General features: G+C 42.6%; 2 protein-coding genes across 4 annotated transcripts; one reads left to right on the top strand and one right to left on the bottom strand.

Annotated features, from left to right (window-relative positions):
- Nucleotides 1-1,428: 1,428 nt before the first annotated feature.
- Nucleotides 1,429-29,633, top strand: LY9 (lymphocyte antigen 9). Of its 3 annotated transcripts, none has more exons than XM_055586721.1 (10): nucleotides 1,429-1,571; nucleotides 10,365-10,688; nucleotides 16,617-16,892; nucleotides 17,396-17,734; nucleotides 18,882-19,151; nucleotides 20,364-20,471; nucleotides 21,443-21,496; nucleotides 25,331-25,611; nucleotides 25,996-26,067; nucleotides 28,612-29,633. In XM_055586721.1, the coding sequence occupies exons 1-10, from the start codon at nucleotides 1,448-1,450 to the stop codon at nucleotides 28,678-28,680; spliced, it is 1,917 nt and encodes a 638-aa protein (XP_055442696.1). In that variant the 5' UTR covers nucleotides 1,429-1,447; the 3' UTR covers nucleotides 28,681-29,633. The 3 variants fall into 3 exon arrangements, with proteins under 3 accessions (XP_055442696.1, XP_055442698.1, XP_055442697.1); XM_055586723.1 differs by having other exon boundaries at nucleotides 25,289-25,611; XM_055586722.1 differs by lacking the exon at nucleotides 18,882-19,151.
- Nucleotides 29,634-34,407: 4,774 nt separating this feature from the next.
- Nucleotides 34,408-71,327, bottom strand: CD244 (CD244 molecule). Its single transcript, XM_055586720.1, has 9 exons — nucleotides 71,076-71,327; nucleotides 44,551-44,889; nucleotides 44,186-44,461; nucleotides 42,325-42,432; nucleotides 41,822-41,886; nucleotides 39,578-39,631; nucleotides 37,815-37,880; nucleotides 35,905-35,961; nucleotides 34,408-34,610 (listed from the first exon to the last, which is right to left on the bottom strand). The coding sequence occupies exons 1-9, from the start codon at nucleotides 71,134-71,136 to the stop codon at nucleotides 34,530-34,532; spliced, it is 1,107 nt and encodes a 368-aa protein (XP_055442695.1). The 5' UTR covers nucleotides 71,137-71,327; the 3' UTR covers nucleotides 34,408-34,529.
- Nucleotides 71,328-72,089: the final 762 nt, after the last annotated feature.

Here is a 72,089-nt window from a genome sequence, read left to right as displayed (position 1 = left end):
GAAGAAAAGCTATGACCAACCTAGACATCATATTAAAAAGCAGAGACATCACTTTTCCGACAGAGGTCTGTCTAGTCAAAGCTATGGCTTTTCCAGTAGTCATGTTTGGATGGATGTGAGAGTTGGACCATAAAGAAAGCTGAGTACCAAAGAATTGATGCTTTTGAACTGTGGTGTTGGATAAGACTCTTGAGAGTCCTTTGGACTGCAAGGAGATCAAACCAGTCAATCCTAAAGGAAATCAGTCCTGAATGTTCATTGGAAGGACTGATGTTGAAGCTGAAGCTCCAATACTTTGGCCACCTGATGCGAAGAACTAACATCACTGACAGCATTGAAAAAGACCCTGATGCTGGGAAAGATTGAAGGCAGGAGAAGGGGACAAAAAGGATGAGATAGTTGGATGGCATCACCGACTTGATGGACATGAGTTTGAGCAAGCTCTGGGAGTTGGTGATGGACAGGGAAGCCTGGGGTGCTGCTGTTTACAGGGTCACAAAAATTCAGACACGACTGAGTGACTGAACTGACAACCTACCTTCTCAACTCGATTATACAACTGCCACTTACAATATCCATCCTCAGTGCAGTTTCCCTGGTGCTTTTTCCAGATTAGTTAAAAGTCTTTCAGTTGCATTGCCAGGAATTCAACACAAACTGGCTTAAACAAAGTAGGGAATTTGTTGGATCATTGTATTATTTATCCACTGCTAGGTAACCAATTATGAAACTTGGCAGCTTAAAACAGTAAACATTTATTATCTCACAGTTTCTATGGATCAAGAATCTAGGCACAGCTTAGCTGGGCACCTGTGGCTCATAGTCCCTCACTAAGCTACAGTAAAGGTGTCAGCCAGGAATATAGTCATTTCAAGGCCCTCCCAGGGGAGGATTCACTTCCAGTTTCACCTCCATGGCTCTTGGAAAGCCTCAAGGTCTCATCAACTATTGACATTAGTTCCTTGCTGGCTGGAGGCCATCCTTACAACATAATACCTATCTCCTTGCATGAGGTCAGGGAAGGATGGGGGTGTGAAGGGAGGGTAGAGAGGGTCAGCCCAAAATGGAAGCCACATCACATCCCTTCTGCCACATTCTACTCACTAGAAGCAAGTCACTAAATCCATCTCATACTCAAGAAGAGTTGATTACACCAGGGCATGTATTAGTTATCTCTACCAGGAGGTAGAGATCTTTAAGGGGCAACTTCAGAGCCAAGTTTAGAACCTAAGTCTCCTGAGACTGAAGCAAGTTATGCCCATTATAGGTTTGAAAGTACTGTGAAGGTTAATAATAGACTTGGGAGCTCTACCCCAGCCTGAGCATATGGGAGGAGTCTGTGGTGCTCGGTATAAACAGCCCTCGCTGGAACATGCACACACACACAGTTTGCGGAAGCTGTGTTAAGTGCTTCCTCCTTCAGCCCATGATCTGAAAGTAGATCATCATGGCGAGTCCAAGGAGACATACAGATGGCTGGGCTCTGCAGCCTTTCTCCAATAAGCCACCGAAGAGTCAACCACACATATTCTCTCCCTATCTATGGACCCCGCTCCTCTTCTTGCTCTTGGGTAAGTCCACACTGTGGCCACTGGTATTCCCAGGAAGCTGGTCACATTTTTTGCTGGGGATTCTAGTTATTTAAGGGCTTCCCAGGTGGCACAGTGGTAAAGAATCTGCCTGCCAATGCAGGAGCTGCAGGAGCTGCGGGTTCCATCCCAGGGCTGGGAAGAGCTCCTACAGGAGGAATGGCATCCCACTCCAGCATTCTTGCCTGAAAAATTCTGTGGACAGAGGAACCTGGTGGACTACTGTCCTTGGGGTCACAAAGATTCAGACATGACTGAGCAACTGAGCATGGCACACAGCACTAGTTGTTAAAACCAGGAAACTGTCTCCTTTTGGTAACTTTTCTGCGGGTTCCACCTTACTGTGAGCTGTGTGTGTGTGTGTGTGTGTGTGTGTGAATATACATAGTTACACACCATGAGTAGGTGAATTTCTAGCCCCAGACTCAAATAACCCCAGGTTCAGACTCTATTCCTCTTGCTCTCACATTTTCAGGATAAGAAATGCTGCACAATGAGTTTGTCCCCTATGCAATGTGGGTAAAACTTGCAGAGGGATACCAGAAACTTGTCCTAATAACAAATCACCTACCAGTTTCCAAGGGAGGGATAGGACTGCTGCTGCTGCTGCTGCTGCCGCTGCTGCTGCTGCTGCTAAGTCACTTCAGTCGTGTCCGACTCTGTGCGACCCCATAGATGGCAGCCCACCAGGCTCCCCTGTCCCTGGGATTCTCCAGGCAAGAACAGTGGAGTGGGTTGCCATTTCCTTCTCCAATGCATGAAAGTGAAAAGTGAAAGTGAAGTCGCTCAGTCGTGCCCGACTCAGCGACCCCATGGACTGCAGCCTCCCAGGCTTCTCCGTCCATGGGATTTTCCAGGCAAGAGTACTGGAGTGGGGTGCCATTGCCTTCTCCGGATAGGACTGCTGGAGCTTCTTTTTATATCCTGCCTTGTTTATCACATGTTTGGAGGCTTCACCAGGGATCTGAAGATGGTCTGGTGGCCCTCAGCTAGTTGGCTTCTATCTAAATATCCTTTCTCCCCAACATTCTACCTCCCCATGAAGGCCCAATTTCTGCTAGTTTCTGGGAACTTTTCTCAGGAGCATGGCCTGAGCCACCTCTCTCCAGTGGGCAGAGCTGACCCAGTACCCAGAAAGGGTCTCAACCACTGACACAGTGGTAGCTACTGTCCCTCTGGAATTCTGCTTCCTCATCAGGGATTTAGGGAGGATAATGCAGGAGCACTAAGGGCCTGACAGCAGTAAGGATGAAGTTAGTGGCCGAGCAGTGAGGAGAACTCTAGAAAACTCTCAGATGCATGTGTAGGGGTAGAGGGACCCTAGACCTCAGGCTGGATTTCAGTCTAACCTCTCTTCACTTTCTATTTCATCTTTGTTCACCATAAGAACACAGGTAGCAGCAAAGCTATTTATATTCACACTCAACTCCTGGGGTGCTTCCTGGTTGTGTTGGATAAACCTGGAATTAGCCACACTCAACGGCATCCAGATGGTCAACACAGTGAATTTACAACAGTTCAGGGCAAAAAGACATCTCCCTCTGTCTGACACCACCAGTTAGGGCGACCTCAAGCCTCACTGTTTTGGTCTAGAAGGCAGTTTTCTTGATGCTTCTGTGTTTCCAAGGAGTGATTTCAGGAACTTAGGAGGCAGTAGGGTGAACACGTCCAACCCCCTGCCCCCAGCTTTAATATAAGGAATATTCAAAATTAAGTCCTTGTTCCATCATTTATCAGGTGTGTGAGCCTCTATTTCTTAAGTGTAGAATACAAACTATAAAATGTACTATGCAAGACTGTTTTATAGATTAAGGATGTATGTGTAAGTGCTTGGCATACAGCTGGTGGAAGCTGTGTTTGTTATTATAATAATCACTGTTATAAGTACATTATTCAGAAAATATTAAAGGATGGGCAAGTCAAATTCAGTTATCAAAATTTTTAAACCTTCCCTTTAATAATTTGTCAAACAATGTAGTTTAAGATAAGATGGATGATACCTGCAACTCCTCTATGGGGCCTATGTAGCACTGCTTGCTGCAATAAGATCTGACCTGTGGGAACCACATCCTGCTCCTCCTCCCACTGACATGTGTGAGTTTTTGTTTACCATTGCTGTGAGGAGAGACAAGGTCAAGACATATTCATATGCTCCCAGCCAAGATCTACCACAGGATGGGGTAGTCAGTGCTCCCAGCCTCTATACCCCAAGGTATCATCTACCCAGAATCTGGGTTCTGCCACTGATCAACCCTGTAATCTCAGGCAAGTGGCTTAAACTCTCTAAATTTCATCTCTTTATCAGAAAAAAGGGCTGCTTATGAGATTAATTTTGAGAATTCAAATGAATGATTTCTACAAAGTGCCTAATACACACGTAGCAATCATAAGCAGGGTCTTCTGGATGACAAGAGCTCTCTTTTAGGCAACCAAATCACCATAACATCAGCTGAGCTTCTGTCTTCTGAATCTGCCCCAGAGTCTACCTGAACAGATCCCTTCACGTCCAGGGTGTCTAGTCCTGTGTCCTTCCTGGCAGCCTCTCCAGAAGGTCCAAGTGCTCAGCTGATGGGGGTCTGAACAGAAACCACTCCCCTGGCCTGCACCAGGCTCTACTCTGTTTCTGTGTTTTCTGTGACCTTTAAGCTTTAAGAACACACTTCAAATTTTCCCATCCTTCCCAGCTATTCTTTGGCCTCTCTACTCTCTCCAACATTCTCTACATATTTTTCTTTCTTTCTTTTAATATAAATTTATTTATTTTAATTGGAAGCTAATTACTTTACAATATTGTATTGGTTTTGCCATACATCAACATGCATCCGCCACAGGTGTACACGCATTCCCCTTCCTGAACCCCTCTTCTACCTCCTTCCCCATACCATCCCTCAGGGTCATCCCAGTGCACCAGCCCTGAGCATCCTGTATCATCTATCAAACCTGGGCTGGTGATTCGTTTCACATATGACATTATACATCTTTCAATGCTATTCTCCCAAATCATCCCACCCTTGCCCTCTCCCACAGAGTTCAAAAGACTATTCTATACATCTGTGTCTCTTTTGCTGTCTCGCATACAGGGTTATTGTTACCATCTTTCTAAATTCCATATATATGCGTTAGTATACTGTATTGGTGTTTTTCTTTCTGGCTTACTTCACTCTGTATAACAGGCTCCAGTTTCATCCACCTCATTAGAACTGATTCAAATATATTCTTTTTAATGGCTGAGTAATACTCCATTGTGTATATGTACCACAGCTTTCTTATCCATTCGTCTGCTGATGATTCGTTTAGGCTGCTTCCATGTCCTGGCTATTAGAATTGTGTTGCGATGAACATTGGGGTACACGTTTCTCTTTCAATTCTGGTTTCCTTGGTGTGTATGCCAGCAGTGGGATTGCTAGGTCATATGGCAGTTCTATTTCCAGTTTTTTAAGGAATCTCCAGTGGTCATGTATGGATGCGAGAGTTGGACTGTGAAGAAAGCTGAGCGCGAAGAATTGATGCTTTTGAACTGTGGTGTTGGAGAAGACTCTTGAGAGTCCCTTGGACTGTAAGGAGATCCAACCAGCCCATTCTAAAGGAGATCAGCCCTGGGTGTTCTTTGGAAGGAATGATGCTAAAGCTGAAACTCCAGTACTTTGGCCACCTCATGCAAAGGGTTGAATCATTGGAAAAGACTCTGATGCTGAGAGGGATTGGGGGCAGGAGGAAAAGGGGATGACAGAGGATGAGATGGCTGGATGACATCACCGACTCGATGGACGTGAGTTTGTGTGAACTCCGGGAGATAGTGATGGACAGGGAGGCCTAGCATGCTGCGGTTAATGGGGTCGCAAAGAGTCGGACACGACTGAGCGACTGAACTGAACTGAACTGAAGGAATCTCCACACTGTTCTCCATAGTGACTGTACTAGTTTGCATTCCCACCAACAGTGTAAGAGGGTTCCCTTATCTCTACACCCTCTCCAGCATTTATTGCTTGTAGACTTTTGGATCACAGCCATTCTGACTGGCGTGAAATGGTACCTCATTGTGGTTTTGATTTGCATATCTCTGATAATGAGTGATGTTGAGCATCTTTTCATGTGTTTGTTAGCCATCTGTATGTCTTCTTTGGAGAAATGTCTGTTTAGGCCTTTGGCCCATTTTTTGATTGGGTCATTTATTTTTCTGGAATTGAGCTGCAGGAGTTGCTTGTATATTTTTGAGATTAATTCTTTGCCAGTTGCTTCATTTGCTATTATTTTCTCCCATTCTGAAGGCTGTATTTTCACCTTGCTTATTGTTTCCTTTGTTGTGCAGAAGCTTTTAAGTTTAATTAGGTCCCATTTGTTTATTTTTGCTTTTATTTCCAATGTTCTGGGAGGTGGGTCATAGAGGATCCTGCTGTGATGTATGTCGGAGAGTGTTTTGCCTATGTTCTCCTCTAAGAGTTTTATAGTTTCTGGTCTTATGTTTAGATCTTTAATCCCTTTTGAGTTTATTTTTGTGTATGGTGTTAGAAAGTGTTCTGGTTTCATTCTTTTACAAGTGGTTGACCAGTTTTCCCAGCACCACTTGTTAAAGAGATTGTCTTTTCTCCATTGTATATTCTTGCCTCCTTTGTCAAAGATAAGGTGTCCATAGGTGTGTGGATTTATCTCTGGGCTTTCCATTTTGTTCCATTGGTCTATATTTCTGTCTTTGTGCCAGTACCATACTGTCTTGATGACTGTGGCTTTGTAGTAGAGCCTGAAGTCATGCAGGTTGATGCCTCCAGTTCCATTCTTCTTTCTCAAGATTGCTTTGGCTATTCGAGGATTTTTATAGTTCCATACAAATTGTGAAATTATTTGTTCTAGCTCTGTGAAAAATACCATTGTAGCTTGATAGGGATTGCATTAAATCTATAGATTGCTTTGGGTAGCATATTCAATTTCACTATTACTGATTCTTCCAATCCATGAAAACGGTATATTTCTCCATCTGTTAGTGTCCTCTTTGATTTCTTTCTATATATAGGTCTTTTGTTTCTTTAGGTAGTTGTATTCCTAAGTGTTTTATTCTTTTTGTTGCAATGGTGAATGGAATTGTTTCCTTAATTTCTCTTTCTATTTTCTCATTGTTAGTGTATAGGACTGCAAGGGATTTCTGTGTGTTGATTTTATATCCTGCAATTTTACTAGATTCATTGATTAGCTCTAGTAATTTTCTGGTGTAGTCTTTAGGGTTTTCTATGTAGAGGATCATGTCATCTGAAAACAGTGAGAAATTTACTTCTTCTTTTCCAATGTGGATTCCTTTTATTTCTTTTTCTGCTCTGATTGCTATGGCCAAAACTTCCAAAACTATGTTGAATAGTAGTGGTGAGAGTGGGCACCCTTGTCTTGTTCCTGACTTTAGGGGAAATGCTTTCCATTTTTCACCATTGAGGATAATGTTTGCTGTGGGTTTGTCATATATAGCTTTTATTACGTTGAGGTCTCCCTGGAGTCAGGAGTTCTCTGGTGTTCTCAGGATTTGGACTTAAGCCTCCTGCTTGTGGTTTTCAGTCTTATTTTTACAGTAGCCTCAAGACTTCTCCATCTATACAGCACCATTGATAAAACATCTAGGTTAAAGATGAAAAGTTTCTCCACAGTGAGGGACACCCAGAGAGGTTCACAGAGTTACATGGAGAAGAGAAGAGGGAGGAGGAGATAGAGGTGACCAGGATGAGATGAGGTGGAATCAAAAGAGGATAGAGCAAGCTATCCAGTAATCACTTCCTTATGTGAGCTCCACAGTCTGGAGCGCTCAGAGATGTTCACGAAGTTACACAGAGAAGAGAAGAGGGAGGAAGGAGACAGAGGTGGCCAGGAGGATAAAGGGGGGAGTCAAAAGAAGAGAGACAGATCCAGTTAGTAACCAGTTCCCTAAGTGTTCTCCACAGCCCAGAACACACAAAGAGATTCACAGAGTTGGATAGAGACGAGAAGGGGGAGGGAGGAGATAGAGGTGACCTGGTGGAGAAAAAGGAGAGTCCAAAGGGGGAGAGAGCAGTCAAGCCAGTAATCTCACTCCCAAGTGAAAATGGGTACTGAAGATTGGGTTCTTAAAGGTACAAAATTGATAACAAATACCAAAAAGCAAAGATTAAAAATCTAGCGTAGAAGTTGGATTTTCAAAAATACAATATTAAATTTTAAAAAGTCACAAAAATTATAAAATATATATATATATATGAAGTTTGCTTTAAAAAAAATAGGGTCTCTCTTTTTTTTTTTTTGCAAAGTAATAGTAGGTTATAAAAATGAAAATTAAAGGAATAATAGAGGACTTAAAATTTTTTTTAAATTAAAGAATGATAGTAAAAATATATCTAGGACTTTGGTGTTGTTGTGGGCAGTGTGGGGTCAGTTTATTTTTGGATAGTTTCTCGATCTGGCTTATATTTCTCAGGATCTATAGGCCCCTTCCTATGTAGTCAGTACTAACTACAGGGTTTTAATCTATTGCCTCCGTCACTTCCAAGGAGGTTCCCTCTGTTTTAGCTTCTTCTGTTTGCTGGTCTCTTCAGTGTCTAATTTCCACCCTGACACAAGGGGGCGGTGGTGGACACTTTTCTTAGGCTCACTTGTTCAGTCTTGCTGTGGGGAGGGAGGGACGCTGCAAACAAATAACACTGGTGTGTGCTTGCAGTGTCTCAGCCACCCTAGGTTTGCCACCTCTCACGGCTTAGGCTTAGGCTCTAGGTTGCTCTGCCGGGAACTGTCTAAGGCCGGCCCTGGGCTGCATGCACCTCCCAGGTCTAAACCGCTCAGGTTCAGGCACTCGGGTACTCCTCCAGGCGCAGACTCGGTTGGGCCTGCATTTTGTGCCCTTCCCAGCTCCGAGAAGCTCAGATGACCAGGTGTTTGGCGAGCGTGGTTGCTGCGATTTATCACCTTCCCCATCCCTGCTGCTTGGTTTTCTGGGTGTACATCCGGCGCACCTTCTCAGGCGGATGTTGACCTTCCAGAATCCCAAGAAGTCTTTGTTAACAATGAAGCATGCTTGCAGTTTGGTAGATAATGCCTCTCTGGGGCCGTGATTGCCCCCTTCTGGCTCTGGCTGCCTGTCACAGAAGGGGGATGGTCTGCAGCCAGCTAGCTGTGTTCAGTCCTTAGTTCTGTGAGCGGGCCTGGCGGTGTCTTAGGTTAGGGCTTTTCACGTGGTAGCTATCCCACAGTCTGATTTGCTAGCCCAAGTTAGTTCCCTCAGATTGCCCTCAGAGCATTCAGGCCCGGTCCTTATTCTAAGCAATGCAGCCCACTCCTCCCTGCCCAGCCCCCGCGTGCTAGTGGCGGATGCAGGCATCTGTGCTGCTTCTCTGCTGGGGGAGTTACCATTGGGCACGTAATCTGTGGCTTTTAATTATTTATTTATTTTTCCTCCTGGTTATGTTGCCCTCTGTGGTTCCAAGGCTCACCACAGGCTTGGCAGTGAGAGTGTTTCCTGGTATTTGGAAACGTTTCTCTTTTTTAAGACTCCCTTCCTGGGATGGAGCTCGGTCCTTACCTCTTTTGTCTCTCTTTTTATCTTTTATATTTTTTCCTACCTCCTTACAAAGACAATGGGCTGCTTTTCTGGGTGCCTGATGTCCTCTGCCAGCATTCAGAAGTTGTTTTGTGGAATTTACTCAGCGTTCAAATGTTCTTTTCATGAATTTGTTGGGGAGAAAGTGGTCTCCCCGTCCTATTGCTCTGCCATCTAAGGACCGCCCCTCTACATATTTTTCGACCCAAAATTCCTGTTGGGAGTAGTCTGAGTCCTGAACCCATCTGATTTAGTCTAGGGTTTACAGAGCGCTCTTGAGAGCCTTAGAAACCTGGAATCTGGGAATCCAAGCTGGAGTCACTCAGCAGAACACGCAAGGCCTCTTCAAGGAAATAAGCTGCTGTAGCCAAATGTCAGGCCTCTGGAAGCCTTGGAAATAATGGTTATCAGATCTGAGTCTTTCCTGAGAAGAGGAAATCAGGTGCTTAATCAATGCTACCTACTATTCCCAACCCCAAGTCTTTTTTCTAAGGATAGACCAGATTTTCCTGGCCATGCCAAAGTTAAGTAGAGATTCCCTGGACATTGAGGAAAAGGTAACGTGATAATAGAGGTGAAAGATGCTTTTTTTGTTCCCAATATTTTATTATGAAAACTCTCAAACATACAGAAGACTGGAAAGAATTTTGCAGTGAACACTCAGATATCTCCCATCTCAGTTCTCCCATTGGGGTTTTACTTTTCTTGCTATATCACACACCTATTCATTTATCCACCAGTTTAGTCATCCATCAATATATCTTGGGTTTTTTTTAAGGTGCTGCTTTTTTACTTCATTACTCCTTTATGATTTATAGCAACCTGATTTTATTTCATCTCTAACACATTTCTGGAGGAAGATGGTACAGGTGGGACATTTCTAGCTTATAGATGAGTAAACTGATTCTCAGGGAAATTCAGAAATTCATCCAAAGTCACTATTCTCATTTCTTTGTGGAATAGAAGCCTATAAAGTCTTTTGTACTGATTATTGTAGCTACATTCATGAGAGAGAACATCAGGTGAATGAATGAATAACTTTGCTAAGCAATGGACCTAGAGGGAGGGTGGCCAAAATATCATCTCATTTCTCAACATCTAGCATTTATTAACATGTGTTTTTATAATGAATGAATGACTGCATGCATGCATGCATGCATGAATAAACAAACGAATGAATGCTGGCTAGAGGATCCCAGCTGCTTCTCCAAATCCCTCTTTTGTCTCTGCAGGGCGAGGAGCCTCTGAAAAAGACTCAGCCTCAACAGTGGTGAAAGCCATTGTAGGGGGTTCAGTGATTCTCTCCCTGAACATTTCAGTGGATGCAGAAATTGAGCGCATCACCTGGAGTGGTCCCAAAGACGCTTTGGTTTTAGCATTCCCAAGTGGAGCAATTTTGTTTTTAGACAAAAGCTACGAAGGGCGAATAAACATTCCAAAAAACAACTCTTTGTCTATTAACAAGCTGACTCTGAAAGATGCTGGTTCATACAAAGCCCGGATAAACCAAAAGGGATCTGAAGACATCATTGAGAGATTCATCGTATATATCTATGGTGAGTTCTAAAGAGCATGTGTGAGCTTTGACCTTTTATTTTTAAAAGCAGTCTTTTTTCCTCTCCAGGAATTTATCTAATATGAAGAGAGCAATGATATTGGCCATTTTCACCCAATTTCATAAATACAGATGTCAAGAGTGAAAAACAACCAAAATATGGTTAAGAGCCATTTGGATTTTTCTCTCTGTTAATATCCTTTATCCATCTGTATTAGCTTGTTAGAGTTGCCATAACGAAATATCATAGACTGGGTCATTTAAACAACTGAAATTTGTTTTATCACAATTCTGGAGGGTTGAAGCCCGAGATCAAGGTGTGAGCGAGCTTGATTTCTTCAGAGCCTCACTCCTTGGCTTGCAGATGGCCACCATTTTGGCGTGTCCTCACATGGTGTTCCTCTGTCTGCACTGTCTGTGTCTTAGTCGCCTCTTTTTACAAGGATACCAATCATACTGGATTAAGGCCCACATTACAACCCCACTTTAACTTAATTATCTCTTTAAAGGCTCTGTCTCCAAATACAGCCACATTCTGAGGCACTAGGGATTATGACTTCAACATAGGAATTTTTATTCAGCCCACTGAATAAAAATAAAAATAGCACTGTGGTCTCTGGTCCCCCAAAACTCTTGTCTTTGTCACAAAATACATTCACCTCATCTCAACAGCCCCCAAAGTCTTTACTCATTCCATCATCAAATTCAAAATCTTATCTAGATATCATCTAAATCATATGTAAGTGAGATTTGAGGCAAAATTCCTCTCCAGTTATGGACCTGTGAAACCAGACAAGTTACCTGCTTTCATGTTGGCACAGAGACACGATAGACATTTACATTCCAAAAGGGAGAAATTGGAAAGAAGAAAGGGATCACAGGTCCCAAGCAAGTCTAACCCTATTAAGGCAAATTCCATTAGATTTTTAAAAAATTTTTATTGGGGTATAGTTGATTTACAATGTAGTGTTAGTTTCAGATGTACAGCATAGTAAATCTGTTATACATGTATGTATATCCACTCTTTCTTAGATCCTTTTCCCATATAGGCCATTACAGAATATTGAGTAGAGTCCCTGTGCTATACACAGGGAACTATACAGTAGTTCCCTGTGCTATATGGTAGGTCCCTATTCGTTAATCTATTTTATATGTAGTACTGTGTATATGTCAATACCAATCTCCTAATTTATCCTTCACCCTCTCTAGTAACCAGAAATTTGTTTTTTACATCTGTAACTCTATTTCTGTTTTACAGATAATTTCATTTTTAAGATTCCATGTATAAGCAATATCATATGATGTCTTTCTCTGTTTGACTTATTTCACTCAATATGACAATCTGTAGGCCCATTCATGTTGCTATAAATGGAATTCGTTCTTTCTTTTTTTTTTATGACTGAGTACCACATCTTTTTAAGGTTCAAGAACCACTCCCACCAACACTCCCCGGGCCTACATCCTTTAGGCCCATGATGCCAGTGGCAGACCCATTAACCTCTGAACTTCCCATGGGGTCATTCTCCCTTTTCCTGAAGGATAAGGGATGATATCAGCTGGATATCTCTACTGGCTCATTCTTGAAAATCCCCCAAATCTGATAGCCTTCCTTCATTTAGTGCCATCTGTGTCTGTTTAGTCCAAGCTGGCAGAATTTCTACTTGGATAGTTAACTGGATCCATGAATTACACCATTGTCTATCCATACTCTCAGTGTTTTCTCCAGACACAAATTCTCATTTTTTTGCAATATAGATAGGCTGAGACTTTTCCAAATCTTCAAATTCTGGTTTCTTCTTGCTTAACAATTCCTTCCTCAATTTATCTTTCCTTTCTGACATTTTACTATGAGCAAACGGAGAAAACAGGCTTCCGGGGTAGCTCAGTTGGTAAAGAATACACCTGCAATGCAGGAGACCTGGGTTCAATCCCTAGGTTGGGAAGATCCCCTGGAAGAGGGCATGGCAACCCACTCCAGTATTCTTGCCTGAAGAATTCCACAAACAGAGGAGCCTGGCAGCCTATGGCCCACGGTGTCGCAAAGAATTGGGCTCAACTGAGCGACTAAGCACAGCACAAAAGGAGAAAACAAGTAGTGCCCTCAGCGCTTTGCTTGGGGATCTCTTTAACTGAACAATAAGTTCATCACTTAAATGTTCAAAAGTAGAACACAATTTGTCTAAGTTCTTTGCTGCTTTATAGTAAGTATCACTTTTCGTCCAATAACATGTTCTTCATTTTCAACTAATACCTTACCAGGAATACCGTTAATGTTTATATTTCTACCATTGTTATGTTGATGATAATATATGTCTATCTCTGAGATAATAAAGGCTTTCTCTACAGCTGTCTTCTTTCCTTTTAAGCTCTTACCAGAATCACCTAACCCTAACATCCCTATTTTTATTAACAGTCTCTTGAAGACAGTCTAGGCTTTTTCTCACATGCGTCTTAAAACTCTTCCAGCTTCTATCCATTAACCAATCCCAAAGTCACCTCAACATTTTTGGGAATTTGTCACAATAGCACCCCAGGTCTGGTGCAAAAGTCTGTATTGGTTTGCTAGGGTTGTCATAACAAAACAGCACAGACCGAGTGACTTAAACAAGAAAGATTTATTTTTTTCACAAGTCAGAAGGTTAAGATGTCAGCAGGTTTGGTTTCTTCTGAGGCCTCTTTCCTTGGCTTGCATACAGCCACCTTCTTTCCCTATGTCCTCAGATGGTTGTCTCTGGCTGTATTGTCTTTATCTCAGTCTCCTTTTTAGTTTTTTTAATTTTAATTAATTAATTTATTTAATTGGAGGCAAATTACTTTACAATATTGTAGTGGTTTTTGCCAAACATCTACATGAATCAGCCACAGGCCCACATGTGTTCCCCATCCAGAACCCCCCTCCCACCTCCATCCCCATCCCATCCCGCTGGGTCATCCCAGTGCACCAGCCCTGAGCACCGTCTCATGCATTGAACCTGGACCAGTGGTCCACTTCACATATGATAATATACACGTTTCAACGCTACCCTCTCAAATCATCCCACCCTCACCTTCTCCCACAGAGTCCAAAAGACTGTTCTTTACATCTGTGTCTCTTTTGCTGTCTCACATATAGGGTCATCATTACCATCTTTCTAAATTCCATATATACGCATTAGTATACTGTATTGGTGTTTTTCTTTCTGACTTACTTCACTCTGTATAATAGGCTCCAGTTTCATCCACCTCATTTGAACTGATTCAAATGCATTCTTTTTAATGGCTGAGTAATATTCCATTGTGTATATATACCACAGCTTTCTTATCCATTCTTCTGCTGATGGACATCTAGGTTGCTTCCATGTCCTGGCTATTGTAAACAGTCCTGTGATGAACATTGGGGTACACAGGTCTCTTTCAATTCTGGTTTCCTTGGTGTGTGTGCCCAGCAGTGGGATTTCTGGGTCATATGGCAGTTCTATTTCCAGTTTTTTAAGGAATCGCCACATTGTTCTCCATAGTGGCTGTACTAGTTTGTATTCCCACCAACAGTGTAAGAGGGTTCCTTTTTCTCTGCATCCTCTCCAGCATTTATTGTTTTGTAGACTTTTTGATAGCAGCCATTCTGACTGGCATGAGATGGTACTTCATTGTGGTTTAGATTTGCATATCTCTGATAATGAGTGATGTTGAGCATCTTTTCATGTGTTTGTTAGCCATTTGTATGTCTTCTTTGGAGAAATGTCTGTTTAGTTCTTTGGCCCATTTCTGTATGTCTTCTTTGGAGAAATGTCTGTTTAGTTCTTTGGCCCATTTTTTGATTGGATCATTTTTTTTCTTGAATTGAGCTGCAGGAGCTGCTTGTATATTTTTGAGATTAATTCTTTGTCAGTTACTTTGTTTGCTATTATTTTCTCCCATTCTGAAGGCTGTCTTTAAACCTTGCTTATAGTTTCCTTCGTTCTGCAAAAGCTTTTAAGTTTAATTAGGTCCCATTTGTTTATTTTTGCTTTGATTTCCATTCTGGGAGGTGGGTCATAGAAGATCCTGCTGTGATTTATGTCAGAGAATGTTTTGCCTATGTTTTACTCTAGGAGTTTTATAGTTTCTGGTCTTACAGTTAGATCTTTAATCCATTTTGAGTTTATTTTTGTGTATGGTGTTAGAAAGTGTTCTAGTTTCATTCTTTTACAAGCGGTTGACCAGTTTTCCCAGCACCACTTGTTAAAGAGTTTGTCTTTTCCCCATTGTATATTCTTGCCTCCTTTGTCAAAGATAAGGTGTCCATAGGTGCATGCATTTATCTCTGGGCTTTCTATTTTGTTCCATTGTCTATAATTCTGTCTTTGTGCCAGTACCATACTCTCTTGATGACTGTGGCTTTTTAGTAGAGCCCTAAGTCAAACAGGTTGATTCCTCCAGTTCCATTCTTCTTTCTCAAGATTGCTTTGGTTATTCAAGGTTTTTTGTATTTCCATACAAATTGTGAAATTATTTGTTCTAGTTTTCTGAAAAATACGATTGGTAGCTTGATAAGGATTGCATTAAATCTATAGATTGCTTTGGGTAGTATACTCATTTTCACTATATTGATTCTTCCAATCCATGAACATGGTATATTTCTCCATCTATTTGTGTCCTCTTTGATGTCTTTCATCAGTGTTTTATAGTTTTCTATATATAGGTCTTTAGTTTCTTTAGGTAGGTATATTGCTAAATATTTTATTCTTTTTGTTGCAATGGTGAATGGAATTGTTTCCTTTATTTCTCTATTTTCTCATTGTTAGTGTATAGGAAGGCAAGGGATTTCTGTGTGTTAATTTTATATCCTGCAACTTTTTTTTTAAGGACATCAGTTATGTTGGACTAGGGACCATCCTAATGACCTGATTTTAAATTAATTATCTTTGTTTCCAAATACAGTCCTATATTCAATCACAGTCGGAGGTACTGGGGGTTAAGACTTCAACATATGCATTTGGAGGGGGGAGAAAATTAAGCCTATGGCTTAATTTTTATATCATATCATTTGACCTTTTTTACTGATTTGTAGGGAGCTCTGTGTATATTAAGGAAATGGAATTCTATGCAGTTAAGAGAAACAGAAAGAACCAACTTAATATATACTAATATACAACAATTTCCAAAACATTAAAATTTTTTAAAGCTGCAGGACTATATGTATAATATGCTATCATACATGTGTCTATAACTAGAATATCTCTGAAAAGATCAACAAGAAATTCATAACATTAATTCCCTCCAGGAACAATAATTCCTAAGGAGAAAAATTAGTTGGCTAGGGGCAAGAGAGCTTGTTTCTTTGTGTGTGTGTATGTATACCTTTTGTATCTTTGCAATTTCAATTTTATATATTGCCTATTCCAAAAAAAAAAGAAAGTGAACTTACACACACACACACGTACACACACTGTGAACAGAGGAGGTGGCACAAAAGGGAAAGAGAGGACCAGGAAGAAAGTCCGAAACCAAAATGGGTTCCAAATTTAGACCAAAAGCAAGGGCAACTCAAATGATAGACGCAGAGCTTCCAACTCCCTAGAGTCTGAGGCTAGCTCAATTCATTCATTTATTAATATTTACCAGATTCATGAGTGCCTTTCATGGGTCAGGCAGGTGCTGGATGTTCAGGTATGGATCCTGGCTCTGTCTTTGAGGAATTCACAGACTGGTGGGGGAGATAGAGTATTCAGACTATTGTTATGTTGAGTCACAGTGATAACACCTGTAGAGGGTACTAGGTAAGCACAGAGGAAAGGCACTCAACCTTTGTGGGAAACTAAGTAAAAAAGAAAGAAAAACTTCCCACAGGAACAGACAATGCTGGCCTCTCCCTTCTGCCCTCTGCTGCTCTACCATCCCCATCTTTTTTCCTTAGCCCTTTCCTGCTGGGGAAGCAGTCAGAGTATTTTCATTGCCATTGTCCTTGCAGAACAGCTTCAGGAGCCCCAAGTCACCATACAATCTGTGAACGTGTCTGAGAACGCCTCCTGTACCATCACCCTGGTATGCTCTGTGGAGGGGGCAGGGGGAGATATTCAGTACAAATGGACTTCGAGGGATCCTCATGCTTCTGAATCCTGGGGGCACCCTACTCTCACCATCTACTGGTCGCCCTGTGACACAGACCTACCATATACCTGCACAGCCAAGAACCCGGTCAGCCAGAGCAGCTCCCACCCTGTCCATGTCTCGCAGTTCTGTACAGGTAACTGGCTCCACTAAGGCCCAGAAATAGTCTAAGCAGCTATAGAGTCTAAACCCCAGGATTCTGTCAGGACACAGATGAAGTAGCAAGGTAAGAGAACAGACTTGCAGATTACTTTTTCTCTACCCTCAAGAGGCTAAGAGAGACTGACAGGGGACTTAGGCACTCCCAGGGCACTGTGAAACCCTAAGAGTCTGCAGAGAGAGGGAAAGAAGGTATGGATGCAGAAATCTAGATTGCTCTTTGCTGGGTTAGGGGTGTCTCCTAGGGTGTCCTCAAAAGGGCAGAGAGGCAGGAGAGGCCTGGGTATGCACTAGGCAGAGCCAGGTGCTTACTTGTGCATGACAAGTGGCCATGTGAAAGCAGCAGGGATGCCTCATCAGAAAAGGGGGGAAGGGATCCTTGGCAGGAGGGTCTCTGGGACTTAAGTCCCTTCAGGCAGGCTGAGGGTCAAAGGGTCAGGACCAGTGGCTGAAATTGCAATATCTCATCTCTAACTACAGATCTAGGAGCCTCCCAAGGAGGACCAATGGGGAAGACGGTTCTGGGGGTCCTGGGGGAGTCCATCACCCTGTCCCTGGCACTCCTGGACAGTCAGCACATAGACAATGTTGTCTGGATGCTTAACACATCTATTATCAGCAAAGAGTGGAGAGAAGAAGCAACAGCCAATCAGCTCATGGAGTTCAAGGATCCAGATCAGAACACAGTGTGGGTCTCGAGCCAAGACTACTCTCTAAAGATTGTCCAACTGAAGATGGAGCATGCTGGCCTCTACCAAGCTTACATGTGCTCAAATGCCAGAGTTGCCAGTGTGAAGCACATCAATCTACGCATTTACCGTGAGTTTCTGAGTTGAACACCCATCATTAGATTCCTTTCCTGAAAGATTTCTCTCTTTGCTTCCTATCCTACCTCCCTCCTCCTACAAAATGCCTCAGACCACTAGGACGACTACTCAGTTCACACCAGTCAGTTCACAGGAGGACAATACAACCAGCAGATAGGCAAAATCTCCCTGCTCAGAGCCCTCTTCTTCTAGGCTTCCAGTTAACCCTCAACCAAGCAACTTTCAGTAGTTGCCCTGTCCTGCATTGATGGTAGGACCAGGAACTCCCCAACCTGTATTTTTATAGAACATTGCAATTTTGTATAAAGGCAAAGCTGGCTGGGATAAAATCATAGAAGACTGTGGAGAAAGTCTTTAATATCCTGTGAGCTCCAAGAGCTTGGAAGGGTACTCACCTTCCCTAAGTGTGAGGGACAGAACTCATAGTCTCCCTCCTCCACCTTGGGCTTCACTGGAGCTTGGCTGGACAGTTTGTATAATTTGTATTTGCCAGCTCCTTCACCTGTACCATTCAGACATGGTCAACCTATTTCATGCGTGGGCGGCTTGGTGTCTCAGTACTTGGGAAAGGAGTCACAATCCAGGATCCTGTTAAAATATGTAAGTCAGCTAGTTCACATCTATTGTTGCCTACTGTGACTCAAATATCAAAGAACCAGGAAGAAAACCAAGTAAAAGGAATAAGAAACTGGGAACAAAGGGTGCCAGCCATATGTTGCTTTTAAAATTGCTAGTATTTATTAAGTACTTACTCTGTGACAGTGCTCTGCTCTCCTTTCTGTATTCCTCATCTTGTGTAAGTAAACAAATTCAATGATGGGACCTCAGAATGTAAGCCTTGGACGGTCTCAGGGCAGGTGGAAGCATTGTGCTTATCTGCGCTGATTGGTTTGCTTGTTCTTTGCAGTATACCATATAGAATGATGCGGTATGTTTTTTCACCTTTCATTAACTCCTCTATTTCACATATCTGAGCATCAAGTGATAAGCTGAGATTTCATAGCAACCAAAGGAAAGGCCAGGTGAACCTTCCCAGCCCTAAGGCAGTGTCAACACATAACTTCATGAATATATTTTGAATGGTCCCTGCCCGTAGGCGGGCCTGACTCCACATCTGGTCTGCCTTTCTCCTCACACAGAGAGGCTGAAGAAGCCAAATGTCACAAGAAGCCTCAGGCTCACAAAGGACGGCATCTGCAAGGTCAGCCTGACATGCTCAGTGGAGGACAGTGGACACAATGTGACATATGGATGGACCCCTCTGCTTAAAGGAGCTGTCATTTCCCAAGGGGGCGCTCACCTCAGCATCTCCTGGAGAAGTGGAGAAAAACACCCCAACTTCACCTGCACAGCCAGCAACCCTGTCAGCAACAGCTCCCAGCAGTTTCTTTCTAGGGACCTCTGTCCAGGTTGCTCCCTATCTTTGTTCAGCCAGACCTCAGACGGGTCCTTGGACCCAGGAGTTTTCCTTCCGAGTGGTTCTTTATGAAGTGCAGCAAGCGAAGTGAGAGTCTTTAAAGCAGCACAAGCCAATAGAAATATAACAAAAATCACATAGTGAGTGAAGTGAAGTCACTCAGTCGTGTCTGACTCCTAACGACCCCATGGACTGCAGCCCACCAGGCTCCTCCATCCATGGGATTTTCCAGGCAAGAGTACTGGAGTGGGGTGCCATTGCCTTCTCCATATAAAAGTCACATAGGTAATTTAAATTTTTAAGTCATATGGAAAAGGCAAAAGCAAAGGTAAAATTAATTTTAATCACATATTTTATTTTACCCAACATATCCAAAATATCATCCTTCAACATGTAATCAATACAAAGAATTATTCATGACATAATTTGCATCTCAGTTTGTATGAAGCCTTTGAAATCCAGGATGTACTTTACCCTTATGGCACATCTCAATGAAGATGCTAAATTCTCATGGGAAGTACTTGATCTGTATTCAGATTTCATAAAATTTGCCATTGAAAAAATATATTTATATCCAACTTGTTCCAAATATACTTAACACTTTTTCAATTAGGAATTGAGTAACTGTTTTAAATTTAAATTTTAATTAATTTAAATTAAATAGTTTAATTCCTCAGTCATACTAACCAAGATCACACAGAAAAAGCAGAATTGAGATTCAACATTCTGTGCTCTGCTCTTCCCTAGGGAGAAGTAGAGGGGGGAAAAAAAGGAAATTTACCCAGGGTGTGAAAATGCTGAGTCAGGCTGTGACTGGCAAATGGGTTTAGAGCTCTGATCAATAGTAATCTGGACTCACTACCTAGAACTCTTCTTATGCTGTTTTTAGAGAAGGGCAGTGGTGTGACAGATAAGGGTGTTTTAGAGTCTGGCAGCCCACATTCAAGTCCCAGCTCAGGTTCTCTGTGATGCTGGGCAAGATAAACCTCTCCATCAGGGGTGGTGCCTGCCTTACTGCTATAATTTCTTGCTTAGAGGATGACTGCTCAATACATAGTTGTAGAATGAATGAATGAAAAGGAATATTTTCTGCAATAGTGTGGGATTTTAAGAGGCAGGTAGGATGGCCATTCTGTTCTGTCCACAGTTTGCCCTAACTCTCTCGTTATTACTTATACTAATACCCCCCATTTCCTCTTCACAGGACCTGAGAGAAGCACAGAGTTTTGGATCGGGCTCTCCCTGGTGGTTCTCTTCATCCCTCTGGGCTTTGGGATCTCTGGCTGGCACTTTTGGAAGCAACAAAGACGATGTGAGTCTGAGATCAGTGACATCTGCCAGCACTAGGCCATCTCCTTGGGCCCTTTGGAGACGTCCTTGTCCTCTTTTAATCCCCTTCTCTCTCAAGACCTCCTTTCTTCTCAGAGTGATCGGGGGGGGGAGGTGTCAGTGGGGGCTCTTTAGTCGCAAATAATTGAAACCCAACTCAAACTAGCTTAGACAAAAAAGGGTGAGGAGAAGCACAAGGGGAGTGAGTTGTTATCTGAGGGCTTATATGGTCAGTCTTTGGGGAAGGAAGGGAAGAGCTGGCCTAGAGACAAACATCACCAGAGACTCAAAAGTCACTAGAGTGCTCCATCTTTCATCCCTATTTTTCCCTTTGAGCCAGCTTAGCTCTCTTTCTTCAGCCAACTGAAGGGCAGGGTGGGTAAAATGTACCAAAACAGAGCAGCTAGTAGCTCCAGACTCACATGTACTAGTAGTTCAGACACCAGGAGGGGGAGAAAGATGTTTCCCCACCAACTCAAATTTGAAGAACCTTAGAAACCTGATTGGCTCCACTGAAGTCATGTGACAATTGCTTGGACTCATCACTGTGGGCAATAAGATGAACTTTTGTGATTGGCAGCTCTTCCTGGGATATTGAAGGGAGATGGAGTAGTTTCCAGGAAGAATAGATTGGTTAGAACACAGGGTCCCTGGAAGAATTACTGTGAGTCAGCAAACCAAACTGATAAGTGGCTACCACAGAGGGATTATAGCTCTCCCTTCCAGAGAGATGGCAGGAGGTGCAGAGCAGTCTCCTCAGCTGAAAATGACCCTAGACTCTGGCCATCCCTTCCTGTGGGCTTGTACTCACATCAGGGTTCACCTTCCTCCCAAAAGCCTTTTCCCTGTCTACATCTTCAGAAATCTCTCTCCCTCTCCTCTGACTCTCACAAAATCAGAGACCCTCTCCTCTCACAGCCCTGTTGACACTCCTTCTCTAACTTGGTTTCCCAGGTTCAGCCCGAGCTTTCAGTTCCAGTCAAGCCGAGACCTCAGTTGACACACCAGGTAATGTGTCACCAATGACACAGGCTATGCGGCCTCAGGCCACATGGAAGCTCCAGAGCATGGCTACTTAGAGCGTGATCTGCATGTGTGACCAGCAACATGAGTATCCCCAGGAGCTCGTTAGAAATGCAAATCTTGGGCACCACCCCATAACACTGAACATGAATCTGTATTTTAACAAGATCTATAGGTGAATCACAAAACTGTTAAAGTTTGAGAAGCAACATGCTAAAGGAAGGTGATTTGGGGAACAAAAGACACAAGGAGGCTGGACTCCTGAAAGATGGTAAACAGAGCTAGGGAAAGTTGTCTGTCCTCTGGCATCTCTAGGATTCCTCAGGCATTGGCTGCCATTACTGCAGTGTGCCCCATGCTGAGGATGAAGTCGCTGGCTCCACTCCAAGAATGGAGAAACAAAGACCAGATGCAATAGTAAATCTGTGACAGAAGCAAAATTAACACTTCATTGAAATTAAAATTCATAAGACTTTCTAGTTACCTATTACCCAAGAGTATTACTGAGGCAGTGGTTTTCTGATTTTTGAAAAAGCTAAGGAATGCTTTCTTCAGACAAAATATTATGCAACACCCCAAAAGTACAATGCATGTAAAAGTGGAGCTGTTCTGCTGAGCTTTGGGATGGAGAGCTGAGATGCCTGCACCCTACTCTCCCACTCTGGAATCTCAGTGTTCTAAATTGCCACCTTGAACTCTGGAGCTCTGGAGTTCTAAGGAATCCCCAAACCCTGACCACTCAGTCAAACCCTTCTTTTAAAAAAATGCTGTGTCACCTCTCAAGGAGGGGATGCCCCGAGGAGATAGAATAAGAGGAGGGCCTGTTGGGGGGAGCCAGGGGTTCAGTGTCTAACATTGTAGTCTTTTCTGATAGGAAAGTGTAACCAAGTAAAAAGGGGCAAGAAATGGAAATAAATCTGGACTTTGGAGATTCCCACCAGCTTCCTCCTTAGAGCTGGCAGGACAGACCCTGGTCTCCGCTAGCCTGAAGTCTCCTTCCTTGGCATCCTGGGCACAAGAGGAAGAGTGAAAAAGTACTAGGGACACCACTGTCATCCGTGGCCCTCCTGCCTCCCCCAGCACCTCTCCTCAGTGCCCAAGTCCTGCTTCTTTCATGTCTCCATTATCTCTTCAGCTTCCTTTTCTCTAAAGACTCTGCCACTGCCTGAGTTCATGCTATCACTAATTTGTTGTTTTATTGAATAGGTTCTTTTTTTTTAATTGAAAAGTCAAATATTCACATGGTATAAATTAAAAATAATCCCCTCCTCCACAGAGTCCAAAAGATTGTTCTAAACATCAGTGTCTCTTTTGCTGTCTCCATATATGAAATGAGTCACCAGTCCAGGTTCTATGCACGATACTGGATGCTTGGGGCTGGTGCACTGGGACGACCTAGAGGGATGGTACAGGGAAGGAGGAGGGAGGAGGGAGGAGGGTTCAGGATGGGGAACACGTGTATACCTGTGGCGGATTCATGTTGCTATATGGCAAAATCAATACAATATTGAAGTTAAAAAATAAAATTAAAAAAAAATAAAAATAAAAATAATCCCCTCCTTCTAAATCCCAATGCCCAGGTATTTCCCTGAAAAGACCCCTGTTGATAAGATATATGTATGTTTACATCCTTTGAGAGCATTTTCATGCATTTACAAGCTGTATATTTTTCCTTTGATCACATATGTGAGAGTAATCTATCACATTTTTCTGAGTCTGCTTTTTTAACTTAATTGTAGATTAAGACTGACTCTCATTTATTCCATTCTACAGATATACCTTAACAAGTCTTTATTAACAGACATTCCCATTCCTTGTAACTTCTTCTCTAAAATATTATAATAGTTTCCTAACTAGCCATTCCCTCTTCAGATTTTCTCCTTTTTAGCCCTTCTGATCCCACTTTGCAAAGCCCAATTATGACTGTTCTATAACCATCAATGGCTCCTTGTGGTCTTTGTCTGTTATTCAAAAGACAAGGTAACCTAGTGGTCATGTGTGTAAATTCTTTAATATTTATTTATGTATTTATTTTTGGCTGCATTAGGTCTTAGTTGCAGACACTGGATCTTCATCGTGGCACACAGGCTTCTCTCTAGCTGTGGCACAGGCTCCAGAGCCTGTGGGCTCTGCGGTTGGTGGTATGCAGGCTCTCTAGTTGCGGAGCATGGGTTCAGGAGTTGTGGTGCACAGGCTTAGTTGCCCTGTGGCCTGTGGGATCTTAGTTTCCCAACCAGGGATCCAACCTGCATCCCCCAGTTGGAAGACAGATTCTTAACCACTGGACCACCAGGGAATTCCCAGGTGTATAAGACCTGAGGTCAGATAATGCTGTGTTTCAATCTTAGCTCTCCTTTTTAGTGATCTTGGGCATTTCAGTCTCTAAACCTTAGTTTCCTTACTTTGCAAAATGAGGGCACCAACCTCTCAGCGTTGCTGTGAGGACTGCAAGGGACAGCAGGGAGTCCACAGTATGCACTCACTAGGAGATAACTCTGTGTGTCAGGGTAGGGAGGCTCAGACATGTCTGACTCTTTGTGACCCCATGGACACAGGAGCCGGGGCTTCCTCTGTCCATGGGATTCTTCAGGCAAGAATACCCATTTCCTTCTCCAGGGGATCTTCCTGACCCAGGGATCGAACCTGCATGTCTTGTGTCTCCTGCACTGGCAGACACGTTCTTTACCACTAGCACTACCTGGCTTCCCAGGTAGATAAGTACTATTCTCACTCAATATTGGGCCAGGTCACCTTTCGTCTACTTTTTTCCTACGTAAAACTCACAGGGGCAGTATTGAGTAGCAGGTAAGAACATCAGGGACCAGACTACCTGCATTCAAATCCTGGCCCTCCCACTTAAACTTGCAAATATTCAACCTTAATGTGCTCCGTTTCTTAACCTGTGAAACATAAATAAGGACAGTTATTATCTATGCTTAATGGGGTTTTATGCAGGTTGAATGAATTTATTCATGAAAAGCATTGTTTTTAGAACAGTGCCTGACACACAGTTGGCACCTAAAAAGCATAAGCCGTTATTATTCTACATGTAGATCAAATGGATTGATTGATATGCCCTAAAGGCAGTAGAGGTCCACCCAGTTGTTTAAAGCAGCCACCCATTCTGATTGTCCTATGCCCAAACCAGGTGGTTGCTAAATATTTTAAATATCATCCTTTCCCAAAAGAGAGGATGCCTCAAGTTTCATATCTGCCTTTAATTATGCTGTTCTCTCCGCCAAGAATCCACTTTCACTCATTGAAGTCCCAGTGTGAAGGCCCACCTGAATTCCATCCTTTCATAAGCTCGTCTCTGCTCCTGAACTGGAGACTATGTCCACTCACACGCTTTCCTCCTAGTTTTCCTATGACACTGTCAGAGCTGGCCTGACATAATTTGATTTATGTATGTATCTGACTCCCAGCTAGAGAGTGTACTCCTTCAACACCAGGTCTAATTCACCTTTATGTTTCCCCAGAATACCTAGTTTACTTTATTCAACAAGGCCAGTTTTGCTCACTGAAAGATGCTAAGTCCATCACATGTCACACTCGATGAATGCTTATCAAATGAATGAATAAGTGAGTGCTTGAAAGAAAGGCGGAAGGGGGAGGGGAATGGAGCCCCATGAGGGAAGACAGGAAAACACCTTCCTTCTCCTCCAGTTCTCTAGGCCTCATCTGGGGTAGGAGTCAGAGCAGCTTGAATCCTTACACAAAGCAAGAGAGAGGGGGGTGCTGGTACATCCTTTACCAACCCTGAACAATGTGTTCCAGAGCCCACTGCTGGCCACACACTATACTCCATGCTTTCCCAAGGGTATGAGAAGCTGGACACTTTCCCTAAGACTACCAGGCACGCCTCCGACAGCAGCTCTGACAGCAATGGAACGACTGAGGAGGATGAGGAGAGGACAGGGATGCACCAGCCCGTCAATGGAAGAGACCAGGTGTGTGACTCAGTCACTCGGGAGGACGCCGGACTTTACTCGGACTCTGAGGGCCAACCAGAGTACGATCTCGTCACTCCAGATAACGTGGCACCAGCATTTGTGGTTGAAGGGGAAACGGTGTACACACAAGTGTTCCTTAACTTGCAGGTGAGCTCTTTTCATCAGTACACCTTCCCTTGCCCTTCCCTTCGAGGACCATCCAATATCCTGGAAGGCTAATCCCTCCAAACTGGGGGACAGGCACAGTGATGCGTGGGTAGAGAATTGTGATTCTATCCATGTTTACCAACCTCAGGAATCCTCCCTCAGCTCCCTCCCTCAGGGAACCCATCCCTCAGCTCCCAATCTTCTGCCATAAATAAGGGAGGTGCTGGGAAAACAGAGGTGCTGTCTCCACTGCACTAGGGCAGTGCCACCCTCTGTGTGAAATCAGAACCTGGAGAGGTGTTCCTTCACCTCAAGGGCTGAGGGCGAATCTCTGGAAAACTCTTTTTGGGTGATTATGGACAGTCTGGTGTTGATCTGTTACAGGGAAAGACTCCAGTTCCTCAGAAGAAAGAGAATTCAGCCACAGTCTACTGCTCTATACAGAAACCTCAGAAGGTGAGAACAATTTTCTCTGCATCCTGAGGTCCATAAAGTGAGAGCCAGACCATTTTAACTGAAAGCAGAGGAACTTAAGCTCCACCCACTGTGCACCCCCTGACACACGCCTTGGTCCATAGTGATATTGAAACAATTATTCCTGATTTACATCTGTGCAGCCAAAAGCTGAACATTTCTAATTAACTTAATAATATCTTATATTGCTTGGTCTTAACACTGACGAGAAAGAGAGTCTGTAAACACAAACACTAAATGGTCCATATATGTTTCTAAATCTCTCTCTCATCCATCAAAATGGAAACTTTCCAAAACAATTGGAATATAACCAACAGTATAATGTCAAGATTTTTTGGAAAATGTGCCATTAATTACAGCACATTGGTCTCATTATAGTATTAAAAGATCCCTTAAACATAGAAATGGAGAAGGAAATGGCAACCCACTCCAGCATTCTTGTCTGGAGAATCCCATGGACGGAGGAGCCTGGTGGGCTACTGTCCTTGGGGTCGCACAGAGTCAGACACGACTGAGTGACTGAGCACTAACCATAGAAATTCCCATTAATAATAAGTTCATATAAACTTTTATAGTCTATAAAACATTGACAAACATAGTCTCATCTGATCCTTATAATACCTCTGTAAGTGTGCTATCATGCAAATTTTATAGCCAGAGAAGCTGAGATTGAAGAAACTAAGTTTGCCTAAGTACACAGAGCTAGTGGTTAGGAAACCAGAGTTTTTAATTAATCCTGAAAACTCTTAAACAATTAACTCTGATCTGAATCTGGCTGTCTGCTCCACTTTCATTTTCCTGAAAATATTGGGCCCATTCACAGTTTAGCTTTCAAGTCTCCCCCAGAATTCCCTCCCTGTAAAATGTTCAAATAAGATTTTTTTTTAGCTCTCAAAGTTTTTCAGTTATGCTCCTTCTCTATAGTTGATGAATCAAACAGTAGATATTTATTGAATACCTTTTGTTTGCCCAGAACTGGGCTGAGTGCTCTGGGGATTCAGATTGTTTAAGGCACTAACCTTGACTTTTAAGACTTGTTATATTATCTATCTTTGATCTAGGAGAGTTGGAGTGATTTAGTAACTTGGATGGGGAGAGAAAATACTCTTCATGACTACATATTATGTATGCAGTTTCCAAGGGTTTTTCATACATTGGAAATGGTAGATAGGAACGACTTCAGAGGTAGACAGGAACGACTTCATGGAAAAAATAGTTTGGACTAGACCTTAAAAGACTGATAGAATCTGCTTGGTAAACACTTGTGCAACTATATAGTTTGATTCAATCATCTTCTGCCTCATGTCCTGATTTCTAGAGCATGGCCTAATGCTTAACCAGCTAAGAACTTTATCTTTGGCCTTGAAGCCAAATCTGTATTATTCACTACATTCCCAAAGCTGCTTAGGACTGGCCTTTCGTGTTTCAGTCAATTCTAGTCAATCTCAAAGTCATGGACGTCAGTCCCTGCTCCGAGTTTCAGACAGGTCATGAGACCTCCTTTGTCTGATCAGTCCTGAATGACTTCTACACCACTCTAGGAACTTAAGATCCCTAAAACCACCCTCACCCACAATATAAGAGAAAAATCAATGCATTTCCTGAGCCAACCTCCAGATAGAATTTATTCTTTACCTTCAGAATTTTAAGGAATCCTAGTTCTGGGTTTCCTAAAGCCACTATTTCCCACTTGATCAGGAAATCCTCAAGTCTTCTTTAGTTATTATTTTCTGACACTTGTATCTGCATGATATCTCAAAGAAGGTCGTGCTATTCCCAAGCTATTGCTGGTACCTAACCTCCTCTCTGGGCTTCCCAGGTGGCTCAGTGATAAAGAATTCACCTACAATGCAGGAGACTCAGGTATGATCCCTTGATTGGGACGATTCCCTGGAGGAGAAAATGGCAACCCACTCCAATATTCTTGCCTGGAAAATCCCATGAACAGAGGAGCCAGGCGGGCTACAGCCCATGGGGTGGCAAAAGAATGGACACGACTTAGCGACTAAAGAACAACAGACCTTCCTTCTGCATCAGCTTATGTCTCATCTGCTCTTTTGAGCCTTTCCTGAACACTCACAAACAGGGGATTCCCAGAACCCTTGGAACATGAAGGTCTGATGGTTTGGACTATTACTATGGAACTCAGCCTCTAAAACTTGAATTATCTTTATATAAATGTTTCTCTCGCTAGGGTGAAGACTGGGATCCCAAACTGTAGCTTCTTGAGAGCAAGGCCTTTTATTGTCATTTATGAACCCCCTCAACTTGTTGCACAAAACTGTCCTAAATCTCCCTTCCAAAGAGCCTGGCACATGATGCTTACCATTAGGAGATTTTCCATAAATGCTTATCATCAGCTTGAATGATTGCTCCATCCCTAGGCCAATCCATATGACCTTACTTCACAGGATGGACCAATCATAGCCTGGCCTCACCTTCGTCTCTCCTGCCAGCACAAGGCTGAGAAAACTGGTACCTTCTAGGCTTTATTAACCATATCCTTGTGTGTCTTTTGCCTCACAGGTTGTGCCACCATCGCAACAGAATGACCTTAAGTCTCCTGAAATACCTACCTATGAAAATGTCCCCTGAAAAGAAAAGCAGCTACCTCCCTCAGTGAGGTTGGATAGGCTGCTAGACATAATAAGGCCCAGGCCCCTGAAGACAGAAGAACTTCAGAATTTCCTTCATTGTCTCAGATATGCCTGGATTTGGGCCTTCTCTTTTTCTCACACCTCATGACTTCCCAAATCCATTAACCGATCAGACAGCCTCTGGCCTCTGTTTGTCTCCTTCTATGCTCATACTGTACAACCTCTCAGCTCAGATGCATGCCTGAAGATTCTGCCAAGGCTTGTCATGTCGTCGAAGGGGACCAGGATCTTCACATGGTCCTATAAACAGCTGCTAAAATAAATCCAACAGATAGTCTCGCTTATGAACACATAGATCTAGGTGAAATCATGACCACTGTAGTATTTTTCAAATAAAAGACTAGAAATAACCTAAGTGTGCATTTAGTAGGAATCTGATTAAACGCATGAAAGTGTACCCATGCAATGGCAAAGCCTGCCACTTTTTTAAAGAAGGAAAGTAGAGATTAATATGCGCTAATATAGAAGGAGCTCTAAGATACGTCATTTGATGGACAGAACAAAGTCCTGGTGTATCATATGTCACCAGTTGAATAAAAAAGAAATAGATAGCTGTATGTTTACAAAAAGAAAAATTTTGAAAGGAAATACAAAAAAATTATCAGTGGCTGCCTCAGGAAGCTGGGCTGGTTTGGGAATTTTTTTACTGCATATATTTTGTACGGCTGGATTTTTTAAACCATTTGTGTGTATTACTCTTTTTAACAGTATTCTTGGGCTTCCTTTGTGGCTCAGCTGGTAAAGAATCTGCCTGCAAAGCAGGAGACCTGGGTTCGAACCCTGGGTTGGGGAGATTCTATGGAGAAGGGAAAGGCTACCCACTCCAGTATTCTGGTCTGGAGAAGTCCATGGGGTCGCAAAGAGTTGGACATGACTGAGCGACTTTCAATTTCACATTACTCTTTTTATATATTTCTAAGCACTTAAAGTTGACGGAATTTCAGTTGAGCTATTTCAAATCCTAAAAGATGAGCTGTGAAAGTGCTGTACTCAATATGTCAGCAAATTCGGAAAACTCAGCAGTGGCCACAAGGCTGGAAACAGTCAGTTTTTATTCCAATCCCAAAGAAAGGGCAATGCCAAAAAATGCTCAAACTACCTCACAATTGCACTCATCTCACATGCTAGTAAAGTAGTGCTCAAAATTATCCAAGCCAGGCTTCAGCAATATGTGAACTATGAACTTCCAGATATTCAAGCTGGTTTTAGAAAAGGCAGAGGAACCAGAGATCAAATTGCCAACATCTGCTGGATCATCGAAAAAGCAAGAGCATTCCAGAAAAACATCTATTTCTGCTTTATTGACTATGCCAAAGCCTTTGACTGTGTGGATCACAATAAACTGTGGAAAATTCTGAAAGAGATGGGAATACCAAACCACTTCACCTGCCTCTTGAGAAACCTGTATACAGGTCAGGAAGCAACAGTTAGAACTGGACATGGAACAACAGGCTAGTTCCAAATAGGAAAAGGAGTACGTCAAGGCTGTATATTGTCACTCTGCTTATTTAGCCTATATGCAGAGTACATCATGAGACTCGCTGGGCTGGAGGAAGCACAAACTGGAATCAAGATTGCTGGGAGAAATAGCAGTAACCTCAGATATGCAGATGACACCACCCTTATGGCAGAAAGTGAAGAAGAACTAAAAAGCCTCTTGATGAAAGTGAAAGAGGAGAGTGAAAAAGCTGGCTTAAAGCTCAACATTCAGAAAACGAAGATCATGGCATCTGGTCTCATCTCTTCATGGCAAATAGATGGGGAAACAGTGGCTGACTTTATTTTTCTGGGCTCCAAAATCACTGCAGATGGTAACAACAGCCATGAAATTAAAAGATGCTTACTCCTTGGAAGGAAAATTATGACCAACCTAAACAGCATATTTAAAAGCAGAGACATTACTTTGCCAACAAAGATCCATCTAGTCAAGGCTATGGTTTTTCCAGTGGTCATGTATGGATGTGAGAGTTGGACCATAAAGAAAGCTGAGCACAGAAAAATTGATGCTTTTGAACTGTGGTGTTGGAGAAGACTCTTAAGAGTCCCTTGGACTGTGGGGAGATCCAACCAGTCCATCCTGGTTGGAGATCAATCATCAGTTGGACTGATGATCAGTCCAACATCAGTCCTGGGTGTTCATTGGAAGGACTGATGTTGAAGCTGAAACTCCAATACTTTGGCCACCTGATGTGGAGAGCTGACTCATTGGGAAAGACCCTGAATGCTGGGAAAGATTGAGGGCAGGGGGAGAAGGGGACAACAGAGGATGAGATGGTTGGATGGCATCGCTGACACAATGGACATGGGTTTGGGTGGACTCTGGGTGTTGGTGATGGACAGGGAGGCCTGGCGTGCTGCGGTTCATGAGGTCGCAAAAAGTCGGACACAACTGAGCGACTGAACTGAACTGAAGCGCTTAAACGCCCCTTCTGTATAAGATTCCCATATTTACCCCAAAGGAATTTTCCTCCTTTTTTTCATGTCCAGATGTATAAGAGCTATATCTCTCTTCTCCCCCAAACAGTCGCCTCCATCCTGTCTCCCTACCTATAAGTTACACCGCTCTTGACTTACATTCATGATACTCTTGTGTGCACTTGTGTTACATGTGTTTTGCGGCCCATTTGTGTTTTTTAATACTGTGCTTCCATTGTCATCTGCCCCAGCACACGGTCTGTGGAATCAGAATGTCCTCTGTGGCCTGCAGTGGGTACTCCCGGGGAGCCAGGCAGTGCTTCATACACAGCAGGAGCTTAATTACTGCTTTGTTCATTGACTGGCCATTGCATGGATAATTTTTTTTTTTTTTAATTTGGCTGTGTTGAGTCTTAGTTGTGGCATGTGGGATCTTTTGTTGTGGTGCACGGGCTTCATTTCCAGCAGCATGTGGGATCTTAGTTCCTGGACCAGGTATTGAATCTGGGTATTCTGCATTGCAAGATGGGTTCTTAATTACTGGACAGTCAGGGAAGTCTCCAGTTCCAGTATTTTAAATGGAAATTTTGACTAGACTTCACTTTTGCTTTCTGCATGCATTTTGCAGCTTCATTCCCTGAGTATGAGTTGACTCCACTATAGAAGACCATGGCCATGTGGTCTGGCCTGGCAACTCAGAGGTCTGTAAAGCCTCTGATGACCATTGGTAAGTAAATGCTGGTGTCAAGTGTCTCAGACATCAAATATACTGAAAAGTGTCCTGGGTTCACTTTCAATTTGAATAATTCAATGTTTCCATTTGTTTCAATAAGTGGAAATAAGTCTCAATTTGAATAATTCAACCCTCTCAAACATGAAACTTTCTTGCTTCCAACTCAAAACCCATATTAGCCCAGCACCATACACAGAAAAGAACATAAATCCAACTCCATTAAGCACTGAAGAGTAGTAACTGATGTTTTCATTCTGTTTTTGTTAATGAGGCTATGGAAGAGGTGGAGGGTGCACAGTCACAAATACATTCAGGTTCCCTAGCACTCTCTGTGCCTATCGCTCATCTTTAAAGTTCTGTAGTCACTCCAAACTCCTTCCCTTCCTGCTCCGACTTTTCCCTCTTCCTCCTCAGGCACCCATCCTGCCCCCAGTCTTCTTTCTCCCATGCATCTCATGACGTTTATAGATCAATGATAACTAATGTAGGTCAATGAAGGTTTTCTTGGTTTTTGTTTTTGTTTTGTTTTGTTTGTTGTTGTTTTTTTTTATTTTTTTTTATTTTTTTTTTTTGGCAACAACCCTGCTTCCACACTGGGCACAATAAAGGGGGAGAAGGGGGAAGGAGGATTTTCCTCTCCTTCAGGCACAGGCTGGGCTCCTCCATTGCTGGCTGTTGTTTAGTTGCTCAGTTGTGTTTTTTTTTTTTGCCCACCAGGCTCCTCTGTCCATGGGTTTCCCAGGCAAGAATATTGGAGTGGGTTGCCTTTTCCTTCTCTGATAATTATCTTTTTAAGACATTATCACAGAGTTCAACAAAGACATATAAGACGATAATGATAATCATTATTACACTCCAGAATAGAGCATCCCAGAAGTCCCTGGACCCATAGGATCTCTTCTGCTCCTTAAATAAATCTGCCCAATTCAAGATCTATGCAACTCGGGACATGTAAAAGGCCAGCAGTAGGCAATGGTTAGTATCTCTGCTGTTCATCTGAATTACTGTGACCCCTATAATTTGCTACTCTTTCTTCTCACGAAACTCCTGACTCAGCTGCTCAGCTGCCCACAATTGCCTTGGATCCTCTCCCCATCCTTTTGCATATATCCTCCGATTTGTACCCCAACACTTTCTCCCAGATGTGGTCTATCAACTAGTCTCCAGGAAGAAGCTAGCTTGACCAGTCACACACCCACAGGGGAGAAGGATCTGAAGGGCATGAGCAAGTGGCTATCCCCCAAGACTAAGTGGCCCCTGGGATCTGGGGCCCCTAGAAGCTGCTGTTCCAGTGTGAACAGGGCTAGGAGACAACTGAGAGCTCCCCAGGAGTCCAGACTCCTCTCCAGCAGGAGTTAAACCGCGTGTGTTTATTGATGGCCCACAAGTGCCCTTTGGCTGGGAGAGGAAAAGTACAGAGTAGGGAAGAGATCCATTTACATTTTCTTTCCTAAATTTCAGAGAAGAAATTTAGACTGCCTTTAAGTAATAGCACAGTTCTATATTAAATTCATACCTTAAACACAGAGTGGGGCAATTGAAGAATCAGGCTCCATGCAATGTTACCCGTTGGGGTCTCTGACCAGGCCCTCTTCCAGTTCCCCCTTTCCTGGGCTCAGCCAGACTTTCAGCCTGCTCCCCACAGTCTTGTGGAAGGGTCTGGCTTGAAGGCTCAGGGGAGCCCAGCAAGGTGCCTGGTTCCTAAGTGCTCAGCTGCCTGAGCCCTCCCTCCAGTGTTTGCCATGGGGAGCATCAGAACTCAGAGTTTAAATGATACTGTTTCTAATAGTGAGGAATGTGTAAAGAAGCCAAAATAGATGTCTAATAATGTGTTTTTGTAAATCAAACATCATTCTGTAGGCAAAGCTGCTTCCACTGCCCGATTATTAGGATGGCATGGACTCTGGGTGATTTTTTCCACTCAGCAATGGGCTTGATCTGCATCATCTACTCTTGCTCCTGCCCACACCCCTTTGTGACCAGATGGCTAGAGGTAAAGTTTATTATGTAGTGGGGAAGTTTTTCCTCTGTATTTGAGTATAGCCCAGGCCTGGCCTCCTTGGAGAACTTGCCAGGGCTCAGGGCTGTTCATTATACCTTCACAGAGAGACCTCTTTCTTCTCCTCTGAGCCCCCACTATCTTTCCTTCCTCTTTGGAAGATGGATCTGGGCAAAGGAAGGCTCTAGAAATGTGGTCATCATTGATCAGGGAGGAGTGAAGATGAGTTACCAGCGGAAAACCAGGCAAACAGAATCTTAATGTAATAGTAATAGCACCACATATTTACACAGCACTTGAAGATGACCAGCACTTGGACATGCTGTGTCATCTTTTGGAAACTACCCAACATCTCTATCTGTTCTTGTCTGGTCTGTAAGTTGAGATATTATTTAACAGCCTTGTTCTTAAAGCAGCTGTTAGAAATCATTTTCAAATAAATAAATTTATATTTTACAAAAATAAAAGTAATGTTAAAAAAAGAAAGAAATCATTTTCAAAACAAATATAGACCATGCACAAACTCTTATATCATCTCCAGATGAGGAACCACTCTGCAGAGAATCATGAAGCATCATCCATTGTGCTGATTCCCAAAGCAGAAGTTGGGCTGTAAGAGGGGTGAGAACAGCCATGGCAACTAGGAATATATGCAGAAGTTCTCCAGCTCCCTACGACTCAGTCGAGCAGGGTTCTCAGCTTTGGAATTTCTTTTTCCAACCTGCAGAAGAAAAGAAGAACTTCAGACTCTCCCACTAAGAGATCCTTATAACAGCCCTGTGGGCTATAAATTATTATCCGCATTCCTCATTCATAACAAAAGGAAGCTCAGCTAGGTAAGGGAAATAACTCAAGGTCAACAATTAGTAAGAAGTAAGAGGCTTGAATCCAGTTCTTCTGGCTCCATTTCCAGTGCTTTTTAACGATACCATGCTTCTTCACGACCCACTTTGCCTTGGCCCACACTGTCCTCTACACACCTTGACTGTCCAGCTGGATTTAATGTGGGGCTGCAGCTCAATGCCAGAAATTCCAGCAGGCACCCATCCACACTCTCCCTTGTGACCCGTGGCAACATCTTTATCAGGCCACAGGTGGAAGCTCAGGTGTTATATGAGGCTGATGAGCGGGGTGCTCTCCATGCCTTAAATTCTCTAGGTATAAATAGGAAGTGTAATTATACTACCTCATAGCATTCTGTGAAGATTAGATGAGATAGTGCACGTGAAGTCACTGGCAGGCTACCACTCATATATATATACACAATAAACCTCCAATAAACATTGAGTGCCTACTTTCCATTCCCTAAAAGGCTTGATGAGAATCAATCCAGCCGCCAGGCTCAATGGTCACCATTGTACAGTGTCCATCCCAGCAGCAGTTGAAGATTATATGTGTCCTGGAGTGATGCCCGATTACTTGCTAACTTGGGGAAATCATTAAGATTCATTTATCCTCCCTTCTCTGCTCCCCACTTCCCAACACACACATATCCATGGAAGAGAGAGCGAGATCCAATGTGTGGCCCACAGCCGGGAAACCAGTCTGGGGACAGCCCTAATTTAAAACCCAGTCTTGGGGACTTCCCTGGTGGTCCAGTGGCTCAGACTCCGCACTCCTAACACAGCAGGCTGGAGTTTGAATCTTGGTCAGGGAACTAGGTCCCACATACCACAACTAAGAGTTCATATGCTGCAACTAAAGATATCACATGCAGCAGTGAAGATTGAAGATCCCACATGCCATAAATAAGACCTGGAGCAGCCAAATAAATAAATGAATATGGGGGAAAGATCTCCCCAAAAGGAGTCAAATCCCCAAAATATGATAAGATCTTGGGTTAGACCATAGCTCTTCTTGAACCTCCGCTTCCTCATCTCTAAAATGAAGATTCACATTAGAAGATCCCTGAAATCCCTCCAACTCTGAGATGCTATGGATGACTTTTCCCGTGTGTGATTTCAGGGCTATGCTGTAAGCACTAAACCCATTCAGAAAGAATTCCAGAATCTTACCTCTTCATAGATAGTTTTATTGAAGGATGGGCTTTGTTTGGTCTTCTTGGATCCAGTCTGGAATTTCAGAGGGGAAAGAATGCTTAACTTCAAGTTAAGAAGTGTCTTACTTTTAACTGATGTGAGAGGTCCCAAAGGAGACTCAGAACCCAGAAAGTCCCTGAAGTTTTCTCACACAGAAAGATCTAGAATTTTCTACCCTGGGAGTAAACAATGGTGCTCATGGTTTCCAAAGAAGGCACAATACACACTTGCCTATGATATGATATTTCTGAACCAAAGTCAACCACACTCACACACCCCTGAAATTCACACATACACGTATTCCCAGCACCCACACAGACACACACCCTTCAGACAAATCTAATTCAAATACTGCCTCAAACTGTGTATCTTTTCAACACATAGCATACATACACATGGTTCATGTAAACAGTTCTGCCACACACTTAAGTACCAGTCCTAGCACATACCCTGAACATGGAGAAACACTGGAGACATGGGAACTCAGAAGCTTTCTCAGTAGTATACGGAGCTTTCAAAACCTAATACCAAAGCATATGGTCACGTGTCTGTGACTATATGTTCATAAACTACAGTGTATAATTTAAATATAGGCTTCCCTCATGGCTCAGCAGTGAAGAACCCGCTTGCCAATGCAGGAGATACGGATTTGATCCCTGGATTAGGAAGATCCCGTGGAGAAGGAAATGGCAACCCACTCCAGTATTCTTGCCTGATAAATCCCATGGACAGATGAGCCTGGTGGGCCACAGTTCTCGGGATCACAAAAGAGTCAGACATGATTTAACAACAAAACAACAACAACATAATTTAAATATAAATATCTCTCCTAGAATCTGGGCTTCCCAGGTGCCACTAGTGGTAGAGAACCTGCTTCCCAATCAGGAGACATTAGAGATGCAGGTTCAACCCCTGGGTCGAGAAGATCCCTTGAAGGAGGGCGTGGCAACCCACTCCAGTATTCTTGCCTGGAGAATCCCATGGTCAGAGGACCCTGTGGTCCATAGGATCGCAGAATCAGACAGGCCTGAAACAACTTAGTGCACATGCATGGTAGAATCCAAGTTGACTTAATGACTTATTAGAAGGGAAGTGAATGAAAAATCTAAAGATCTTCCCAAACCCTCTCCTCCGTTTGACACAAACACAGGAGCCTTGGCCCATATGAGTGCAACACTCCCACAGTTTGGCAGATTCCCAGCTTCCACACTACAGTGGCAAGGTTTTGGCTTCATACTGTGACTCCAGCCTTAGAATTAACCTTCTTCCCACCCCCTTTCTTCCAAGGTAGAAATATGACCAAGGGCATTAAGATGCCCTACTTTATGGTCCCAGGCACAGGTAACAGCCATGAGCTCAGCTTGGAGCAGGTTTCAAGGGGACTGTGACGGGTTACCTCAGTCTAGAGACCACCACCAGCAGGTGACTGGCCAGAACCTTCATCTAAAAGTCAACACTGTGTCTCTCTTGGCCCAGTCTACTCTTCCAGCTGTAGATTATATGCCCCTGCCTTGAAAACCTCTCCAGGACCTCTCAGCACAGCCTCAGCTGGTCTAATGAGGACTCCTTGGTCCTTCTACACAAAGCACCTCCTTTCTGTCTTTGATGGTCTACTGCCTCTCACAAAAACTCACAGAAAATCCAACTCTCCTTCTAATCTCAGAGCTGTTCTTTTTCTCCAAACAGAACCAGAAAGGCATTTCTAGTTGACCCATTAACATTTAAACAGTCATTTCACACAAGCTACTCAGATACACACAGTGGAAGACAACTCACTTGGAAGTACACCCGCGCAGACACATAACACACCCTCTGCAAACACATACCTGCATATGCATGGACAAAATACATATCTGTATAAACAGCAGCCCATGGAGAAGACTTACCTTCCAGGAAGCCTGTACCAATGAATACAGTGTATTTGCATTATCTTGTGACGTGGAAGCAGAAGCCTAAAGAAAACAGAAACAAAGCCATTTCAGAAGCACACATCCAGCACAATCCTAGGGAGGCAGGCATTTATCTCTTCCATTCCTCACCCTCAATCTTCCCCAGATGGAAGCTCGAGATGTTAGTAAAAAGAACCCCACACTAGTTGGGAGGTCAGACAACCTGAATGTTAGTCCTGCTTTGCCATTAAAGATAGCTGCTAGTTGCTGAGTGCTTACTCTGTATATGCATCCTCCCCTAACCCTTATAACACTCCTACAAAATAAGAATGATCATAATTTGCCCCATTCTACAGATGATATTCCAAAAGGGTAAATAGCCCAAGTCAGACAGTGTGCTCACAATAGAAGCAGGATTTAAACCTCAGACTCTCCAAGATTCTCTCTTCAACACCTCAATAGCTCCCTTTGACATCACACCTTCCCTCTTTGGACCTGAACCAGGTGTTCTCAAATGCAGGTAACCATCCTCTTTTTGCTCAGAGGAGAAATCTCATTCTCACCAGCATCTCAGTCTGAGAGGAGCTCTTCCCTTGCATTTATTTAAATTCTTCTTGTTATAATTCAGAGTGGCTGAAGCCAGAAATTGTCCTTACATCTCTCTTTGACACACTCTGACCCACTATCAGCAAATAACATCATCTTCAGGGGCACAAGAGAAAGCAACACCAAGCTTTGGAATTCCAGAGTGGCTCTGAGTGGTTGGGTACCTCCCTCCTTTCCTCTTTCTCTTCCATTTCTCTCCTCTCTCCCTCTCCCTGCATTGCCTCTCCTTGTCCTCTTCCCCTTCCCTTTCTTCTCTTCCTTCTTTTCTTGATCTTCCTCTGAAGCTTATCACCATCCCCTAAGAGTTTTCTTTGCCCTGCAGCCTAGCCACAAAGCTAAAGTGTTTGTTGCTTGAAGTCTTAGTGTAAAAAAAAAAGGTCATTTTTATCAGAAATTTTCATCACTGGCCACCAGGAGGCAGAATTTCTTTTGAAAAAGATGCCCCAATCTGGGTTATCAATAGTCACTTTAGCAGTCAATATTAGAGGTTGCTTCTCTAGTCTATGGGCGAAGTCCTACAACCCCAAAATGTTAAAGATGAAGGAGGTAGAGGTAGAGAGACGACTCGAAAATCATTTGGCTCAGCTTTGTCACAGCAGAGCTATGCGGCCTTGAGCACATTTAGTTAGACTGAGTCTGTTTCCTCATCTACGAAATGAAGTTTCTATTAGACCTATTTCGTGAGGTTGTTTTGTGAGATTCAATAAGAAAATGGCATGTGACGTACTTAGGAAATGTTATTATTAAGTCATAATTAGATAAAGAACAACACAGATGCATTTTCTCCTGAAAACAGGTATAGTTAAGGGCGAGAATGAAAAGTACAAAGTTCCAAGTTCAGGGAGCATCAGGAAGAGAAAATAGAAGTTGAGTCCCCTGACAAGTTTCCTCCTCCAAACTGGACCACCCTTGCTACCAAGCATGGAAGAGAAAAGAATGTCTGTGTCCGACTTTCCAGCCCTGTTCAGCTGTCAAGACATTTCAGAACCACACTCATCTATACAAACGATGTAACGCAACTGAGGCCAAGCTGTCTTCCAGACTCCAGGAGCACCAAGGTCTTACTCTGCCATTCAAGGGTGTGAGTTTCTAGGGTGGCATTAGGAAACCCCCATGGACAGGCATGGGATGGATTCTAAAAACCAGAGTGGTACCTGGGCCTGGATCGTGGAGTAGATGGTATTCCCTTCTCCAGGGGGTTTCTGCTCCTGCACAAAACATAGTAAAGGGACATATGGTGACATGAGCAGACAGCTGTGTCTGTCTGGACTTGAATTGACTGGGGAGAAACAGGATAAGAAAAGGGGCTCCGGGGAGCATGGGAAGGAGGTGGTCCTTGCACATCTCAGGATGGGGACAGATACTCACCATGCAGCAGTTAGTGTCAGGAGTGAGAAACCACCCAGATGTGAAAGAATTGCATCAAATGACCCTGCCCAACGGAGTCTCCTGTAACTTGCTTTACTTTGGTAACTTAGAAACTTGCCTTTGCTGACTTTCTGATTAAATTTGCAGTGTAATTATTGACAATGGGCTGAGCTTTGGGAGGGGCTCTAATCTGAGCCTTACCTATTAAGAAGGGGCTTCCCTGGTGTCTCAGACAATAAAGAATCTGCCTACAATGCAGGAGACCCGGGTTCAATCCCTGGGTCGGGAAGATCCCCTAGAGAAGAAAATGGCAACCCACTTCAAAGGACACAAATCTGGGGACCCTAATTGCTCCAAATCCTCCTCTCTAGACCCAGCTTTGGTGGCCAGCTTGCCCTTGGCTTCAATCCAGCCCCGTGCAGCTGTAGTGCTGAGTGGAGCCCTGGCCAAGGCCCAGGGCAGGGAGCACACTCCCTCCCCGCTCCCCTCTTCAGCCCTGCCCCACAGGAGACTGGGGGTGTGGCATTTCATGATGCCCTGAGTACACACTGCCAGCTCTGGCTCAGGGAGAGCCCGTGGAGCCCATTACAGTCCATTAGACAAGGGACAAGCTGAGCTCCCCGGAAGCAGAATGGCACTGAGAGAAGCAGGGAAGCATCAGCCATCCTCGGAGGCTAGACTCAAGGCGTCTGGCAAGAAACAGAAGTTTATGCTTTTCTCTTCTGCCCAGACCTGACTAAAGTATCTCCAGAAAGGTCAAAGCCAGGACCACGTGAAGCTTGAGATATAAGCCTTCAAGCAGAACCCTGGGGACACAAGGGACAGGCCGTGGAGAGATGGGGCCACAAAGGAGGAAGACCTGAGTCAGAAGCAGAGTAACAGACTTCAGTCCCCAACAGGTCTCTTTCACTCTAAATAGTTAGTTTCCCCTGTGTTCTCCTTTTACCTAATTTAAAGTCATCTTTATTCTGCTGGGGAGGAAAGGCTATTTTTACTGAGTATTTGGGCATCAGTGACTGTTGGAAGATGCACTTGCTCCCAGGAACTGTACCATCATCCAGTAGTGATGGGAGAAACAAAGTCTCCTGCAGTTTTTCATGCCCCATTATTCCAAGGAAAGAGGCCAGGGGAGCTGCTCTAATTCTAAATTCCCTAATTCCAAATCGTAGACCTTTAGGAAGCTGCTTCTTTGTTCTCTGAGGCCTCACAGGGCCTCACACTGGTCACCAAGAGGAGCTCCACTGCTGTGACTTCCTCCTGAAGTGAGGCATCAGGAATGGGAGTGGGAAGAGGGCCCTTCCTCCCTACACCCATCACCCTTCCCTGCTGGCATTTCAGCTGGGCACTGCCTTTCCCCAAAGCCTGTCCCCACATCCTGCCCTGCTCAGGGGCAGCACAGCCCCCTGCGGTTTCCTCCTCTCTGACACCCCCTGGACAACAGGCAGAGTTGGCCACAGCCTGCAGATGCTGACTGGCCAGAGAGGTTCCCAGAGGAGCTAACCTTTGCCCCAACTTGGTTACTCTTTAGCACCTCAGCCAGACTCAGGCATCTTCTTCCAAAAATACCATGAGCATAGGTCACGGAGCCAGCTATGAAACTGCTGTGCTTTGTCTAGTCAGGCTGGCATCCTTCCCAGCCTGGGCAATGATTAAGAAACCCACAAAAATAAACTTGGATTTGCAAGGACCTAAGAATTTGTGGTCAGACACAAAATGCAAGCAGGTTGGACTCTTCCTGGAGCTTATCCTGGCTGGTGAGACCAGGCAGAAATGAAGATACCAGGGCACCATCCCTTCCCAGCAGTTACAATTTGGCACCAAGATCCCCTTCTGCTTCCTTTGTCTTCTCTGCCCCCTTATTTTCCTCTTCTCCTCCATGGCCAGAGCTAAGAGGCTAACGGAGAAAAGATATATGGGGAGGACTGAGGACAATTGTCTGGTCCTCACTCTCCCCCTGCCCAGAATGGCCATCCTCCAAAGAATATCTCTCAGACTAGCTGAGAGAAATCCCAGCCCCTAGCATGTCGTACTTGATTCCTCCTGGTTCGCAGGTTGTTGACATCTTCATAGATTGTCAGAACTTCTGGACTTGTCTCTGTTAGAGGAGGGAAGCAAAGAAAAGAGCTGCAGAGATCTCCAGAAGATGTTCCATCCAGGCTTCCACTTCTGGCAGTCCCATCTCCATCCCATATGACTTAGACCTTGAGGAAAGTTCTAGAAAGGAGGCAGGTTACTGTTTTTCCAGGATACCTGAAAAGCACAGTGGCAGCAACCTCGCCTGACATACCTATTCTATCAGGCCAGACAGACTGCAGGCACATTTGCATGTTGGGGAACAGGCTGTAGGCATCCAGCAGCTATCCCAGAGGGCAAGAACAGAAAGAGGGCCCAGCGGCCACTGCCACCCCTCCACCAACCATACACACACACACACACACACACACACACACACACTGCTCAGTTTACTGGGGGCCCAGGCACATGCCACTGGGGATGTCAAATCAGGCGACACATCCAGGGATTCCGCACTTACGTGACTGCTTCCTCTTCCTCCTCCACACACAGAGGTAGGTGAGGGTGCCCAGGAACAGCGCCACGAGGAGAATCACGATGCTCACCAAAATGGCCAGAAAGGTGAAGTCTGAGGGACACGGAAGACACGAGCCTTGAGTGCTAAGCCCTCTCTCTTCTCCCTTCCCTCCATCTGCTGCGGAATCTGTTTCAGAACCACACTCCCCTCTCAGGTGGCTGGTCTCCTCCCACCCTGTGAATTCACCATCAAAGTCACCTCCCTGCTCATTTGGGCAACCTCCCTTGAGTGATGCTAAGATCATGGGTATTAGTATCTCACAGACCTGGCTCGATTCTAATTCTATAGACTCTGTGCTCTTGGATAATGTCCTTAACCTCTCTGAGCCTGTTTTCTCACTTAGAGAAAGGAGATAATGTTATCTACACATGGGGGTTAATTATGACTTTAATATATGTAAAACATCTGGCACAGCAAAGGTTACATCCATTCAGTCTTTTGTTTTTAACTCAACAAACATTTGTTGGGCACCTACTATGTGCCAGGCAATCTTCCACAGCACCTTCTGTTATTCCTGCCTTCACTGCTCTTCTTCATTCCAACTTTAACATTTGTGTCACAAATGTAGCCTGATACATAACCCAACCAACATGGGGAGAAGGGAAATGAGTTGATGTTCCAGGTGCCAGCTGACTACGCTCTTTGCAAACATAATCTTAATCTTAGCAGCACTCCTGTGAGATACTGCTGCTATCATCCCTGCTGCTGCTGCTAAGTTGCTTCAGTCGTGTCCAACTCTGTGCGACCCCAGAGACGGCAGCCCATCAGGCTCCCCCGTCCCTGGGATTCTCCAGGCAAGAACACTGGAGTGGGTTGCCATTTCCTTCTCCAATGCATGAAAGTGAAAAGTGAAAGTGAAGTCGCTCAGTCGTGTCTGACTCTTTACGACTCCATGGACTGCAGCCTACCAGGCTCCTCTGTCCATGGGATTTTCCAGGCAAGAGTGCTGGAGTGGGGTGCCATTGCCTTCTCCGATCATCCCTAGTTTACTCAAAAGAAAAACTGAGGTGCAGAGATGTAATGAATCAGCTTGAGATCAGAGAGCTAGTGAATGATGAAGCCATGGCTGGCATGAACAAAACTCCAGTGTCCTTGTCACGCCATATTTCTTCAGCTTGTTTCTTTTTTGTTCATGAGTGTTTAGTTTGTTGCTGTATTTGGGTAGAAGTTCCTTGAGGATGGGGACAGCAGGTTTTTTTTCCTGTGTCCCCTATGCTGATACCTATGCTAATGGCACATTAAGTCTTTCTTTATATAATGAAAAGTGGTGTAAACTTAACTCAGAAAAAAAAAGAAAAAAAAATTTAACTCAGGATAACTCTTAGAATGAGCATAAGCAAAAAAAGAAAAAACACAAACTCTTCTAAGTACCCCCAAGATGATCCTGATGACCACGTGACCCAGAGTACAGTGTAGAGCATAGTTACCTCTTGGGAAACTATATGGCTTGGGGGAGTTATCACTCAGGAGGAGGAAGGAAGTCTCCATCAATCTCTCAGAAAAAGAATGTAATGATCAGCACCCACGTCAGGGCAGTGACTCATCAACTAAGCATTCCCTACACAAAGGAGAAATTCACATCTCCCAGAAGGAAGTTCTTTATGGGGATAAAATTCTTCCTCGACCAAGACAGCCCTGGTTTTACAGGGACTGTATGCCTAGAGGCCAAGTCTTACCTGGGGAAGGGCTGCAAAGCTCTGTGGGAGTCAGTCAGGGGATCTCATATCAAGTCTCCTTTGCAATGAGCCTGGCTGTGGGGTTCCACACCTTCAGCCTCTCTTATAGCCCAAAATGCTCCACTTACCTTGGTGGTTACTCTGACAGCCCTGCGTTAGTTGGAGGCTGTGGTTTGCCCAACTGACTTGATTGCTGACATTGCAGGTATATAAGTACGAACCATTGACATCAATGTTCTCCACCAGTTCTGTGATGTTCCCAGATATCTGAATCAGATTACTCCCTTTATACCAAGCATAGCTCACATCACCACTTCTGGTGACTGAACAGGACAGAGTCACTTGACAAATGCCCCCATCCAGGACCTTCCACTTCTCCACCAGGTGGGGCTTCTCAACACGATCTAGAAGCAGAGATTCTGATCAGAAAGATGCTGGAAATACAAGCCCTGCAAGAGTTACAGGGGCAAGATGAGCTGTCCTGAGGACTCACCAAATATAGAAACCTGGAACTTGTGTTTCCAAACCTTCCCAGAGTGATTGGTGACCTCCAGGATGTAGCAGCCACTGTCCTGTGGCTGAGCTGCCTCGATGAGAAGAGTGAAGTCTTTGCTTGTAAAATTGAAGCTTTTGTTGAAACAATTTGGATTCTGACCCAAAGTTTTCCTTACTTCGATCCGGCCAGAATAATTTGTCCAAGACCATGTAAAACAATTACTTGAATTTGAGTATGGTTGAATCTTCCATTTAACAGAGTATATATTTGTCGGTAAGCTGGGGGGGCGTAACCAGACAGGCTCTCCTGAGATTCCAACCACATGATCAGCAGAACCTAGGAATTACAGGAAAGAGAACCTATGCTGGAGCTGGAAGAAAGGGTATCAAGCCTGAGCAATGTGGGTTATTGGATGTGACCTCCCTTAAACCAAGAGGATGGAAATGCATATGAAGAGCTCAGAGTCTAAGAAAACCTGAAAGTCTATCTCCCTTATCTGCCTCCCCTACCCCACGCTCTGTGCCCTCGTCTGAAGAGCCCACAAATGAGTAACAATAGTGACAATTTCTTGACTGCTTATTATGGGACAGGAAGATTTTAAACACTTTACATATTTTTACTTTTTCACTTTACAATGACTTGAAAAGGGTCTTAGCCCCATTTTAGAGATGAGGAAACTGAGTTAGAAAGAACTTAAAAGTAATTGGACCAAGTTACACAGAGAAAGATGAATCTAAAATCCAGTCAATTTGGCTTTAGAGGACAAATCCTTAACCAGTATGTTTTAAATATCATATATGAAGTCTCTCTTTCCCTGTAGGGCTGAGGTAAGCAACAGTGGCCAGCAGTGACTACTGGGAATTCTTTTTATTTTTTAATTTTCAGTTTTAGTTGGAGGATAATTGCTTTACAATACTGTGTTGGTTTCTGCCATGTATCAGCATGTATCAGTCATAGGTATACATACATGTCCCCTTCCCCTTGAACCTCCCTCTCATCTCCCACCCCATCTCACCTCTCTAAGTTGTTACAGAGCACCCGGGTTGAGCTCCTTGCATCATACGGCAAATTCCCACAATCTATTTTACATTCAGTAACGTACATGTTTTAATGTTACTCTTTCCATTCATCTCCCACTCCTTCCCCCACTGTGTCCATAAGTCTGTTCTCTATATCTGCATCTCCATTAATGCTCTGCAAATAGGTTCATCAGTTTCATCTTTCTAGATTTCACATATGTGTGTTAATATGTGTTTTTCTCTTTCTGACCTACTTAACTCTGTATAAATAGGCTCTACGTTCATTAGCATTGACTCAGATGCGTTCTTTTTTATGGCTGTGTAATATTCCATTGTATATATGCACCACAACTTCTTTGCCCATTTATCTGTTGATGGACATCTAGGTTGCTCCCATGTCCTAGCTATTGTAAATAGTGCTGCAGTGAATATGTGTACATGTGTCTTTTCAATTATGGTTTCAAATGACCAGACCCAGTAAGGTTAACTCCTCAAGCTGAACTCATGGCTCCATCGTCTGTCCTCCCATAGAACTAGAACTAGATTCATAATCCTTTCTTTTAGCGCTTAAAGTGTTCATTTTAGGACTGTGATCATTATTCATTAAGGTTTTTCAAATTTCTAGTTACCAGAAATTATCCACAGGATTGTTCCATAGAAAACAAATCAAGAGAGAAAAATAAAACTATACTACCAAAGCATATCCCAGTACATCCCTCCCAAAGGACAAAGAAGGGGACTAATGACCATGGGAGTGTGACATAGAGCTGCTTGTCATTGCCTATGCTAGAGCACCCCACTGCAATCAATGTAAACAAGTGGAAATTCCTGTGGCCATTTTTGTCAGGGAAGCTATGCAGCATGGCCCGGTGGATGCAGGGACAGGTGGATGCCTGTCTGAGTGGGTTGAAAAGGGTCAGGGAGAATCTGGAGGAGAGAACAGAAGATGGAGGTAGTTATACAAACATATTTTTTCAAATGGAGAACATTGAGAATAGAGCATTGGACAGAGATTTCTAGATGTCCACATGCATTATAAACATTCACTCCTAACCATACATTCACAATGGCATTTTCTCAAGAGACTAAGTAAATAATTAAAGGACTTATAATTACTATTTGGTGAATATAATATGATTCTTTGATTTGACACTCCTAAAAGTAAAACACATGGAGATCCTATTCATATTCCTGTGACTTGAACTGGCTCTGCTCATCACCAGACCAAAAGCAGAGACTATGCTATACACCTCTGTGACTGTCTCTTGAGATCCTGCCACTATCTAAAGATCTTGAGAACAAAGGTGAACAATAAAATAATTACTAAACCTACAAAAAGGACATGCACTGTACTCACCAATTATGTAGCCTTTACTGAATCCCTACTGTACCCAGGCCCCTAAAAAGGCAGAGCCTCTTCATGAATAAGATACGATTCTTGATGCCAGAGAATTTATGATCTGGAAATAGAACATGTTTTCATTCTGCAGCATACACATCAACATTGAGATAAATAATCATCTAAGAATTCTAATTCCACTAATGGAAGACTAGATTAAGACACGCAGCCAATGCTTCCACTGAAAATAACTAGAAAAATGGGCAAAGCATAAACATATGTTGTTAACAGCATCAGAGGGCTAATAAAGTCATATAAAGTTATAGGTCCAAGATCTGTAGGAAGGAAATTCAGAGAAGTGAGATCAGCATTTTTGACTCCTGCTCCTTAGAGGCATCTTCTGAGTCCATAAAAAGCAGTTGAAAAGCTGAGAAGCTGAGCAGAGTTTACAGTATACTCGAGGATCTAAAAGAACATGGAGGAACATCTTGATAGGAAGTGGATACACCTAAAATTCATCATATTTGGGGCTGGTACCACAAAGAGGTACACGGTAAAAGTAAGGGTGAATAAGGAATAGGCCATCTCTCATAGAGATTAAAGCCCAATTTTGAATAATCTCAACCCTGGATTGGATTAACATTATAAAAAATCTCCAGTATTTCTAATCTAGCTGCCTATTAGAGACAAATATAAATTATTCATGTAGGAAAATAACAAAAGCCAGCATATTACATATTTCTAAAATTTTTCATACAACAATGTCCAAAATGAAATAAAGAATAAACAGACGTAAGAAGAAGAAACATGTCCATATACCAAGAGAACTAGGCCCAAGGGACATTTAAATAATAATATTATCAATAATAAGCTTTAAAGTAATTTTGTTTAACATGTTTAAGGAAATAAAATATGCTTGAGAATTATAGCAAAGAACAAGTGTGATAGAAAGCAAAAGTGGCCATGCTCTCTGCAGTGTGACTTTGTAGCTCCTTCCATCATCAAGAGATAGTTCCCTTTCCCATCTCTGTCACCAGGCTGGCCTTTTGAAGAGAATGCAGCAAAAATAAGGTTCTGTTAGTTCTAAGCCTAAATCTACAGGGGCATTGCACACGCCTCTTGGAATGTGCCTTTACATGTTCTCTTGAAACCTGTCTAGCTGACATATAAACAAGACTCGGAGATCCTTCTGGGTGATGAGAGCTCACATGGGGCAAGCTAAGGCCGTCTTAGACCCGCCATCCCCAGCCAATCTGGCAGCTCACCATATTTGCATAAATGGTGCAAGCTGAAATGAAAAGAGTAACTCAGTTGACCTCTGCCCAAATTGCCAACTAGCAGAATCATTGACTAAATAAGTGGTGGTTGTTTTAAACTACTAAGATTGGAGGTGCTTCATTGTACAGCAATAATTACCTGAAAAAATGAAAATTTTTAGGTTCTGTTAGTTCTAACCCTAAGATCTGAGAGCCAAATGAAAATGAGCCAACTCATTAGAAAAGACCCTGATGCTTGGAAGTATTGAAGGCAGGAGGAGAAGGGGACGTCAGAGGATGAGATGGTTGGATGGCATCCCTGACTCAATGGACATGAGCCTGAGCAGCTTTGGGAGATGGTGAAGGACAGGGAAGCCTGGACTTGCGGCAGTCCGTGGGGTTACAAAGAGTTGGACATGACTGAGTGATTGAACAACAGCAAAAATGAAAATTGTAGAAATAAAACATAAAATAACTGAAAATTAACTCAATTGAGAACTTTTATGATTACAACAGTATGAAACCGCTTGAAACTGTAACAGTATGAAAACTGTTTCTTTTTTCACAGAAAGAAAAATGAGAAAAGAACAAACATATGGAGACTAAACAACATGCTCCTAAAAAGCCAATGGGTCAACAATGAAATCAAAAAAGAAATCAGAAAAAGCCTGTAGATAAATTAAAATGAAAACATAGTCTTAGACTATGTTTTATAACAAAGATTATAACCTCATGAGATAACCTTTTGAGTTATCAAAGATAATGATATCATAACCTTATGAGTTAAAAAACATAACCTTATGAGATGCAGCAAAAGCAGTTCTAAGAGGGAAGTTCATAGCAATATAGGCCCACCTGAAAAAAATAAGAAAAATCTCAAAAAAGCTACCTATAGCCTAAAAGAATTAGAAAAAGAAGAAAAAACAAAACCCAAAGTCAGCATATGGAAGAAAATAATGAAGATCAGAGAGAAAATAGAGGTCAAAAAACAATAGAAAAGATCAATAGCTATATATAACAAACCCTCAGCAAACATTATCCTCAATGGTGAAAAATGGAAAGCATTTCCCCTAAAGTCAGGAACAAGACAAGGGTGCCCACTCTCACCACTACTATTCAACATAGTTTTGGAAGTTTTGGCCACAGCAATCAGAGCAGAAAAAGAAATAAAAGGAATCCACATTGGAAAAGAAGAAGTAAAACTCTCACTGTTTGCAGATGACATGATCCTCTACATAGAAAACCCTAAAGACTCCACCAGAAAATTACTAGAGCTAATCAATGAATATAGTAAAGTTGCAGGATATAAAATCAACACACAGAAATCCCGTGCATTCCTATACACTAATAATGAGAAAATAGAAAGAGAAATTAAGGAAACAATTCCATTCACCATTGCAATGAAAAGAATAAAATACCTAAAGAAACTAAAGACCTATATATAGAAAACTATAAAACACTGGTGAAAGAAATCAACTGCTAACTGCTAAGTCACTTCAGTAGTGTCCGACTCTGTGCGACCCCATAGACAGCAGCCCGCCAGGCTCCCCCATACCTGGGATTCTCCAGGCAAGAACACTGGAGTGGGTTGCCATTTCCTTCTCCAATGATGAAAATGAAAAGTGAAAGTGAAGTCGCTCAGTCATGTCCAACCCTCAGCGATTCCATGGACTGCAGCCTACCAGGCTCCTTCATCCATGGGGTTTTCCAGGCAAGAGTACTGGAGTGGGGTGCTATTGCCTTCTCCAGAAAGAAATCAAAGAGGACACAAATAGATGGAGAAATATACCATGTTCATGGATTAGAAGAATAAATATAGTGAAAATGAGTATACTACCCAAAGCAATCTATAGATTCAATGCAATCCCTATCAAGCTACCAATGGTATTTTTCACAGAGCTAGAACAAATAATTTCACAATTTGTATGGAAATACAAAAAACCTCGAATAGCCAAAACAATCTTGAGAAAGAAGAATGGAACTAGAGGCATCAACCTGCATGACTTCAGACTCTACTACAAAGCCACAGTCATCAAGACAGTATGGTACTGGCACAAAGACAGAAATATAGATCAATGGAACAAAATAGAAAGCCCACAGATAAACCCACGCACCTATTTACACCTTATCTTTGACAAAGGAGGCAAGAATATACAATGGATTAAAGACAATCTCTTTAACAAGTGGTGCTGGGAAAACTGGTCAACCACTTGTAAAAGAATGAAACTAGAACACTTTCTAACACCATACACAAAAATAAACTCAAAAGGGATTAAAGATCTAAACATAAGACCAGAAACTATAAAACTCTTAGAGGAGAACATAGGCAAAACAGTCTGACATAAATCACAGCAGGATCCTCTATGACCCCCATCCCAGAATATTGGAAATAAAAGCAAAAATAGACAAATGGAATCTAATTAAAATTAAAAGCTTCTGCACAACAAAAGAAACCATAAGCAAGGTGAAAAGACAGCCTTCAGAATGGGAGAAAATGATAGCAAATGAAGCAACTGACAAACAACTAATCTCAAAAATATACAAGCAACTCCTGCAGCTCAATTCCAGAAAAATAAATGACCCAATCAAAAAATGGGCCAAAGAACTAAACAGACATTTCTCCAGAGAAGACATACAGATAGCTAACAAACACATGAAAAGATGCTCAACATCACTCATTATCAGAGAAATGCAAATCTATACCACAATGAGGTATCATTTCACGCCAGTAAGAATGGCTGTGATCCAAAAGTCTACAAGCAATAAATGCTGGAGAGGATGTGGAGAAAAGGGAACCCTCTTACACTGTTGGTGGGAATGCAAACTAGTACAGCCACTATGGAGAACAGTGTGGAGATTCCTTAGAAAACTGGAAATAGAACTGCCATATGACCCAGCAATCCCACTGCTGGGCATACACACTGAGGAAACCAGAACTGAAAGAGACACATGCACCCCAATGTTCATCGCAGCACTGTTTATAATAGCCAGGACATGGAAGCAACCTAGATGTCCATCAGCAGATGAATGGATAAGAAAGCTGTGGTACATATACACAATGGAGTATTACTCAGCCATTAAAAAGAATATATTTGAATCAGTTCTAATGAGGTGGATGAAACTGGAGCTGATTATACAGAGAGAAGTAAGCCAGAAAGAAAAACTCCAATACAGTATACTAACGCATATATATGGAATTTAGAAAGATGGTAACGATAACCCTGTATGGGAGACAGCAAAAGAGACACAGATGTATAGAACAATCTTTTGGATTCTGTGGGAGAGGGAGGGGGGGGATGATTTGGGAGAATGGCATTGAAACATGTATAATATCATATAAGAAACGAGTCACCAGTCCAGGTTCGATGCAGGATACAGGATGCTTGGTGCTGGTGCACTGGGATGACCCAGATGGATGGTATGGGGAGAGAGGTGGGAGGGGGGTTCAGGATGGGGAACACATGTACACCTGTGGCGGATTCATGTTGATGTATGGCAAAACCAATACAATATTGTAAAGTAATTAGCCTCTAATTAAAATAAATAAATTTAAATTAAAAAAAAGAAAAGAAAAGATCAATAAGTCCAAGAGTTAATTTTTTGAAAAGGTGAACAAAATCAACAAACCTCTAGCCAGGCTCACCAAGAAGAAAAGAGAGAGGACCCAAATAAACAAAATAAGAAATGTAAGGGAAGATATTTTAACCACTGAAACCACAAAAAAAAATTTTTTTTAAACTGAGAACACAGTGAATAGTTATATGCAAGCAAGTTGGACAACCTGGAAGAAATTAACAAGTTTCTAGAAACATATAGCCAGCTAAAACTGAGTCAAGAAGAAACAGACCATTTAAACACACTGATCACTACAAGTGAAATAGAATCTGTAATTTAACAAAACTCCCCACAAACAAAATCCAGGACTGGACAGCTTTACTAAGGAATTCTACCAAACATACCAAAAAGAACTTCTACCTATCCTTCTCAAACTATTCCAAAAAATTTAAGAGGAGGAAACAGTCCCAAATTTATTCTACAAAGCCACCATAATCGTGATACCAAAACCAGACAAAGACACAACAAAAGAAAATTACAGGCCAATATCTTTAATGAATATAGATGCAAAAATCCTTAATAAAATATTAGCAAACTGAATCCAACATTACATAAAAAGGGATCATACACTATGACCAAGTTGCTTTCATTCCAGCGTCATGAGGATGGTTCAACATACATAAATCAATCAGTGTGATACACCACATTCATACAAGGAAAGATAAAACATGATTATCTCAATAGACACAGGAAATGCACTTGACAAAATTCAACATCCACTCATGATATTAAAAAAAAAAAAAACTCTTACCAAACTGGTTATAGAGGGAACATATCTCAACATAATAAAAGTCATTTATGACAAAGCCATAGTCAACAAAATACTCAACGGTGAAAAGCTGAAAGTCTTTCCGCTAAAATTTGGAATAAGAAAGAATTCCGATTTTCCCCACTTCTATTCAATATAGTATTGGAAGTCCTAGACACAGCAATCCAACAAGAAAAACAAATAAAAGGTATCCAAATTGGAAAGAAAGATGTAAAATTGTTAGCAGATGACAAAATACTATATATAGAAAACCCTAAAGACTCCACACAAAAACAATTAGAACTAACATCTGAATTCAGCAAGGTAACAGAATGTAAGATTAATACAGAGAAATCAGTTACATTTCTTTATACTAACAATGAAATATCAGAAAGGGAATGTAAAAAAGAAAAAACAATACCTTTTAAAATCACCCCCCCACACACACACACAAAAAAAATTCTTAGGAATAAACCTGACCAAAGAGGTAAAAGACTTATATGCTGAGAACTATAAAACATTAATAAAGGAAATTAAAGGTGATTCAAAGAAATGGAAAGATATCTCATACCCTTGGATTAATTAATTAAAAATATTAATTATTGTTAAACTGCTCATATTACCCAAAGCAATCTACAGATTTAATACAATCTCTACTAAATTACTCATGACACTTTTCACCAAACTAGAACAAATAATCTTAAAATTATTTTATGGAATCATAAAAGACCCAGAATAGCCAAAGCAATACTCAAGAAAAAGAACAAAGCAAGAAGCATAACCCTCCCACGCTTCAGATAAACACTACAAAGCTACAGTAATCAGAACTGTGTGGTACTGGCACAAAAACAGACATATGGATCAATGGAACAGACTAGAAAGCCCAGAAATAAACCTACATATCTTCAGTCAATTAATCTTTAACAAAGAAGGCAAGAATATAGAATGGGAAAAAGACAGCTTCTTCTGTAAGTGGTACTGGGAAATTTGACAGTTGAATGCAAATCAATGAAGTTAGAACACACCCTCACACCACCATGCACATCAGAGTAGTCTCCACTCAGATGCAGGTTAGTGGGTTAGAGAATGGGAGTCAGGCTCTGCCACTTGGATTGACTCTTCCTTTAACAAATGATTTCTCTGTAGCAGGCAAGGCTGTTTGATAGCATTTTAACCACAGTAGAACTTCTTCCAAAATTGAAGTCAATCCATTCAAACCCTGCTGCTTATTTATCAACTAAATTTATGTAATATTCTGAATCCTTTGCTGTCGTTTTAACAATTGATTGTGTTCACCATCTCTTATGAGTGCAGTTTGTGGCAACCCAAAACAATTGCAATAATGACATCAAAGATCACTGATCACAGATCATCATTACAAATATAATAATAATGAAAACATATGAAATATTGAGGGAATAACCCAAATGTGACAAGGAGACACAAAGTGAGCAAATGCTGCTGTTGGGAAAATAGAGCTAACAGACTTCTATGACACAGGGTTGATATAAACCTACAATAACATGAAGTTCAATAAAACAAGGTATGCCTGTTTATAACTGACAACCCAACAAAAAATGGCAGAAGACCAGCAGGCAGGCACTTGATAAAAACCTGATACCCAATTGGCAAACAAGCAGCAAAAAGGTCCCCAACATTGTTGGTTATCAGAAAATAATGAGAATACTATATCTGCACCAAAATGGCTAAAAGACTGAAAATTCCAAGTGTTAGCAGGGATGAGATGCAATTGAGGCTCTCATTCATTGCTAGGGAGAGCCCAAATTGGCACAATCACTTTGGAAAACTGACAATATCTTTTAAAACTAAAGTTCAGATCAGATCAGATCAGTTACTCAGTCATGTCCGACTCTTTGTGACCCCATGAATCGCAGCACACCAGGCCTCCCTGTCCAACACCAACTCCCGGAGTTCACTCAGACTCACGTCCATCGAGTCAGTGATGCCATCCAGCCATCTCATCCTCTGTCGTCCCCTTCTCCTCTTGCCCCCAATCCCTCCCAGCATCAGAGTCTTTTCCAATGAGTCAACTCTTTGCATGAGGTGGCCAAAGTACTGGAGTTTCAGCTTTAGCATCATTCCTTCCAAAGAAATCCCAGGGCTGATCTCCTTCAGAATGGACTGGTTGGATCTCCTTGCAGTCCAAGGGACTCTCAAGAGTCTTCTCCAACACCACAGTTCAAAAGCATCAATTCTTCGGCGCTCAGCCTTCTTCACAGTCCAACTCTCACATCCATACATGACCACTGGAAAAACCATAGCCTTGACTAGATGAACCTTTGTTGGCAAAGTAATGTCTCTGCTTTTGAATATGCTATCTAGGTTGGTCATAACTTTCCTTCCAAGGAGTAAGCGTCTTTTAATTTCATGGCTGCAGTCACCATCCGCAGTGATTTTGGAGCCCAGAAAAATAAAGTCTGACACTGTTTCCACTGTTACTCCATCTATTTCCCATGAAGTGATGGGACCGGATGCCATGATCTTAGTTTTCTGAATGTTGAGCTTTAAGCCAACGTTTTCACTCTCCACTTTCACTTTCATCAAGAGGCTTTTGAGTTCCACTTCACTTTCTGCCATAAGGGTGGTGTCATCTGCATATCTGAGGTTATTGATATTTCTCCCGGCAATCTTGATTCCAGCTTGTGTTTCTTCCAGTCCAGCGTTTCTCATGATGTACTCTGCATAGAAGTTAAATAAACAGGGTGACAATATATAGCCTTGATGAACTCCTTTTCCTATTTGGAACCAGTCTGTTGTTCCATGTCCAGTTCTAACTGTTGTTTCCTGACCTGCATACAAATTTCTCAAGAGGCAGGTCAGGTGGCCTGGTATTCCCATCTCTTTCAGAATTTCCCACAGTTTATTGTGATCCACACAGTCAAAGGCTTTGGCATAGTCAATAAAGCAGAAATAGATGTTTTTCTGGAACTCTCTTGCTTTTTCCATGATCCAGCAGATGTTGGCAATTTGATCTCTGGTTCCTCTGCCTTTTCTAAAACCAGCTTGAAAACTAAAGTTACATATGCCCTATGGCCCACAAGAGTATTTCTTGTGAATACTCAAGAAAATGTATACAAGAAAGCTCATAATGGCTTTATTCATAATAATTCAAGAAGGGGGAAAATCCCAAATACCAGTCATCATTAGCTGAGTAAATAAATCATGCTATATTCATATAATGGAAAATTAAACATCAATGAAAAAGAATAAACTACAAGCAAAAATGTGGATGGATCTTATCAACATGGTTATTAATAAAGAAATGTTTTACTTCTTGAGATGGGTGGTGGTTACATGTACATATATATGTGAAATTTCATCTACATTTACAAGAATGAAATTAGAATATTCCCTAACACCATACATAAGAATAAACTCAAAATGGATTAAAGACCTAAATGTAAGGCCAGACACTATAAAACTCAGAGGATAATATAGGCAGAACACTCTCTGACATAAATCACAGCAAGATCTTTTTTCACCCACCACCTAAAGTAATGAATATATAAAATAAAAATAAACAAATAAGACCCAACCAAACTTAAAAGCTTTTGCACAATAAAAGAAACCATAAATAAGACAAATGAAAATCCTCAGGATGGGAGAAAATATTTGCAAATGAAGCAAGGGATTAATCTCCAAAACATAAAAACATTGTTTAATATTAAAAAAAATCCAATCAACAATCAATAATGGGTGGAAGATTTAAATAGACATTTCTCCAAAGAAAACATACAGATGGACAATAAACACATGAAAAGATGCTCAACATCATTAATTATTAGAGAAACACAAATCAAAACTATAATGAGTTACCACCTCCCACTGATCAGAATGGCCATCATCAAAATATCTACAAACAATAAATGCTGGAGAGGATGTGGAGAAGAGGGAATCCTCTTACACTGTTGGTGGGAATGTGATTTGGCATAGCCACTATGAAGAATGGTATGGAGGTTCTTAATAGAGCTGCCACGTGACCCAGCAATCCCACTCCTGTGCATATACCTGAGTAAACCATAATTCCAAAAGATACATGCACCCAATGTTTATTGAAGCACTATTTCCAATAGTCAGGATATGGAAGCAAACTAAATGTCCATCAATAGAGGAATGGATAAAGAGGATGAGGCATATATATACAATGCCGTATTACTCAGCCATACAAAGGCATGAAATTGTGCCATTTGGACAGATGGCACAGATGTGGATGGACCTAGAGACTGTCATACAGAGTGAAGTGAGTCAGAAAGAAAAAAACAAATATCATATACTAACAAACATACTAACACGTTCCACATATATGTGAAATCTAGAAAAATTACACAGAGGAACCTGTTTGCAAAGCAGAAAGAGACACAGACATAGAGAACAAATGTACGGACACTAAGCAGGGAAAGGGAAAGAGGAATGAATTGGGAGATTAGGGTTGACATACAGACACTGCTGATGTTATGTATAAAACAGATAACTAATGGGAGCCTACTGTATAGCACAGCGAATGCTACTCAGTGCTCTGTGGTGACCAAATGGGAAGGAAATTTTAAAAAGTGGGGGATAAATATATCCTTATGGCTGATTCACCTTGCTGCACAGCAGAAAATAATATAATGTTGTAATATAAATTTTAAGTTCTAGCTGTTTATGTAAACTTTATGTATATTACTATATCTTATATTTTGATAAAATATGAAAAAGGAGTAATTACTACCCTTTAGAGAGCTGATTTGGTCATTTAACTAAGTAATATGTACTTTGATAAGAGCAAAGTGGGATATTGCCACTTGTGGAAACATTACCAGAGCAAGAGTGGAATTACTAGCAAGCTAATTATTAGAAAAGTCTTCCTGATACTTAACTCAAATGACAACCAGAAATCAGTGGATCGGAAACTTTCAAAGGTAAAACCGACTAGAAAGTAGGCTAGGTAAATTTACAGGTTGATGAAGATTTCCTAAACCCATGGTACATCTATAAGAATCAGTGAGCTCCTTTGAGACAATGAGAAGACTATTCACTCCTGTACTCAACAAGTATTTATTGAATATTCTCTATGTGTCAGACATTGTCCTAGGGAAGATATGTTAATCTCAACACTTGATCTTTGGGGCCTGTTAATTCCCTGTTGCAGGGGACAGGGGAGATGGCCTGTGAATCATAAGGATATGTAATACCATCCCTGGCCTCTGCCCACTAGATGCCAGCACCCCTGCCCCAGTCATGACAACAACAAAAAAAAATGTTTTAGACATTTCCAGTTGTCCCTTGGGGGGCAAAATTGAGACCCACTGTTCAGAGGCATTGAACTAGAAAAGTGAGCAAGAAAGACAAGATCCCTGCACTTGTGAAGCTTACACTTCAGTTACACACCATAAATAAGAGAAAAATGAAACAAGATCCTTTCAGAGAAGCATAAGTGCCATGAAAGTAGTTTTAAAAGATAATGTAACAGAGTGATTGGTATATTCATGGCCAGAGAAAATGACATTTGAGCTAAGAAATGAAACATGTGAAGAATTCAGTCAGGAGGAGAACTATAGAAAAAGCATTCCAAGTAGGCGGAACCGCAGCTTCAAGGGCCCTCTGGGGACAGGGAATCAAGCAGAAGGTGCAGCCCTTAGGCAGAATATTAGAGATAGAATTAAGAGAGATGGAAATACATATATATCATAAGTCTTAATTTTCCAGAAACAGGACATCACCTTCAGAGACTATGGAAACAGGAGACAATTTTTTTAAAAAATTACATCCAAGAGATTAGCCCAGGCAAGTAGAGTTGGGGAGAATTGTGAATAGAATGGTACAGGGAAAGATGGAAATGCCCCCAGTACATCACAAGCAAGTGCTAAAGGAAGGGCTTCCCGGGTGGCTCAGTGGTAAAGAATCCTCCTGCCAATGCAGGAGATGTGAGTTCAATCCCTGGGTCAGGAAGATCTTCTGGAGGAGGAAATGGCAACCCACTCCAGTATTCTTGCCTAAAAAAATCCCATGGACAGAGGAGCCTGGCAGGCCACAGTCCATGAGGTTGCGAAGAATCAGACATGACTGAGTACACAGGGACACACACACAAAGGAAGATATGGAACTCCCAAGACTGCTTAACTGACAGTAGCAGTATCAGGAAAATGAAGGGTAAGGGGTAGGACCCAGTGGGGAGGGAACCACATCAATGGAGACATGTTTCATTGGCCAGGCACTGGGCTAAGCAATGGGTATCCAAATTTCCACCCCACCTAAGGCAGTAAAGGGCTTCCCAGCTGGCACTAGTGTAGTGGTAAAGAATCCATCTGCCAACGCAGGAGACAGAAGAGACACAGGTTTGATCCCTGGGTGGGGAAGATCCCCTGGAGGAGGGCATGGCAACCCACTCCAGTATTCTTGTCTGGAGAGTCCCATGGACAGAGGAAACTGGCAGGCTCCAGCCCAGCGAGTCACAAAGAGTCAGACATGACTGTAGCAACTGAGCACACACGCAAGGCAGTAAAGAACTCAGGCTGCAGATGGCTCCTGAGTATTCCATGGTGGTAACTCCAAGAGCAATAATAAAAGCCAAGTTTGGGACTTTCCTGGTGGTCCAGTGGTTAAGAGTTCGCCATTCAGTGCAGGGAATGTGGGTTTGATCCCTGGTCAGGGAACTAAGATAGCACACGCCATGGGGCAACTAAGCCCATGGGCCACAAGTAGAGAAGCCCAAGAGCCACAAGGAAGGATCTCACATACCTCAACTGAGACCCAATGCAGCCAAAAAAGAGAAAACAAGTTTAAGGGCTCTCAAGCATGGGTGCCAGAAGTCCTTAATACAAAACCAAAATTTATAGGGCAGGGCATGATTTTAAATAAGGGATGAAAGCCAAATAGTAAGAAGAGAACAGGATCAAAACAGAAGCATGTAAGGATAATATGGAAGCTGTGAAGAGCCACAGTTACTATGCATGGAGGTATCTTACTGGCCCAAAGGCAGGGAAGAAGTTCAGCCAATACACCAAAGAAAGCTCTCCAGGTTGCTCAGAGCTGTTACGATTACTGTTGCTCATATTATATCTGCAAGTAGATATTTGCAATATCACTCCTATTTTAGAGAATAGGATTGTTAAGGGCACTGGGCAAAGACATAAAAGAAAAGTTACAGTCTCTGTTTTACTATCTATGCATACAGTCTAGAGGAAAAGAGCCAAAAACTTGATGTGAGCTGTGCTATGAGGGTATGCCCAAGGTGTGACACAAGAATAAGGAAAGCGTGCATTATTTTTCCCTGGGGCATTAAGAATGGCTTCCCAGAGGAGGTGACCTAGCTGTTGCTTGGGGCACCCATACCGGCCAGGGAGATAGCGAAAGGTGTATGGAATAGGACATCAGAGACAGAGCAGCCGCGTGTGTGTGGACACCCATGTCTCTGACTTACAGGTCTGCTAAGGATGGGTCAAAAGCTCTCTCCAACAGGTTTGGAGAGTGGAATGATAGAACATGAGTTTAATTTTAGAGGGTTGTGATGGTTTTATTTTACTTTTACCTTTTTTAAAATTGAGAGGTAGCACAAACATTAAAGTGTGCCTAAGATATAAACATAATATAATGAATAATTATAAATTCCTGTATAACCACCACCAGATCAGAACATAGAGTCTTCAGGACTTCCCTGGTTGCACAGTGGGATAAGAGTTCACCTGCCAATGCAGGGGACACAGGTCTGATCCCAGATCCTGGAAGATCCTGCATGATGAGGAGCAACCAAGCTGATGCACCACAGCTACTGAAGCTTGCAAGCTCTAGGGCCCGTGAGCCACAGCTGAGACCCTGTGCCACAACTCCTGAAGCCCATGCGCCCTAGAACCAGCAAGTCACAGCTACTGAGCCGGTGTTCTGCAACGACTGACGCCTGTGCTCTGCAACAAGAGAAGCCACCACAGTGGGAAGCCCACATACCGAAACTAGAGAATAGCCCCCACCCTGCACAGCTAGAGAAAGCCCACAAGCAGCAAAGAAGACCCAGTGCAGCCAAAAATGAAAAAATAAAATGAATTTAAAATAAATGTATTTGACAGTGTATGCAAGTCAAAAAATAAAATAAATTAAGGAAATAGAGCCTTCATTCTAGTTCTCCTTCACTGTGACAAAATTGAATAGAAAGTACACAAGGAGTGATTAAGCTATAGACCAGACTACTAAATACCTAAGGAATCAAATGTGTGATCTACACTTCTGATGCTATGCTACCTTTGTGGTCATTTTTAAATTACACTGTTCTATTTTCTTTTACTTTCATGTGAATTGTATCAGTTTGTACACTTACAAAGGGTCTGTCTCCAAATAAAAAGGGGCTAGGAAAGAAACTACCAGAGGAAGAACATCAGGTGTTATTTTGCTTTGTTGGTTTGGTTTTTGTGAGGTAATGGAAATATACACATATGTACATTATGTATATTTATGTACACATATATATGTCATTTTTATATACGTAAAAGTCTCTCTCCACCCCCCGTTCCTGGCACAGAGTTTCTGATCCTTGTAATTTCCCAGTGATAAAGGCATCTTTTGCTTTAGTATTTAGTCTTTGATCCCCATCCCTGACACAGGGCTCCTAAAACCTTTGTAAATTCCTTAGTAAGAAGAGCACCAGGACCATCCTTTATTTTATTAAAATGACTCTGGGGACTTCCCTGGTGGTCCAGTGGTTAAGAATCCACCTGCCAATGCAGGGGACACAGATCAATCCCTACTCGGGTAAGATCTCACATTCTGCAGGACAACTAAGACCATGCACAGCAACTCCCGAGGCCCACAGACTCTAGAGCCCATGCTCTGCAACAAGAGAAGGCACTGCAATGAGAAGCCTCGCACTGCAACTAGAGAGCAGCCTCCACTCTCCACAACTAGAGAAAAGCCTGCAGGTAGCAATGAAGACCCAGTGCAGCCAAAAAGTAAATTAAATAATATTTTTAAAAAAATTTTAAAAGGTGACTCAAGGTGGACTCAGGTGGCAGGGGCTGGGCAAAAAAAAAAAAGGCCAAGCCATGATTAAAAACTTGAAATTTTCAGCCACATTCCCCATCTTTCAGAGGAGGGACAGAGAATGAAAATAGAGTTAATAGGAGCTAATAGTTAATAACTGATCACATCTAAGTGAAGAAGCCCTCACAAAATCCCAATAGAATGAGTTTAGTGGAGCTTCCAGCTTGGTGAACCCCAACTCCAAGGAAACAGAAGCTCCCTTTCAGACCTTTCCCTGTGTATCTCTTCATCTGGCTGTTAATCTGTACCTTTTTTCACATTATTTAATAAACTTGGAAATGTGTTTCCTTGAGTTCTATGAACTGCTCTAGCAAATTAATTGAACCGGAGGACGAGGTCACTGGAACCTCCGATCTACAATGTGGGCTTGAGACTGGTGTCTCAAATATCAGGGGGAGGCAATCTTATGGGAACAGAGCCCTTAACCTGTGAGCTCTAACTCTGTCTCTGGGCAGATAGTGTCAGAACTGAGCCAAATTGTAGGACACCCAGCTGGTGTCACAGAAGATTCATTGGTGTGGGGAAAAAATCGCATACACATTCAGTGACCAGAGGTACCAGAAGGAAAGTGTTCTGTATAAGTAGTAAAAGAGACACTTGGGAAAGAAAAACACAGCAGAGGAAAGCTGGGTGGTATTCCAACATAGATTTTTAAATGGCAGGATAATGAACTAAGAGCAGAGAACCAACAGAAAAGGAGCAGCTAAAGAAAGATCAGAGATATCATGGACTGGGCATGTCCTGGATGGCCTCCCAGAAGAAGCCATGATGTCCAGAGCACAAGGACTGACCAAGGACAGGAGGAGAGCTCCCTAACACGGAGCAGAGGCGAGTGTGGTTGCTTAAGGGAGATAAGGTGAGGTCAGCTGACATTAAGGGATTGTTGATGGGGTTGGCAAAATCCCTAACCGGGATCTCCATTTCCTTGGAGAAGGAGAGTGTAGGCCAATAGAGGCTGTGATGATGGAATAGGATCTTGAAGAGACAGTGAAGGTTTGGAATCACCCCTTTGGAGAATGGGGAAAGCTGTAGATCAGAAACAAGGATTCCCAGGACACCTGTGGACCCAGCTGAAATCGAAGACTCTCAGTCTGTAGTTGCTCTTTCTTGTTGAATATTCTTCTGCAGCCCTCAACAGCCCAGTGTGGGGGAAAGGAAGATATTTCAGGGTGAGGCAGGGCTGGACAGGGAGGCAGATAGGGTGAGGGTGCCATGGGAGTGATACAGCAAAAAGGTGAATGGGCGTGTAACTGATGCAGAAAGACCTGGTCCCTGTCCCTGAGGGCCATGCGTGCCAAAGAGAGAGACAATAAATGCCAGTGTGGAAAGGTAACAACAGAAGTTCTCACATGCTTAGTGAGAGGTAGAGGTGGCCGCGACAAGTGGCAGGGGAGAGGCCGCAGCAGGTTCCGGTGGCCAGAGGAGGCCCCCGGGGTTGCTGCCGCCCCCGCTGTTAGCACTCAGCAACTTAGAGGCCCCTTTTCCGGTGGTTAAGAAAGAACGGGGTAAAACAACTCTGCAAAGGGAGGACAGAGCTGCTGCCTGCAGAACCATGCAGTGTCCACGTCAGCCCAGCTTCCTCTGATGTGGACGTGCTGATCTGAGGAAGGGGAGGTGGGAGGAAGGGGAGGTGGGAGGAAGGGTGTGGCCTGAGCCCCGGGAGAGGGGGCAGGAGAGAGAACATAGAACTTTCAGAAAAGTCTAACTTCCCTAGCCAGCAAAGGATGTTGAGGTTTTCTCAGTTCTGGGTTATGACACCAGGCTTGGGGTGAGGCAACAGAAGGGGCTCCTGATGTGGACTGAGTGGAAAAAGCTCAGTGAGTTCCCCAAAGTGCTGGGGCAGGTCTGGCTCTAGTCAAGGCAAAATTATAAAGTACATACAATATCCTCCAGTTCCACAGCCCACTTTATCACCTCTCTTCTTCTCAGCCTAACCCCACCCTTGGGAGCTTCCTACTGACTGCTCCTCTAAGATAAAGCAACTTCTCCTCCCCAACCCACCCCCATCCCCCCCCCCACCCCATGTCAAATTTACCTAGCTTAGGTCCCACTCTTTGCGTCAGTTAACTGAATCATCCCATTTGTAATACTGTCTTTCTCCAAGATAAATGTGTGTTTGCTTCTCATGTTTCCTTATTCAAATCTGTGTTTTCCCTTCTTCTATTTTGGCTCTTCCTCTGCTTATCTTGTCCTTCTACCTTACTCCTCTCTCCTGAACTCTTCTTCGTCTTCTTATTTATTTATTTATTTGGGGCTGTGCTGGGTCTTTGTTCCTATGCTCAGGCTTTCTCTAGCTGTGTTGATTGTGGGCCACTCTCTAGTTGTGGTATCCAGGCTTCTCATTGCAGTGGCTTCTCCTATTGCAGATCATGGGCTCTAGGTGCTCGGGCTTTAGTAGTTGTGGCACAGGACCTTGGTTGCTCTGTGTCATGTGGGATCTTCCCGGACCAGGAATTGAACTTGTGTCTCTTGCATTGCAAGGCAAACTCTTAACCACAGGACCACCAGAGAAGTCTCATCCTGAACTCTTGCTTATCCTTCAAGGCCACTTCCCCAGTGTCCCTACCTAGAAGGAATTTCCATCTTCTTTGCACCCTTTGTGCTTGAGATTAATCTGCCTGTCAGTGACACGTAGCATTTTCTGTCCTCCCTTAGAGTTGATATTATACAGGCCTATTTTCCTCTGTCTGAAAGATTCTTAATGTTTCATCTTTGTTTCCTCTACAAAATCTTACATAGTTCTTGGAACATAGGAAGGGTCTAATGAAATGTTCAGTTGATTAAATAATTAATTAAATTCAGTTCCCAGAAATGACTCTTTGTAGGAATATCGTGCAGAATACTAGGGAAGCCACAGATATGTGGTTCCCCTGTCTTTGACTTTCACCTTTCAGGCGTCACAGCCCTGCGCTTTCATTTCCCATTTGCAGGTCTGAGAACACAAAGCTGGTGACCCTGAAGCTACTTGCAACTCTCACACACTACTTGGTTCAGCCACTTGGTTCAGTTTGGCAGCATCTGCTAAATGTATATATACATACAGGGATTCTACCCCCAGAGATACACCCAACAGGTATGCACAAAAAAGCCTCATAGGGGACTTCCCTGGCTGTCCAATGGTTTAGATTTTGTACTTCCACTGCAGAAGGTACAAGTTTGATCCCTGGTCAAGAACTAAGATCCTGAGTTCCACACAGCACAGCCAAAGGAAGAAGAAAGAAAAATGGCTCATAGCAGTGTGATTATAATAGGGAAAAAACTTTGGGAACAACCCAAAGGTTCATCAATAGTAGAATACATGCATAAAGTATTGTACAGTCATACAGTAGAATACAGCCATAAAAACAACCAGCTGCAAGTGAAAACAGAGATAAATCTCATCAGATGTTGAGCAAAAGAAGCCAAATGCAAGAGTACATAATTATGATTCCATTTATATACAGGCAAAACTAACCTATGATGTTAGAAGTCATAAGAGTAGTTATATTTGTGGAAGACAGAGGAGATAACAAAGGGAGAGAGCATGTGGTAGATACATGGGTGTATTCACTTAACAATAACTCATTACCATGTATGTTTATAGTTTTGTGCACATCTCTGCACACATCTCATGAAGACAATGGTCCAGCTACCTCTGGAGATATTTCTACAGAACTGGTTCCCTCTGGTAGTGCTGCAGCCCTGAGTTTCCTGAGTCCTCATCTCTCGCCTATACACAGGAACTTCATTGTTCATGCTTTGTTTAAGGGGAAGTACAAAGAGGAAAAGATGGACAAAAACGAATCCAGTCTTCTTAGAACTTACCTGGATCCCAGCCAAAGCATTTGCAATCAGTGACTCCCACCTGAGAAGTGAAAGTTTCAACACAAACTTCAGGAACAGTCTGCAGCCTTCAGAGCTGTCTGTAAGATGCTGTCCCTGCCCTTATTTATTTATTTTTTTGTCCAGCACATCTCACCCCAAACCTTGCAGCTCCTGGGCATTGACAGTCTCTGGTGTGTCCTTTGGAGTTTCCTCCGAATGCATAGCCAAAATCTGAATTTAGGGTTCAAAGCGAACTTTAGGGCTCAAGTCCACTCTTATGAGCAGTGATTTGAAGTTCCTTGCTCCCCAACACAACTGACCCAAAAAATCATCCCAATCTTCCTCTAAGATGTCTGAAAATAATTCATTTATTTTCTCAACTAACATGTTTTGAGCACTTGCTGTGTTAGGCTCTTTGTTGTGCGCTAACCACAGCTGTAACCGTATGTTAATTGATGTAAATGGTGTAGGCCCTGTGAACGAACGAGTTGTGTGCTTATTCACATCTGAATCCTCAGTTTCTAGCCCAGCACCTGGTGCAGAGCTGCTCAAAGCATATCCAGGGAAGGAATGGGAATAGAGAGGGAGATGCTATTGTGAAAGCAGACTATTTTACAATACAGTATAATCACGTGCTTCAATGTCTTGAATACATGTTGCCTTAAGTTAAAAATGTTGACATCTATATATGTATACTTATAACTGATTCAAGCTGTTGTACAACAGAAACTAACACATTGTAAAGAAACTATCCTCCAATTGAAAAAATAAAAGCAAAAAGAGAAGCAAGTGACACAAACTGCTAAAACATTTTCCAAAAATATTTAACATGGTAGCCATCTAGAAGGCATATAAAATCGATAAATTGTCATAAACTTTATGAGAATAAAAACACAAATTTACAGAGCATACCTGCATATGAAATTACATACACAGGACTCTATGAGAAATAAATGTGTTAGTCATTTTTTGAATAACAAATGCCTGTGCACTGCTCATCTGTGTGTTTTTTCAGTGAAAACTCAAAATAAGCTTTAATAAATACTTGCGCTTTTTTTCATTTTTAAAAAAAATTATTTTTTTTCATTGAAGAATAATTGATTTACAACATTGTGTTGGTTTCTACCATACATTAATGTGAATCAGCCACAGGTATGCATATGTCCTCTCCCTTTGGAACCTCCCTCCCACCTCCTACCCCATTCCACCCCTCTAGATTGTCACAGAGCACCAGAAAACCCCTGAGTCAACAGAAAATCCCCACTGACTATCTATTGAGATTAAATCTACTCATGAAGATGCTCTGAAGATTATTGAAATGACACCAAAGATGGTGCAACCTGAGAAGCCATGTATAAGACAGTAGCAGCTGACTTGGATAGAATTGACTTCAAATTTGAAAAAAAGTTCTGCTCTAAGATGCTGTTAATTGTATAATATACTCCAGAAAAACCACTCATGACAGAAAGAGTTAATGCATTCTGAAAACTTTGATACTGTCTTATTTTAAGAAAACATAAAAGTTCTTTTAAGACTGTGCAATATCAATCTATCCATCTAATTCAAAGATCTTTATGTCAAAAATATTTTCATATACCAATAGTAAAAGAAAAAATGTTGAAGTCTCCCTAAGATCTTGGTTATGACAACGAGAAACCCTGAGAAAAGGGTCACACTTAAAACTTTATCATCTTATCTCAACATGCTCTAACTCACTTTCTATTCCATTAATGAGAGTTCAACAAAGGATTACCAAATAATCTCTCTCTTCTTCACTCTGACTACGAAACTAAGTGAAATACATGCCCTGCTTCCAAAGAGCTGAATAACATGAACTTGCAGTTTGGAGTTCTTGTAATAACTCAACATTTCTCTAAGCACTTTATATACTGTCTCTCATCTAATCCTCACACATCTCCTCGGAAGCAGGCACCAATGTTAATTTCATGTTTTGAATGAAAAATTGAGAAACAAGAGGTTGGTTAACTTCCTCAAGGCCACAGAGATGATACATGCTTTAAAATTAAAAAAAAGAAAGAAAAAATATCATAAAATAACACATTTTTTAAACTATGAGAGAATAATGAAAGTTTGGATACTAAATAAACTATTTGGTTTTAATTAAGAAAAAATAAATAAATAAATAAAAATAAATAAATAAAATTTACCAAGCAATACCATATTGTAAAGTTAAAGAAAAATTAATTAAATTTTAAAAATAAATAAATAAAATAAAATTTAAAACAGTTTTCCCAATGAAACTCTGGTAGGCCAACAAACTCACTTTATTCTATGGATTATTTAAAGCATTCACTCATTCAATAAATATTTATTGAGGATATACTTGTGCCAGATATGGCTCAAGATGCTGGAGATACAGGACTGAACAAAACAAAAGCCCTGCCTTCATGGATCTTACACTCTAATAAGGTGAAGTGGAAACTGGGAGACAGAAAATACAACAAAAATAAACATGTAGTATGTAAAATGGAGACAAGCATACAGAGAAAAATAAGCCAAGAGGGAGACAAGGAGTTGCAAGATGGAGGGGCTGTTTTTAGTGGAAAAGATATCATTGCAGAGGTAGTGCCTGAGCAGAATAAGGAATCAAACCTCACAGAAAATGAGGAGGAAGCAGCATTCCACATAGAAAACTGTGCAAAGCCCCAGTGAAACAAGTGTGGGGGCCATCAGGTCAGCAAGACTGAAATGCAGTGAGAGGGGCAGTGAAGAAGAGGCAATGGTCAGGGAGGCTGGATCCCACGCACCATTGTGAAATGTATGGCTTTTACTCTCTGAGAAGTGAGAGAGCTTTGGAAGACTTTTGCAAAGCATAATAGGAACTTCTTACACATATGTGATGCATACTGAATTCTTCAGTAAACTAAGTTTTAGAAAAAAAGGTTTCACTCTCATTGTGTCTCCAGATTGGATGCACTGAAAAAGACATGCTATCACTTTTGTGGTATTCCTGCCAAAAAGGCATGACCTGAATCTTATGACCAAACATCAGACAAACTCAGATTGTAGAACTCTCTAGAAAACAACTGACTTGTACTCCAAAAATGTTGATGTTATAAAATATGCAGAAAGTTTAGGGAATGACTGTAAAGATGACCAAAAAGACACAGCAACTGGAACTTCCCTGGTCCAGTGGTTAAGAATCTGCCTTGCAATGCAGGTGACGTAGGTGTGATCCTTGGTTGAGGAGCTAAGATACCACATACCTTGGAGCAACTAAGCCTGCATGTCTCAGGTGCTGAGCCCTGAGAGACACAATTGCTAGTAGAAAGTTTAGTTCATGCGCTGCAATGAAAGATCCGCATGAAGTGAAGAAGATCCTTTGCACCACAAGTAAGACCCAATACAGCCAAATAAATAAATAATTTAAAAAACAGACATAATAACTGAATGCAATACATGATCCTGGTTGGATTCTGGATGGGAAAAAAGATGTTATATAGCACACCTGGGGCTTCCCAGGTGGTTCTAATAGTAAAGAACCCGCCTGCCAATACAGGAGACTAGGAGATGTGGGTTCGATCCCTAGGTTGGGAAGATCCCCTGAAGGAGGGCATGGCAACCCACTCCAGTATTCTTGCCTGGAGAATCTCATGGACAGAAGAGCCCAGTGGTCTATGTCACACAGAGTAGGACACAACTTAAGTGACTTAGCAAGCATGCACACAGCACTGGGGGAACATTTGGTAATATTTAAATATGTATTATATATTTGATTGCATTGATGTTAAATTTACTAAATTTTATAACTGTGCTGATATCATGATATGGAGACATTCTTGTTTTTCGAAGATGTGTGCTAAAATAGTTAAGAGTAAAAAGGGGTGATGTCTGCAATTTACCCTTGAATATTCCGCAAAAATAATTATTATTATACAGCTATTCACACATGCATATATTTGGAGAGAAAGAGAAATAAAGCAAATGTGATAAAATGTTAACAGCTGGTGAATCTAGATGAAGGAAATACAAGAATTCTTTGTACTATTCTTGCAACTTCCCTGAAATGTCAAAATTATTTTAAACTAAGAAGTTTAAAAATTGAAACAAATAACTATAGCAGTTTCAGTCAACTTACACAAGGCCAGCCCCACAGACACAGTGTATAGCAAGATGAGAGAAAAGTTCCATAAGGCCGAAGTCCATCCCTTCCAGTGCTCAAAGAATCTCTACCTGGCTTCCCCCTGCAATGGATTTGGCATGGCCATGCCCAGAGACAGTGCCACAAGGATGGAGGGAGCAACACATAGGCTCATGATCTCAGAGTCATCCTCGACCTTCTGTTCCTGCACCCCCAAAGCCAGGCATCAAACCCTGTGGGCCCTACCTTGGCTTTCAAGTTTCTAATCTAGCTTTCTTACCTGGGATCCTGTATCTTTGGATCCCCCTAGCCCACACACATGTGCCCCAGGCTCCAGACTTCTCTGTCTGCTCCCTGTTCCTCATCACACCCTGCCCTACTCCACCTGTACTCATACAAATGCCGGAGCCTAGAATGTATCTTCTTGAAGGATATCTGAGTGCCAGGGGCTCAGTGATTGAACTGGGTACCCAGGGACAGCTTGTAACAAGCCCTAAACAAACACTTCCCTGTACCTCAGTTTCCTCCCTTTGCAACCAAGCGTGTCTTCCTCTCATTCCACCTCCATTCACCATGCCCCGCAAAGAGTTACTGATTTAAAATGCAGGCTCCAAGTTTCAGAGCATCCTAGACAAGGTTGGAGAGAAAGGGGGAGCACCCCTCACTGAGATTCCCTGCCTCCTCATTTGTTGGCTCAGGGCCCAGCTGAGAGTTTTCAGTTTGCTATAGAACTTACTAGTATGTCTCCTTCTTTTCCCTTCCCCGCCCCCTGCCCCCAGCCAAAGTGAAAGTGTAGGTCACTCAGTCGTGTTCAACTCTTGGTGATCCCATGGACTTCTGCCTGCCAGGCTCCTCTGTGCATAAAACTCTGCAGGTAAGAATACTGGAGTAGGTAGCCATTCTCTTCTCTTGAGGATCTTCCCAACCCAGAAATCAAACCCCAGTCTCCCTCACTGTGGGCAGATTCTTTACCAACTGAGCCACTAGGGAAGCCCCCAGCCAACATTTCCCTAATAATTCTCAGGCTCCCTTGGCCTCTGGGCTGCTGACAAAGTTGATGGAGGGACCAGCCCTTGCAAGTAAAGCCTCTGTTCGGGCCTTCATCTCAAGCCTCCTATCCCCCTCCCCCAACTCCACACCGCCTATTGCTTGCCAGGGCTCAACTTTCCTGCCTCAGCGAATAATCTGTCAGTCTCTGAGCTCCAGAACCACCCGACTTCCTTTGAGAAACCCAAGTTCATAGCCGCTTCTTCTCTCTTTTGGCAACTGCACCAAACGAGAGGATATTTCATTCTTACAGCCAGCAGGGAGGACACTTTCTCCCCCCTAGACAGAAAGGAAAACTGAAGCCGGTGGGAAGGACTCACCTTGCCGAGGTGGCCTGGATTGCTGATGGCATGGCCAGATGCACACTTCTCAAGGACCTCCCAACCCACTGCCAGCCTTTGCTGTCTGACCCAGCCTGCCCAGAGCTGCAGGGAGCTGCTCCGAGTCACAGGTCCAGGTGACCATGTAAGCAGCACAATCCAGAGGCTCACATCCTGATTTCCCTGAAGGCCACAGCGCCTGGTCCATGCCAGCCCACCCCTACCAGGCTGGGCCTCCTTACCTTGGCCCTGATGTCCCTTGATGAGCAGGAGGAGTGTAAGGGCGAGCACTTGCCCCAGCATGCCCACAGAACAGATGTAAGATGCTGACAGAGGGATCAAGCCAGCTCCTCTCCCACCAGATACTCTGCCTTGCACAAACTCAGCAGCCACCCATCAGCAGAAGGGTGACAGGGAGCAGAACTCTGTTGGGCTTCAGCCACAGTTTCCTCAGCTTGAGGATGTTCTCATCAGCTGAACGCTAGCAGGGTTGTTGAGGAAGCCCCAGTCCCTGGACCTGGTCTGATAGTTCCCACAAGCTAAACTTGCGAAGTTCGCCTCAAGTGGGCGGATGCTCAGAATACAGTGACTCACAAAACCAACTTATAAATCTTGTCCTGAGCTCTGCCTCAGCCCAGCTGCTTTGTTTAAAGGACAGATGCCCAAGAAAGTTTTCAATTTTCTGCACCCTACTGGCAATATAGAGAAAACTATATGGGGACCAAACAGCCATTATGTAAGCCTGTCCAATCCCAACAGACATTGTGAAGGTGAAGGAGAGAGGGTTTGGGAAGGATGTAGATTGAAAAGTGAATCACTAGACAAATAGGTGAAATGCTGAAGGAGACAAGTAAAGGCACTAGAAAAATTTAACAGGCCTGGGGATTTTCTGAAGGTTGATACCAAAGTTTTAACCTTAAACACATCCAAATTAAAATGTTTCCATAATAATATTCTTTTGCCTAGTTTCTGATCTGTACTTTTAAATTCCTTCCCTTACTCTTTTTCTACTTTCCCATAATAGTTCTTTCTTCTCAGCTTCTCTCACCCAGACAGCATGTAGACCCATTTTTGCTGCCCCCCAACACACACTTTGATCCCACCCTCCAGAAAGGCCAGACGGCATTTGACTCTTCACACCGCCATGGAGGGGTAGAGGCATCCCACTTTCCCCAGAACTCAATAGCTTTGAGGCCGCACCCAGAGTTCTATGCCCTTCTTTTTCTTTTGCTTTCCCCTCAGCAGAAAATACTTTC

This window comes from Bubalus kerabau, chromosome 6 (genome assembly GCF_029407905.1).
Source record: "Bubalus kerabau isolate K-KA32 ecotype Philippines breed swamp buffalo chromosome 6, PCC_UOA_SB_1v2, whole genome shotgun sequence".
In the NCBI taxonomy this organism is placed as follows: domain Eukaryota; kingdom Metazoa; phylum Chordata; class Mammalia; order Artiodactyla; family Bovidae; genus Bubalus; species Bubalus kerabau.
This window is presented reverse-complemented; position numbering and strand designations above follow the sequence as displayed.

Coding starts and splice junctions, on each gene's coding strand:
- LY9 (XM_055586723.1), top strand. CDS start 1,448: ATGGCGAGTCCAAGGAGACATACAGATGGCTGGGCTCTGCAGCCTTTC. Junction 16,893..17,395: donor TGTCTCGCAGTTCTGTACAG/GTAACTGGCTCC, acceptor CTCTAACTACAG/ATCTAGGAGCCTCCCAAGGA. Junction 20,472..21,442: donor TTGGAAGCAACAAAGACGAT/GTGAGTCTGAGA, acceptor TTGGTTTCCCAG/GTTCAGCCCGAGCTTTCAGT.
- CD244 (XM_055586720.1), bottom strand. CDS start 71,136: ATGCTGGGGCAAGTGCTCGCCCTTACACTCCTCCTGCTCATCAAGGGA. Junction 44,462..44,550: donor GTTCCAGGTTTCTATATTTG/GTGAGTCCTCAG, acceptor CTCTGCTTCTAG/ATCGTGTTGAGAAGCCCCAC. Junction 42,433..44,185: donor CTGTCAGAGTAACCACCAAG/GTAAGTGGAGCA, acceptor CGTGTCCCTCAG/ACTTCACCTTTCTGGCCATT.